General features: G+C 27.4%; 2 protein-coding genes and 1 long non-coding RNA gene across 3 annotated transcripts; 1 reads left to right on the plus strand and 2 right to left on the minus strand.

The window, feature by feature from the left end:
- The first annotated feature begins 28,037 nt into the window (after positions 1–28,037).
- Positions 28,038–52,228, plus strand: LOC136084838 (uncharacterized). The gene is made up of 4 exons (XR_010640890.1): positions 28,038–28,124; positions 28,323–28,408; positions 51,948–52,019; positions 52,096–52,228. It is a non-coding gene; the product is annotated as an uncharacterized LOC136084838 (long non-coding RNA).
- LOC100213807 (uncharacterized) lies at positions 30,879–54,503 on the minus strand. The gene is made up of 11 exons (XM_065805951.1): positions 54,096–54,503; positions 53,379–53,563; positions 39,450–39,652; positions 39,024–39,371; positions 34,916–35,077; positions 34,700–34,838; positions 34,463–34,610; positions 32,172–32,344; positions 31,915–32,076; positions 31,533–31,661; positions 30,879–31,033 (listed from the first exon to the last, which is right to left on the minus strand). The coding sequence occupies exons 1-11, from the start codon at positions 54,287–54,289 to the stop codon at positions 30,981–30,983; spliced, it is 1,896 nt and encodes a 631-aa protein (XP_065662023.1). The 5' UTR covers positions 54,290–54,503; the 3' UTR covers positions 30,879–30,980.
- A 2,258-nt stretch (positions 54,504–56,761) lies between these two features.
- Positions 56,762–58,657, minus strand: LOC136085534 (zinc finger MYM-type protein 1-like). Its single transcript, XM_065806848.1, has one exon. It carries the CDS (start codon positions 58,655–58,657, stop codon positions 56,762–56,764), a length of 1,896 nt encoding a protein of 631 aa, XP_065662920.1.
- Positions 58,658–66,075: the final 7,418 nt, after the last annotated feature.

Consider the following 66,075-nt stretch of genomic DNA (forward strand, 5'->3'; position numbering starts at 1 on the left):
TCATCTAAAACGAAGTGCAATAAAAGTAGGTGCTACTGAAAATTTCGTGTTAGTCCAAGACAATGACCCAAAACATGCATCGAAACTAATTAAAAATTGGCTGATTTTTAATGTTAAATCAACACTTCCGCATCCTCCACAATCACCAGATCTCAATCCAATTGAGAATCTTTATGATCTTCTCGAAAGACGACTTCGGCAACACGAAATAAAAAATAAACAACAATTAAAAGAAAAACTTTTGGAAGAATGGAATAAAATTTCAATAGAAGATACAAGAAAACTTGTACATTCGATGAATACTAGATTGCAAGAAGTTATTACACAAAAAGGTTATCATACACATTATTAAAAATGCTTTTTTTCCTGTTTTTTTATATATAATTCGTAGGTGTATGTTTTATTTTTTGATGTATGTTTTTTTCTTTGACTATGTTTTTTTGTTTTTATTAATTAAATAATTTTTTTTATGAACTTTATTTTTAATATTATTATATATTATAGCAATTACTAATTAATATGTAAATATTAATTATGTTATTTATTATTTGATTGAAATAAAAAGACTTGAATGTTTGGAAACTAACTGTATGTTTTATTTTTTGATGTAGTGTATGTATATGTATACATACGTTTACATATACATATGTATACATATCCCTTTTTTTTTCTTACATCCAAAGTTACCTTACGTACGCTAATATTACATGGGCAAGTACACACAAATCCAAATTGAGTACTATTTATATAAGTCAAAAAAACGCATCAAGATTAGTTTATAATAAATATAACTCACTGCAGGCCTTGTTACGAGATTTCGCTGCGTAGAGAAAACGCGTAACGCATTTCTAAGTAACTTAACTCAGCAAATATATTTTGCATCTTTAGAAGTTATATTGCGTCATTAGCGTCTTTTCAAGTACCGCATTGTAATTAAAGTTATTAACGCGTTAAAAATCATACAAACAGTTTGTTTTTTTCTCACTATAACAAAAGTTACACATAAAATCTAAGTTCTTATTAAAAAAATCATTTTTATTATTTTTTTCAAATATGAACTAAATTTTATTTTGAAAAAAATATTTTTTTAATGAAACGTAAAATGTTTGTTTATTTTCTTATGATTTTACATTTGGTTTTTGGTTATTTTATTAACTGTTAATAAATTTTTTCTTATTTAATTTGTGAACTCTTTTTAATAATGTTTTTAAACAATAGATTTTTTTTTTGTTATTTATCAGTTACCGATAACATATTCTTGATCATAATTTATTTTCATAAATTAATTGAACGTCATTAAACTTTACGTTATTGAATTAACAATAAACAAAATATCTTATTAATAAAATATTTACATCAAAATAAATCGTGCATTTTTTAAACTATTATGACTAAAAATAATTTTTATATTTAAAAGGAATTTATATATTTAATTCCTTAAGATAAAACTTAAAACACTTTATTTTTTTTAACTAATCTTTAATAACAAAAAAAAAATTATGAAACAAACTTTTTCTTTAACAAAAAAATCTATTAGTTTACAATTGCGGTTTTTACTTACAACTTTATTTCTTCTGAATAAACGTCACGTTAACGTTAATCAAAAGATAATTTAAATATTCTAAAAGATTTTTTCTAAAAGTTTTTGCGTAGCGCAAAACTGCTGTAGGCGTAGGCAAATCGCCTTTTCGCAAGCAAATTGCGAGCTGCGTAACGCTTCTTAACAAGGCTTCTTAACTCACCCATGCTGAACCCTTATTAAAAACCTTGTATGCTCTAAATGTTTATCTAATGAACATCTACCAAAATGTACTATTCATGCTTAAATACAAACGTGGACTAGTCCCATCGTATTTTTTTAGATAATTTCTTTCAAGTTAACTCTAATAGATATATTACAAGAGCAACAGGCAACTTCATACTGCCTAAAAGAACAACAAATTTCTCACGGTTTTCTATTTCCTACCGGGGTCCGTACCTATTTAACAAAATAATATCAAAAAATATCAAACTTAAAGTATTAAATAATCCTGCCAACTTGAAAAATAAATTAAAACACTGTGTGAGTGTATGTGTGTATATGTGTATGTGTTTATGTATATGTGTGTATGTATTTATATATGTATGTAAGTGTTCATGTGTGCGTATACATATATATATTTATATATGTTATACATTTTTTGTAACAATGACTTTTATTATTATTCTTACTCTTATTGTTAAATTTTGATAAATACTAGTGTTGTTCCTTATTATTATTGTTTTATATCATTATATAAATATATTCCTAATAATTACTACTATCATTCATATTTTATTATTATTAATATCAATTTAATTTGTATTTACTTTATAATATTATAATATCAGTTATTTCTAATATTATTTTTATATTATTACTAAAATTATTATTATTCTGTTATTATTACTGAAGTCATTTTTATTTATAGTTATTATTTATATTATTGTTGTTGGTATTATTTTTGTGGTTAACATCGTTATATAAATTTTACAGTTACTATTATTTCTTCCTTTTCTTACAATTATCACCTTTTATCTGACTTTACTTTTCTTTTTATTATCACTATTTATTATTATTAAATTTGATAGGTGTTTACTTGAGATTAGTATCATTACTATTTGTAAATATCCTTGATGTAAAATCTTTTATTCGGAATAAATTTGATTTGATTTTAATTAATTTGTTTTCTTGATCTTTCATTCAACTCAAAAGCGGAGAAACAACTAAAACTTTATTATTGCACATCTTAATACATATTCATATCAAATACTATCAGGTGCTTGTCTTTCTCTTAACAAGTTTAAAGTGAAGGTAAAAAAGGGTTGACATTGAAACACAATTGATTTTTCATTGCCTGTTGGTTGGTAAACGAAACAATCTACGCAATTGCTGAGAGCTATTAAAGATTATTTTTGGTAATCCTTCAAAGATTTAATACAAAATAACTCACAAACTATTTAAAAGTATACTCTAAGTTACCTTTTTCGCTTGTCATATAACTTCTGAATAGCACTGATAATTAATAATAAAATAAATTTTAGCGCATTTTTAAAATAAAACCCCCCGAAACATTACGATATTTCATAAAGATCAAAGCAAAGCCGCAGGAACATATTTGTTCCGATAGAAGATAAATTGCATTAGCGCAAAAACCAAAGTTTTCTCGTCTGACTTCCCAAAGTTCACGGGAAAAAAAAAGTCAGACGAAACTTTGTCTATTAAATAGGTTGAATATATAATAAATTATGTATAAGAGGTATGTCACGGAGAAAACTGTCTGTCGGAGTAAACTGTCCGATCCGACATTTTACTCCGGAGTAGATTATCCTACATTGGAGTAAGTTGTCCGCTTTGAATAATGTGAAATTTCTTCAGTCAAAATAGTTTAAATAAGATTGCGGATGTTTTGAAGTAAGACGAATTAAAAACTTAGAGAGTTTTTAGAGAAAAAGAGGTTTTATTTTGTATAATTAAAGTTACTTTTAGAAATACTGTCACCATAGTTGTTATTCGTAAGAGTGTTACTATTATTAGTTCTTGAATTTAGTTATTATTATTATTATTATTATTATTATTGTTATTATTATTGTTATTATTGTTATTATTATTATTATTATTTAATAATAATATTTACTACAATAATAATAATAATATTGTAATAACTAATTTAATTAGTTTTAGATGGAACTAGAGATGATAGCTCCTTTCAACAGTGATATCGTGCATTAGATAAAGGTGGAGAGGTTAAGGCCATCGCTCTCGACATTTCAAAAGCTTTTGATAAAGTTTGGCATGCTGGTCTTCTCCATAAGCTTTCTTCTTATGGTGTATCCGGCAACATCTTTAAGATCATCGAATCCTTCCTTTCCAATCGTAGCATAAAAGTTGTCCTCGATGGACAACACTCTTCTTCTTATTCTGTAACTTCAGGGGTTCCTTAAGGTTCTATCCTTGGCCCTATACTCTTTTTAATTTATCTTATCTTGCTCTACAATCTTCATCTTTTCTCTTTCAGTAACTTCCAACATTAATTAGTGGCTGCTTGTGTCCTTGTTGGAAGCGAAGATTTTTTTTCCAGTAACTCCTAAATTAATAGTGGCTGCTTACAGCCTTGTAGGGAGTAAATCAGAATAAAATAAAATAAAACTTAGTATATGAAATATATAACCATTCTATATTTCATATACTAATTTTTTTTTAAATATATATATATATATATATATATATATATATATATACATATATATATATATACATATGTATATATATATATATATATATATATATATATATATATATATATATATATATATATATATATGTATGTATATATGTATATCTATATATATGTGTATATATATATATATATATATATATATATATATATATATATATATATATATATATATATATATATATATATATATATATGTATATTTATATATATATATATGTATATATATATATATATATATATATATATATATATATATATATATATATATATATATATATATATATATATATAAATATATATATAGTTTACAAAATTTATTACATATTTTAAGGCAAGGTGAATTAATCCAAATGTTCAAATTAGTAAAACAAATTGACGAACTAAATTTGCTTAACCGAATTGAATATTTTAATACTAATTGTCAAGCAAGAGGTCATAAATTAAAAATGCATAAGGAGTCAATAACACAATCAGACAAAAAATTTTCACTAATAGAATTGTAAATGACTAGAATGTACGAACACAAGAAATCATAGAGTCTCCAAACGTAAATCGATTTAAAAACAACATTTATAAATACTTTAAATTTTAACCTCAAATCTCAGATCTTATGTATTGTTTTTAATCCTTGTTAACTTTTTTGGCTGGTATAAACTGAAATTCAATGTAATTTTAGTTTCAACTCTTATGAGTTACAGCCATTTCTATAAATTCTATAATAAAATATCTATTAATAATTTTGATTATATAAAATTTTAATATATAGTTACTACTAATAAAAGTAATTGTAATATTATTGTATTTTGATAAAGACATGATTCATATCATATTTGTATTATGATGTTATTTTTATTTTTATTTTTGTATCTATATGTATGTGTGTGAGTTACAGTTTCAGTTGTAAGTGTCATAAGGTTTTATATCAGATTTAAAATCAAGTAATCATTTTCATTGTACTACAGGTGAGATAATTGTTTGATTTTACAAGTTGTAGTTAGTTTATGATAAATAAGCTGGAAATTTAGGTTAAATAGTAGTATTAGGTTAAAGAGTAGTATTAGTTTAAAATGTAGCATTAGCTTAAAAAGTAGTACTAGCTTAAAGAGTAGTATTAGTTTAAACCGTTATTGTTCTTCTTCTTTATATTTATACTTATTTTGTCTATAATTTTATTTATGCTGGAGCTTTATTTGTTTATTTGGGGTTGTTTTTTTTTTTTATTTATGCTTCGAGTTTGAAGAAGTTTTTTGTTATAAGGTTTCAAAGACTTGAAGTTTTTGATTTGTTTTTATTATTAAATAATTATATTTAAAAAAATTGATTTTAACTTTGCCAATATTTTATTTTAGTTTGCCTACTGTTGAAATATGATTTTAATTTAGTAAACTTCCATGAATTTAAGTTTACTTTATTAATCATTCACCAACAGTTAAGGAAAAATTGAATTCAACTCAATAAAGGTAGGATTATATTTATTTTCAGGTAACATTGCAAAACATGATTCAACTGTAGTTAGATAATATCTTATTGCTGTTTTGTACCATTATTTATTTACATTTATTTTACTTTTTTTTACTCTACTATAATATGTCTGTTGTACTATTTCTTAAACCCCACAAAGTATACTTTGTCTAATCAAACAAACATATCATCGTTTATGCAGTTGTGTGTCATTAATGGAGCGGTTTATTTAATAGAATAGTGACAAACTAAAGCAGTTTCCAACTGCTTTAGCTTATTATTATTGTTGTTTAAAAATAAATATTGATTTTTTTTAAAATTATAAAATTATGTTATCATTCTTGTAATTGTTTCATTTGGTTATTTTATTTTTATCATTGTTATTTGTATCATTAATATTATTAGCTGGTATTTACCTGAACTTTCAAAAAATTGAGCTGACTGTAGCAGTTGCTACACTTGCTACAGCCTGGATCCGCTCCTGTATATATATATATATATATATATATATATATATATATATATATATATATATATATATATATATATATATATATATATATATATATATATATATATATATATATATATATATATATATATATATATATATATATATATATATATATACATATATATATATATATATATATATATATAATATATCAAAATGCGGCGCTTCAAAAGTTTATTCAAAATCGTAACTGAGCCATGTTGACTATGTTACGGAAATATTTCGTTCGGAAAAATAAAATGCTTTACTGAAAAACCCATGTTTTTAACGGGTTTTGTCTCACATGCCCATAAAATTTTGAAAGAATATCAAACATTTCGCAGCGTATAAACTTAAATTGAACTGGGAGTTAAAAAAATGGCAAATCGACTGTAGAAACTGTACTAAAATTTGTCATATTTTAAAACAACTCTATACATACCTGTCACGGAGAAAACTGTCCGCGGAGTAAGTTGTCCGGTCGGACATTTTACTCCGGAGTAGAACGTCGTAGTTTGTTCCATCCGTCCGTCTAAGACAATTTACTCCGGAGCAAACTGTTCTACGTTGGAGTAAACTGTCCTACTTTTTTGCAGATTATTTACTTCGGACCACTCAAGCAATGTGTTTTAGCGTTTGTTTAAACGATGGTTTGAGAACTCGCGCATTATTCTGCGGTATAAAGAGAACTTAACTCTTTATATACTAAGCATAATATTATTATAATTAACATAGTAATATTATGCGTCATTTAACTCATACAAATAAACATGAAGCTTTTTAGTTCTCAAGGTCATTTTTTACCGGTTTAAAAGTTTAAAAAAATTAAAAAAATGTTAACACTGAAATGTTTAGAACTTTATATTTCGTTTCAGGTTTAAGTTAAAAACAGTAAAAAATTATATTTTTCATGTTACCTTGTTTGAAATTTATTCTAGATTCAGAATCAGAGCCGTAACCACAATTTTGATATTAGGGGGCCCTCCGGTTCCTTTAAATAAGGAAGGGGATAAGGTTTTTCCCTAATAATTATAATTTAAAAAATTTTTGGAGAGGCTAAGGCTCCCCCGGTGGTTACGGCTCTCAGAATATATACATATATATATATATATATATATATATATATATATATATATATATATATATATATATATATATATATATATATATATATATATATATATATATATATATATATATATATATATATATATATGCATTTATATTATTAGAATATATATATTCAATATTATAAGAATAGTTGATTTTTTTTAAAGTGAAGTTTTTTCAGCTCCTATAGCAACGCCCATATCAACGGCAATTTCCTGACTTTTAGTAAACTAAATTTTTTATTTAGTACCTGATTGTTTTTGCAACCTTTATTTCAATTTATGTAGTACCTAATAAACTTTTGCCACATATATTACTAATATATATTTTTTAAATGTGTTTTTTTTTTGACCTTGTACAAAACATACAATTTAAAATGAAAACTTGAAATTTTCAGGGTGTACTCTTCTACAATTACTTGAGGGACTGTAGCTGAATCACAGTAAACTCATGATAATATTATCATAAGTTTACTGTGATTCAGCTACAGTCATTTACGAAAGTATATATATATATATATATATATATATATATATATATATATATATATATATATATATATATATATATATATCAAAATAAACTAAAATGGAAACTAAAATGTTTTTTTATTTTGTTTTTTACTATTAAAAGTAAATTCCAAAAAAAAAGATCTAAACATAATGATTTATAAAAAATAAAAAATAATGAAGCATTATTTTAAATAAAAAAAGATTAGACAAAAGTTAAGGGTATATTTCAAATAATAGGGTAGATTAGGGTAATATGAGCACGTTGGTAATAGAGCATACTAAAAAGTTTCTTAGATGTAAGCTGTGAAGTTAAAGTTGCTTTGTATTTTTTGAATTGACTTTGTGTGGTGATAACAGAAATCAGTATAATTAGCTTAAATTTATATGCAGTAATTAGCCGCTCTCATCTAATTAAAACGCTATTAACTTTTTTGCGTTGTTAAAATATTATTATCTCGCCTGAATATGAGTCTGTGGCGCAAAATTTTGATGCTAAAATAACAAAGTGCAATTTTTCATAAAGAAAAATATGTCAGCTAGAAATCCGTTTCATTTTTGTTTGAAAAACAATGCATAAAAACATTTAGTTTTCATTTTATTTAAAGATACCATTTTTGTGTAATATGAGCATGCTCAAATTACCCAGTGTTTTTCGATGAAATTACTTAGTTTAAAATCCTAAAGTTGCAGTGGTTTTAATTTACTTTTGAATAAAAACAAATCATAGTAAAAAAATTTTAATATTTAAACTATACTAAACATCTTTTTGTAATTTAAATTCAGAAAATTTGTAATTTTATCGTTTGAAGGTTTGAGTTAATAAAATTGAAAAAATAACGAGTTTATTTTTTTTTTTTGCGTAAAACAAAGTAGTATTGCTTCAATAAAAAGTGGTAGAAGTTTAAGCTTTTAATGATAAGTTTTGTTAATAACGAATCATTATATTCCACAAATTAGTTCTAGTTATCAGGTTGGTATTTTTTAACTTAATGTTATTTTTTTTCTGCTAATTTAAAGTGCTCATATTACCAAGTGGCCTGGGTAATATGAGCTCTTTTCGAAACAATTTCGGGTGCCCAAATATCTATGTGGATCATGAGTAGTGATCCCTGAAAATTACTTAATCGCAAAAATTTTGAATCCAGCTTGTTTATATTTGAAAAAATTTTAATTTTTGCTAAAGGTGCTCATAACACCCTAATCTACCCTATATCAAAACAATAATTTACAAAAGAAAAACAATTAAAGAAGCATTTCAATATTTTTCGGAACCACCTTTCTCAAATGAACATTAAAAAAGGCAATTATCAAAATTTTTAATATATCTATCAGCATTAAGTTGACCTTCAAATAATCGATAGCAAATCTTCCCGATCCTTGATGTCATCTGTTTCAGCATAACGTTTTCAAATACGTGCAACAACTGAATATCCAATATTTAACTTACTGGCTATTTGACGAAAACTAGATAATTTCTAATAAATTGGCTATTTAGAAATTTATAGTTAATAAATGCTAATGAAATTTAAACTAAAATTATCAAAAAAAAAATCATCAATATGTTAGATTAATCTTAAAAATAAAGTAGTAAGCATAAACATTTGACGAACAAAAAATATCAAAATAATATAATCAATGTTAGAAAGTTACATATAATTAGGGATACAAAATAAATTTTATGTCAATTAAATAGTCAACACTTAACTTATTAATTACAACTAATAAAATATTTAAAAAGTTAAATAGTTTTTAAAATAGTTTTAATCAAACAGGATAAATAAATAAATAAACATATATATATATATATATATATATATATATATATATATATATATATATATATATATATATATATATATATATATATATATATATATACAACCATTTTCTATAGACGCATGTAGAATTTGGCGGATTTACAGTGTTACAGTGGTAATAAAATTGTTCTAACGGTACTTTTGAATAAGTATATGTAAGAAAACATCATCGAGAAAAAGTTACAAATCGAGAAATAGCTGGAAGATTGAAGAGATCAGATCACGTTATCCGTAATTTCTTGAAAAATCCAACAGAGTATGCAACAATCAAGAGGAAACCAAAGATATCTAAGGTTTCAGGCCGTGAAAAACGCAGAATTGTTCGACTCGCATCAAATTCATCAAAAAGTTTAAAAACAATTAAGTCAGATTTGGGTTTAAATGTTTGCAAGGAGACGATTAGGAAAGTTCTTAAAGACAGCCCACACATTGTACGATCAAAAATGAATAAAGCTATGTTTTCGCGGGAATTCGCCCGCGAAAACATAGCATGCGATTGGGAACAAGTAAGAAATTTTAGATTAAATTCTCATGAATGCGTAAGATGTCTAAATAGCTGAATATTTTTGTTTTCAATACCAGGTGATTTTTTCGGACGAGAAAAAGTTTAATCTTGATTGGCTTGATGGCTGTAGTGGCTACTGGCGTGATTTGAGGAGAGAACCCAAATATTTTTTGACAAGGAATTTCGGTGGTGGATCTTTGATGGTTTGGCTTGGGTTTTGTGTAACAGGGAAGTTAAATTTAGCATTTACATCTTGCAAAATGAAAAGTTCTGAATACATTGATGTGCTAAAATTATGTTTGATTCCATTTAAAAACAAATATCGACGCAAAAAGTTTGTTTTTTTACAAGACAACGCCAGCAGTCACACTAGTAACGAGACTAAAGCTTAGTTTGAAACTAAAAAAAATCGAGCAAATGTGGCGGCCTGCTCGCAGTCCAGATTTGAATCCTGTTGAAAATATCTGGGGAATCATTGTAAGACGTATCTACGCTGACCAGAAGCAATATAACTCTGTGGCAGAGCTAAAAGTAGCGGTATTAGAATGCTGGGAGGATATGGAGCCAAAAGTGCTAGAAAACTTGGTGGGAAGTATGTCAAAACGAATTTATCAAGTAATTGAGCGCAAAGGAGGTCTAATTGAGTACTAAAAATGCGAAAACATTTTTTTGGATAGTTTTGTTAAAAAATGTGAACTGCGTCTATAGAAAATAGTCAGCTATCTTTTGAATTTAATTCATTTATGATTGACCTCATTTCAAATTTGATATTATTTTTTGATACTATACTTATAATTTATTGAAATACACTATAAAAATAAAGTTAAGTACGTTTTTAAGACATAATCCACATGCGCCTATAGAAAATGGTCGCAGTATATATATATATATATATATATATATATATATATATATATATATATATATATATATATATATATATATATATATATATATATATATATATATATATATATATATATATATATATATATATATATATATATATATATATATATTATATATATAAATATATATATATATATATATATATATATATATATATATATATATATATATATATATATATAAATAGGATTCTTCTGCGAGTCAGACTATTTGTCAGTCAATCTATCTACTAAAGCCCCCAGCTTTTTTCAGTGTGACGTCAGAGTTTTTCAATATGACGTTATCTAAACTAGGAATTTAAGTTATATATATATATATATATATATATATATATATATATATATATATATATATATATATATATATATATATATATACAACCCTCGGAATTAGGGTCGGCATTCGGCAATGCCGACCTAACTGCCGACCTGAAAAAGTTTGAGATCGGCAATATTTTGCCGACCTCGTTTCTATGTTTTATAGTAAGACCTTTGTATAAAATAATTTTTGCCGACCTGATGCCGAACTCTAAAAGATTGAGGTCGGCATATTATTGCCGACCTCAATCTCTTTGATATATATGTATATATATATATATATATATATATATATATATATATATATATATATATATATATATATATATATATATATATATATATATATATATGTATATATAGATAGATAGATAGATAAATAGATCTATAGTTTGTTGTCTTTGGGAAGAGCGGAAGGAAAAAAGTGATTCTTACGCCAAACAACACATACGTTACTTTTAATTATTTTTGATACAAACATTTACGAAAGTAAAAACCATTAATTTAATTAAAAATAAATCGTTTTTTAAAAAAACCACAAAAACGCAAATTTAATTGACCAGAATGTTTTAAAAACATTCTAAATGTTTTTAACAATATAAACAATGTTTTTATTTTTATTTTTTTTAATAAAATGTTTTTATTTTTATTTTTTTTACTGTAAATCATGCGCGGAGTGTTGCTACATCGACTATCTTATAGCCTGACTCGCAAGGGAGTGCTGCTACATCGACTGACAAATAGCCTGACTCGCAAGGGAGTGCTGCTACATCGACTGACAAATAGCCTGACCCGCAAGGGAGTGCTGCTACATCTACTATCTTTTAGCCTGACCCGCAAGGGAGTGTTGCTACATTGACTGAGGGTTTGGTTGGGGCAGGCAGCCTCTCAATTAATAAAAAAAAATAATTCCGGTCTTGCATTTTAATTTTTAATATTTGGCAACAAAATATGGAAAAAACTTTCGGACAACATCTACGGGTTGTATATATATATATATATATATATATATATATATATATATATATATATATATATATATATATATATATATATATATATATATATATATATATATATATCTTATAAATATTTATCTATATAATATTTCAATCTTATTTTAATAAAAGTAACCATAAATACTCAACAAAGTTTTCAGATAACAATTTTATTGTTCCAAAATATAACTTAAAGTTATTTTCCTTTTCAATTAAATACCGCGGACCTAATCTGTGGAAAAAGTTTCCAGATATTGTTAACAATAAACAGACTACATTAGAGCAATTTAAGGACGAATCAAAACGATTATTTTATTCATGGATATTTCCAACTTTAAATGTTTATTTTAAACTAAAAACAATCGTATAAAAAATAGATTTAATTGTATCAGTGATTAAATTAATACAAAATATTTAAAATAAAAAAGCATATATATAAAATATCACTGATGATGTTAATAATATATCTAGTGATTATATTAATTATGAAATTTCATTTCTTGTTGACTTTTTTATTTTCTATTTATATATTTGTTAGGCAATTGTTTCAAGACTTCTTAAAAAAAAAACAAAAAAAAAACTGTATTTTTTATTTCTAATTATATTAGTTATTTTCGGTTTTTATTTCTATTTGTTATTTTATATATATTTTTACGTTACGGTAATGTAGAACTTATTGCTATTATTTTTTTAAAATGGGGCTCGGCGATAAGGCTGAATACGCCTTCTTCTTGCTCCAGCCAATAGTTTATATAAATGTATTTGCAATGGTAAAATTTTTAAACGGAAAAATAAATAATTACAAAAAATAAAAAAAAAAAAAAAAAAAAAAATATATATATATATATATATATATATATATATATATATATATATATATATATATATATATACCGTAATGTATTACATAGTATACTATGCTTGGACATGTATTATTATTTTTCAGAGTTTGATTTGTATGCATTAAATGTGTGTGCATGCAATTGCTGTTATTGTGAATCATTTAACCATATATCATTTGTGTGCATATTAATATGCACACAAATTGTATATAATATATGGTTAAATGATTGTAATTTATTATATTATAATAAATTATAAAAACTATATTATTTAGTTTATATTACCCATATTATAAGAACAAATATAAATTAAATGCAAACAAATCACATAGTATATAAACTATGTAACATAATAAATTTATGTACAATTTATAAAAGAATATTTTGTTACATAGTTTATAAGTAACTTGTGAACTTTGTAGCCTATTATATAAATTATAATCATACATATATATAACTATACATAAATATTTTATAGCTATATACTTGAATGTAAATGTATCATACATCTATAAATTAAGACAAAAGTAGTGTTAGGTGAACTCTATTTTTGTTCAGAAAAATAATTGAGTACTCAGATCTGAAAACAATTTCAAATCAAGACAAGACTATTTTATATAAAAAAGTAAAAATTAATAAATTGTCACGCTCAGATTTTCGGAAAAAGAGTTTTAAAAATGTAAACAAAATACGCTTTTAACAGCTAGATAAATGTAGAATCCCAGTTTTTTATATACTAAAGCATCTTTATCTTGTTTTTATCATTTATGAATCAACAATTCAATTAACTTTATAACTATTTCATTCTATCAAAAATATACAGATAATAACGATTAAAACTTTAAATATGTTTTTGCTGCTCAGAACAGGTTTTTTTTCGGCAGCAAGCCAAAATTAAATAAAAAATAAACCAGAAATAAACCAAAACAAAAAAACATTGTAAAACATTATTATATATTACTATTACTACTAAAACAAATATACTTGTTTTAGTAGTAATAGTAATATATTTAATTAAGCCTTTTTAAACAACATGGAAAATAATTAAAAAAAAATCAAACAAAACCAACAAATTATACAAAAATTTATGGTTTGTAAAATATAACTTTCATAGCAATTTCATAGCATTTCATAGCAAGTAAGTTATTATCAAAATTAAGAACAAGAAAAAGATTGCTTTTATTTAATTAAAGTTTGTCTATAACAAATAGTGTCTAAGTGTCAATATTTGTAGCTGCTAAAGCACGAATTAACATATGTATTGTATAGTTTACTCCAAAGCTTCATATCTCTTGATATAAATGTTTTTTTTAATAGGCCAAGTATTATATTCGCTTTACGTGTTGCAACCTGTATGTGTTGATTTGATTTTAGTTCATTAGATATAAAAATACCCAGGTCTCTCTCAATATCCGTTGCCTCAAGAGTAAGTGATATATTTCCATCATTTATTACATACTCATCATTGCTATTTCCATAACCAAGGTGTATAACTTTACATTTTGGAACGTTTAATTCCATTAGCCATTCCTTTGAACATTCTGTGACAATGTTTAAATCGAATTGAAGAACAAGACAATCAGCATCGTGAAACTAAGTTCTTATTTCTTGTAACAGTTTAGTGCCGTGAGCATAGATTTTGTGAACTGATTTTATCTTATCCGTCAAGTCGTTTATATAGATGATAAATAATGTTGGACCAATTACAGACCCTTGTGGAACTCCGCTTAGAACATCGGTCCAGTCGCTAGAGTGTTCACCTAAAGCAGTTTGCTGTTTTCTACTAATCAAAAATGACTCAATCCATTTAAGAGCATTGCCATTAATCCCAAATGCTTTCAATTTATGAAGTAGTCTACAGTGAGAAACTTTACCAAACGCTTTCGTAATGTCCAAAAATGCAATATCGACAAAATTTCTTTTACTTAACCCTTTCGTAATGTAGTCGACATTCTCCAATAAGTTAGACGTGCATTCTTTTTTGGATATAAATCCATGTTGATTATGTGAGATGCAGCTCGTTTTTTCAAGATATTTTGTTATCTGTTCCCTGATAATCTTTTCCATTACTTTACGTGATAGACACTAGCAGTATCAAGACGTGATAGACACTAGCAGCATCAAGGGGACTTCCTTTTTTAAACAACGATGTTACGTGTGACTATTTCCAAGCTGTAGATGTTGAGCCTTCGGACAGTGCTTTATTGTAAAGTTAAGTAAGAGGGTAAGTCATTTGAGCTGCGCATTCTTAAAGTGCCTTTGGACTAATGTTATCTAGATTTATTCGAGTTCAAACTTTTCAAATAAGCTAACGTCGCTTCAAAATTAATAACTATATCGCCTAAGTCCTTTTGATAATGCCTTCTCTCAAAAACAGGTAACTGACTATTTTTACTATCAACCTCTGTTATTAATCTCTTCTTAAATACAATTTAAAAAAAGCGTCAATATGTACTTTTTAGATACATTTAATAAAGTTCCGCCAATACGTAAAGGTCATCTTTAATCTTGGGTAATATGCATCTCAGTACATCTATTGGGTAAATTTTATTTCCAACCTTTGAGATCATTAAATCAGGGATGTCAAAGTCTTTGCAACAAATCTTTCGGTTCATGAAGTAAGATTTTATATGAATGACTGCATCCAACACTTGGTTTGACAACGTCAAACCAAGTGTTAGATGCAATCGTTTGCATAAAATCTAACAGAATGTCTAAATGAAATTCTGTTTCTCAGCTTGCTTTTCGCATAGGTGAAATGACTCTCTCCACAAATAAATAAATAATTTATTAAAAAAAAAACCTCATAATGAAAGAGCAATTAAACGTTAAATGAATGGGACGAATCTGAATAAATTTTTTGAACTTGTTGAAACTTTTGCGTGACAATTTATTCCATTCTAAAAATTTCTTTAATAAGCCGTAATAAACAAAATATATATATTTACTCATTTTCGTTCTTTTTTTCTTTTCATTTATACTTTCATTCATTTTTATTTATTTTACTCTTTTTTTTTACTTTTTAATGAAATAAAAAAGTTTGATTTAAATCGATTGAACAATAAATAAACCAGATTTAAACCAGATTTAATAAAATAATCCACAAAGAAAAAAAAAGGCCTAACACTCTAAAATAAAACCAGATTTAAACCAGATTTTTTTAAGTAAACCAGAACAAAATTTTCAAGCAAAACCTAAAAAAATCAAACCAGATTTAAGAAATTTGGCTTGAAAAAAACCAGATGGCAACCCTGACTCAGAAAAGCATAAAGTATTTAAAGGCCGTCGTCACCGTCTTTAAAATTGTAATATTTGTATTTGACACTGCGCTTGCGCATAATAACTTTCCACATCTAAACGACCGTGAGGAGACGAAAAACAAAAAAATATCATAATAAATTTTAATTACAAAAATGAAAAAAAAATTGTTTTTACTGATGAGGTAAAAAATAAATTTGCTTGGTGATGTGCGTACCAATTAACTTTGCTTTATTTAAATTATTAAAAAATTATAGTTTTAAATATAGGGAAATATGAGCACCTAAAGCGAAAATTAGAATTTTTTAAAAAACAATTATGTTGGTTCCAAAATTTTTGAGAATAAACAATTTTTAGGAATCCCTACTTATGTTTCACTTAAATATTTGGGCACCCGAACTTTTTCTTAAAAACACAGAGGTATTAAAAAAGTAGCAAAAGTGCTTATTTTACCCAGACCACTTGGTAATATGAGCACTTTTTATTAGCTCAAAAAAATAACATTAATTTTGTAAAAAAATATCAATCTGACAATTAGAACTAATTTTTGGAATATAATGGTTTGTTATTAACAAAACTTATCGTTAAAAGATCAAATTTTGAACCACTTTTTGTTGAAACAATGCTACTTTGTTTTCCGGAAAAAAAAAATTATGTTAATACAAACCTTTGAACGATGAAAATTCAGGTTTTTTAAATTTAAATTACATAAAAATATTTAGTATTATTAAAATATCAAAATTTTTTACTATGTTTTGTTTTTATTCAAAAAGCAATTAAAACCACTGCTATTTTAGGACTTTAAACTAGGTAATTTGAGCAAGCTCATATTACACAAAAATGGCATCTTTTAATAAAGTCAAAGTTAAATGTTTCTATGCATTGTTTTTCAAACAAAAATGGATTGGATTTTTAGCTAAAATATTTTTCTTTATGAAAAAATTAATTTCATTGTTTTAGCACCAAAATTTTGCGCCACAGATTTAATCATGCGTGATGATACTATTTTATCAACGCAAAAAAATTAATAGCCTTTTAATTAGTTGATAGCGTAAATTTATATGCAGTAATTAGCGGGTAACTGTACTGATTCCTGTTATCACAACATAAAGTCGATTCAAAAAATACAAAGCAACTTTAACTTCACTTAACTTCATGTGACGCTTACCCTCAAAAAAGAAAACAAAGTCAAAACTTATAACTACAAGCTTGTGTCTCTCACCTATATCGTACAAGATGATAATGGGAATTATTATAGATAGGATAATAAACACTGTGCACAATTTAAAATCAAAGTCTCAACATGGATTTGTATATCACAAAGGCTACTATACAAACCTAATTGAATCCCGTAACATTTTAACGGGAACAGTTTACTGTTTTATACAGTTTTTTTCCACGAGTTCTCCGAATGTAAGCTTTAAGTAAATGTCTTTAACGTTGCGCTTTTTTATTTCATTCAACAAATTTATTTTTAAATTGGGATTGAGAAAACTTTCTTTAAGAATCTCATTCATCTGATTGAAAAATCAAGAATAGGTAAAAACTAAAGCTTGTGAAATAGAAGAAAACTTAATGGAGGATATTTCGCATTTTAATAGTTTGAAGGAGTCTTGTCTTGTGAGTCATTTTAAGCTTTTTTAACCAAATACACTCAAAGGGTCCATAACCCAATTTCTAATTTATATGCATTCTAATTTAAATGTTATAACGCAATCCCAGTACCTGTTGAAGAAGATGAACAACTTTTAAGTTAATTAAATTGATTTTAAAAAAATATTATAGGGCCACTATAGAACAAGATAGATATAGAACATCTATTGGACATATGTGTTGAAAATGAGTTGGATACAACTTTTTTGTAAAATGACATAATAATAATAACAATTTTTGCTGGTAAAAAAAGAGAAAAAAAAAGAGTGTCTTTAATTTTAACTTCAAAGAATCTGTTTATTAGTCCTAATCAGTGAATGTGTTGCTTAGTGTTATTTAATCCTGATTAGATACAGATTTTCTTCAAAACATGGATGTAAAGTAAAAGAAATAAAAACACAATCATTGACTTGCATAATTATATATACTTTTAATTAAAAATATACATGTTTATAGGGGTGCTTAATTGCTGCTATGGCCCAGACGTCATGAAAGCTCTCAGCGGCCCTGGCACTACTAAATGCAATTAAACATTTGGTGAAAATTTTGACATTTTTTGAATATAGTATTTAAACGCATTTAAATATTGTATCAAAATTTTATCAAATATTTCTGTCAAAACATATTTTAAAACATATTTATATCAAAATATATTTATATATCAAGGTCGTAGACAACTTTTTTTGCTTTTTGAGCTAAGCAACTTTGAAACATGAAGATAACTCTATATTTAAGTATGTTCATATATATGAGGAATGAGGATGCTATGCAAAAAATTGCGGTCATTGGAGACTGGGAACAACAAAAAACCCTAAAACGTTAGCCCCTCCAGCCCCAAATAGAGGGCAAATGAATCAAGTTTGTTATTTTTTTTTTAAATCTTAAACTTAATTTATATTCATCAAAGAATTTCAAATTTGATTTAACAATCTGAGTACGAAATCAGGAATATATAGGATATCTTCTTAAAAATGTTTAAAAAAACTTTTATGCATTTACTTTCCTACTTTTATATTTTGCGAAAGGTAGGCGTTTTACTTGTTCATGTTTGAACAGCTTTGAAAAGGATATAAACTAGGAATCAATTTCATCTTTTCAAATAAAAGTATGCTTTCTTTTTCTTGAATATTAAAACTCCTAACTCTAACTACGTTAAGAAAACACACTTTGTTTTAGGTATGCACTGTGCGCCAAAGGTATTTGTTCTAAAAAAATAGAAAGAGGGTGTATAAAATTGGAAAAAAATACTCAGGGTTACAGGTGGGGCTAAAGATAAAATTTAACTGTTTATAGTCCATATAAGCATTTTAAATGCTCATTGCAAAAAGCATTTAAGTTAAGTTTCTAATAATTTAAATGAAATTTAAAACGACAAAAATATTAACAATATTAATATACATATATTGTACCAAGCGGTATTTTTCTCAACGTATTTTACAATGTTATGTGTGGCGCGTCATTTTTTAGTTTTTAATCCATTTTAATGGCGAAGTTTTTACATCAATTTCTTTTATTCAAAATTAGTCAGAGTGGCTGATTGGGAAAAAAAAATCTGGTGGTACACGGGCTAAAATGTCAGCTGAGAAAAAAAAGGAAAACTTTTGAGAACTAGAAAGAGTTTTTAGGAAGACATTTTGGCCCGTGTACCACCAAATTTTTTTTTCCCCCATCAGCTATGGTTATTGACTTTCCCAGTCAGCCATGATTATTGGTAACAATACTTCTGCCAGTCCTAACTTTTTGACCCAGTCTACTGGAATTGTATAAATAATGAGATGGAAAATAGTAATGGAAACACGTTGGATCAGCTTGCTCTGAACAAAGAAAGTCAGCAGAACATAACGGAGTATTTGTGACCTGTGTCAGCCACAGTGACGTACTCAAAACGTGTTTTAAAATTAAAAATGTTTTAAAGCTAAAGATTATTGCTTTTATTTTTCATACTTTGCAATTGCAATTGTGATTGTAACTCTGTCTGTGATGTTCTATCGAGTTAAAAAAAATTGGGTCAAAAAAATAGGCAGCAACACAGAAAAAAGGTTGTTGAATTTAATTGGTTTTTTCTAGATCTGGGTGCGGATTCACAACACTTTCGTAAGTCCAAAATTTGCGTAAAGTTTGCGTAAGTTTTGCTTAAGTTCAAAGTTACGCTAAGTGGTATTCACAAACCTTGCGTAAACAAAAACTTACGAAATTCCTAAGTTTTTACGTAAGTTGTTATTACTTACGCAAAGTCTAAAAAACGGTATTCACAACATTTTCCTAAAAAGTGCTCAGCAAACTTTACGCAAGAAAAGTTACGTCTGCTATTTTCTGACTTAAGTTTGGCGTAACTTTATAAATCATCTAATAATATTTAAAAATGGCGTTTTTATTATTATGAAACATTTCAGATTTTGTTTGTTATTGCCAATAAAATATAATTTTATCTTAATTTTATACTGCTATGCGTTAAGTTATTTATTTAAATAATACAATTATAGTTTTTCTTTTTAACAACAACAACAATAGCAGTATATTTACCAAAAGTTTAGATGTACTACATAAACTTATTTTATAAAACTTGTTTTCACCTTAAATTTATGGTTAAAAAATATACACACAACCTATATAATAGATGGTTCACTCTCTCATAGCCTAGCTAAAACAAGGAGAGCGACCATAGTACGAATATATCATAAAGTTTTGTAGTATGCCAATAACTTATTAAATAAGTTAAGTTAACATAATAACTAGTTATTGTCATACATCAAAACTATATGATGATTCCATACTATATTAACTTATGGTACAAATCTATGCTATACTATCTATACTATATTATACAAAAATATATACAATAATATTATTGAAGTATATACTTTAACTTGCATAACTAGCATAAAAAGTCTCTCTCACTCTCTCTGTGTTAGAGAGAGACTCTCTCTCTCACACTCTCTCATATCTAGGCTATGAGAGAGTGAACCATCCATTATATAGATTGTGTGTATATTTTTTTAACCTTATATTTAAGGTGAAAAAATATTTGTGCTAACATAGATACAATATTCACAAAAATATGTAATCAGTTCATTAGTTTTTCAGATATCTATTTTTTTAAATTTATAAATGTAAACAAGACTATTTAAAAGTATAATAATGCTAAAGTTATCTCTGAGTAATCAGGCTATTGAAGTAAAAAAGTATTATAACCTAAATATTAAACTTACTTTGAATAACGATGCTATGTTTTTCAAAAATTTCAGTTATTCAAAGGTATTAACAATATAAAGATTATTTTAAATAATGCTCTGTTTTTAGTTATTTCAATTATCAGGAGATATTAATATCTATGAATAGTTTAAATTATTAAAAAAAAGAGCATTGTTTTTTAAAGCCTAATTTCTTGGTAAATAATATTGTTATTTGCAAATAATAAACATATTCTGTAATAGTTTAAACTGTTTTGGTAGATTTTTTTTTGTATTTCTATATGAAATCTCATTGTTGTATTTTGTTATTGCAAAGAGCACATAAAAAGTTCCTTGATCCACCAGTTAGTCCAAATGGATTAATAGCGCGTTTCACAATTCAGTAGAACTATTAACTGTTGCTGTGGAAAATAGTATTACAACTCTTGAGACGACAGCATATTGTTCACACTGGTTGTAGCTATTAGATTGTACTGTATTTGGTGTCTTGAAAACCTACTACAATACTTGTTGTGATTTAATCAATACTTGCTCAGTCAAAGAGTCAAACTTTTTTATACTGCACGTACCTGGTTCACAGAATTAACTTTATGCTATCCATCAAATATAAAAATCATGTTTTTATTCGTGCAAATATGATACCATAAATTCTCAATCTGAAATATCACTGAAAAAAAACTTACAAAAAACAAGTGGGTTTTAATTCAAACTCAACTTTTATTAAATAATACAATTGAAACATTTTCCATAACATGTTATGAAAAATACAATGTATTTTTCATAATATGTTATGGAAAAGTTGTTGAACTTTTGCTTATGTTATCAAAATGTTTCTTATATTTCTGACAATAGAAAGTTTGTTTATAAATGGTTTCAAATATACTAGAATGCAATCAAATGTATTTCTTGAATTTATTGAAGCAATTTCTTTATTTAATGAAACCGTCATTCCCTATTGTAAATAAAAGTGTTTTCGATTCAAGTCAATAATATGATAAAACAAGACCACTGAAAAGAAAATTTAACAATTATCATGATTTTTTCTTATACCCTAGGGTATGAGAAGTAAGTATGAAAACAAGAATTAAAAAAAAAACACTTTAGTTTAGCACTTTATTTTTTTATGAACGTGAAATTTTTGCTAAACTAAAGTATTTTGTTTTAACATCCTAAAGCAATGCAAGACAAGTAGCATGATCTGATCAGGTGTGAACCCAGACCTTTTTTGGTACTATAGGACTGGTATGGGCGCCAAAATAATGCCTCAAAATATTAATCTCATGTTGTTTTTCTTTTTTTTTTTATATTAAAAATAGAAAAAATGGTTCCTTTAAATGCTAGTTTTCTGTATATTTTAGCTAGTTTATTTAGCCAGTAATGTTTACAAATAAGGTTCGCGGCAGGTTTAGAGTTAGTGTTAAATAAAACCAATGGGCATTCACTGATGGCCTCATTCAGGAAGCCGAATTATTATCTTATATAAGCCCAGGATAATACAGTTTATATTACCCATTTGGATTTGAATAAATATGCCCGAATTACTTCTTAATGAGTGCTTGTAATGTTTATATTTAAAATAATAGATGTGTAGCATTTTGTTAATAATCAATATCTCATTTAAAAAACCAATCGACTCTTATTTGTTTCATTTTTAATCCAATTATTAATTATTTTGATTATTTTGCTAATAGATATACAAAATAGATTGAAAGATTGTTTATGCTATTACTTTTAAAAGTAATTGGACGTATATGCTATATGGGGCTATTCAAATAATACGAAACACTTTTTTGCTAGACTCTCTTCTTTGTATATGAAACATTTTAAACAATATCTCCCCGCCTTATTTGTGACGTGACATTATTTTTAAACAAATATATCTTTGAGTTTGCTCTTTTATGCTAAAGATTTACTATTCCGCTGTGATTAGAATTTATATTTTAAAAATTTTGTCATGTCACACTGTGACTAACCACCCCCTCTTCCATGTGATATTTGGTGACACTTTCAAACACCTCCACCCTATATAAGAATGTCAAGTATTATTTGAATAGCCCCTATATGGTTTTGCTACATTTTTAAATATAGCAACAACAACAACAAAATAATAGTAGTAAATTTATGCCCTGACTCTAAAAAAGAAACATTCACTGTTTGGTCACATTGCCCTGTGTGTCTTAATAAAAAAAGAATTAGTAATACTAACTACTTCCTTTATACAAATAGTTATAAAATGTTTGCCTTAAATTTTGCGTAAGTTTTTGCGTAAGTTTTGCGTAACTCATGCGCAACCTTAACTTTACGCAAATGCTGCGAAAAAGTTGTGAATACCAAATAGTTACGCAAAAAATATTTTGCGTAAGTTTTTCGTAACTTTTGCTCAGCTACGCAAGAGTTACGCAAAAGGTGTGAATCCGCACCCAGACTCAGCTAGCACACATACATTGGGCCAACTTATGTAAAGCCATCACGAACGTCGGCTGTTTTTTGTGACGCAAATCCAACGTTGATCCAATGCCATGTTTTTAGCAATGATATCAATAAAAGGTTAATACCGGCGCAACTAGAAACAATTTTCCCAGATACATTGGTCCAGCGTATGTAAAACCTTCGCAAAACTTTATTATTTTTACGATCTAAACCAATGTTGACCCAATCTAATTAACCCAACGTTGATTCAATATACATGGATTAAGGTTGGTCCAATGTATAACCCAATGATATAAGTGCGAAACTATATAACTTTAAAAAAACTTTCTGTGAATATTGAAATATGAAACTACAAGCTAAATAAACACGATAAATTTAATATAATTAATTGATAATCATAGACTTTTAGCTTATGTCATTTCTACCTGTTTGTCTACCTAGTCTATCTACCAATTTATCAATCTATCTATCTATCTATACATACATACATACATACATACATACATACATACATACATACATACATACATACATACATACATACATACATACATACATATGTACGTACGTACGTACGTACGTACGTATGTATGTATGTATTGTATTGTATGTATGTATGTATGTATGTATGTATATTTATATATCTGTATATTTACATATATACACACATATATAAAAAAATTACAAGGTTGAATCAATGTAATATATTACACTTCGCTAATTTAAAATAAAATGTTGTACTTTTGTTGCTGGCGACATCGCATTTGTAACTAAAATGATATAAAAACAGCGTTGGCGACCAATGTTGTGCCAATGTAACTGGCAACATAGTTCTAACGTTTTACCAACAAATAAGTGCTAGCTGGAGGAGGCTAACTTTTTACAAAAGTTGGGGGCCAGCTTAAGCAAAGACTAATCTGACTATGAACCTTAGTTAAGAAAATTGAGACGTAAAGGTATCTTAAAAGAATCTTTTCAATTTAATCAAAACATTTGCTGAACATTGTGGAGACTTTATTCTAAATCTAAACCTACACGGAGTAGATTTAAAAATGCTGAAAAATTTGTTACGTGCATCTAAAATACTTAAATGGGCTATAAACCCCCTCAATTTTACTCTTTTATCTTATTTATGACTTTTGTTTGCTTTAAAAAAGCTCTTTTCTATTGTTTTAAGACAAATACTCTTGAATTTTAAAGCTATCATTAAAGTGTCACGACATAAAACCTAGCGGTCACTTTGGCACTAGTGTATGTGCTAGCATAGCATTTCATTAAAACTTTATTCCGGTTTTCGGTCTTACCATAAGGACATTTTTAAAAAGTATTTCTTATTAGGGCAACAAGCATACCATTTATTTTCAGCTGAAGATGCAACATAAAACAATATTGAAAGTATAGCTTTATTTATACATTCTAAATTATTTTAAATTTGCCTAACAGCAATTCCAATCATGCTTTGCATAATGGACTTATTGGTTCATAATATATAAGTACATAATATACAAGAACATGGAAAATCGAAGAAAAAGGAACGTAAAATACTGTAACTAAAAACCGTTTAACAATAGTAATAATTTAATTATTTCAAATAAAATAGTAGTTTAAATACATATCGTTAAAGAAAAAAATAACATCAATTAATAAGTTATTTTCAAGATCATATTTGCTTTTGGGTTTTATTGCATATAAATTTTGGAAAGATATAGATATATTTTATATTTTAGAAAGATATATATCAAGTTTATCTTGCATTAGAATATAAAGCAAAGAACTTTAAAAACATTTAGTTGGTATATATTAGGAATATTCAATTCAAATACAAGAGATTTGGCATGAGTATAACGATCTTTAAAGTTTATTATACATGCTAGATGCTTCTGTTGCCAATAAAGAGGATCTTATTGACTTTTTTAAACTCCCCTCCCCCTTTTCCTCTGCAATATTTGCATAATTTACATGGCATTTGAAAAGTGAGTATAATATAGTTAAATTAAAGACATGTCTATTTATAAAACCTGTTAATGATGTAACTATATACTGAAAACTATCAGTATATAGTTACATCGATCACTATCAGTTTTCAGTGCTTTAACAAATTGTTTCATGAACCCAAGTTTAAGATGGAGTGGTGGAAAAACTATTTTATTTCGACTAATAATGGGTTCATTCAAAATATTGTGCATGCCTACTGCGAGTGTCTTGCGAATGGGCCATTTTGTTGTATCCAGTATTGGTTTTTTGCTCGACTGTCCCAAATGCAGAGATAACATGGAAGCTTTGTAAAACCTTTCTGCTGACCAAGTAGAAAGTTAACCATTTTTAGATCTACACAAATAATCCGGTTGTGCTTGTGATGTTTAATCAAGTTAAGCACCATTTTAATGGCACCGTAAGCTTCTCACAAATAAACAGAATGATCAATTCGTACAAAACCAAAAATATTTTCATTGTGCAATATGAGACATTTGAGGCTTCGCTTTGAGCTGTCGATAAAAAGTTTCCACTCTGTTTGATTATATACAGAAATACCCAACTGTAATAGGAGACCTGAAACATTATGACAGTAAACAAATAAATTGACTCCTGAAAAAAAGTCAACAAAGGTTTCATCTCTTGTTTTAAAGTAAGAAACTTTTGAAAAGCTATCGAGTAGGTTTTTTTCTTTTAAACGTGACGCTAATACTTCTGCTGTTTCATTAGAAAGTCCTAAATCACGAACTAAGTCATTCAGTTCTATCTGACTAAAACGCTAAGGCAATTGAATTGTTTAGCATTAGATGAGAAACCCTCCGAATCTGGTAAAAATTCTGTAGCAGACATGCTTTGCTCATCTTCTGACGAAAATGAACCTTTAAAAATTGGAAATGGAATCTCGTTAGAATGTTGAATTGGTCTAATAGGAGAAGGAATGTTGGAATAAGCTATTTTTTGCCTCTTTATTTTGTCAATACCAGTAGTATCAATAAGACAAAAATAGCAGTCGTCAATGTGATTTAGTGATTCCCTCTAAACCATGGGGACTCTAAAAGGTAAATTCCTTTTTTTTTCCTTTGTCCAATCTCGAAGACTTTCGTCAAAAATATGGCACACAGTTTGTGGAGCTTACATTTGTCTTGGTCGCCAAGTTTAATATCGAAATACGATTTATATGCTTATTTTACAAAATTAGTAATGTTTCGCCTTTGTCGAACAAGTGTATAGCAACCACAGAGATAACAGAATGAATTAGGATTATGCTCGCACTTATGTCGATTTAAAGAAGCCATCATATTACATATTTAATCTAATAAAAACAATGGCATGGTTACTTTTTTTAATGACTATTGAATAAAAATGCCTACGAAAATCATAGTTTTAAAAAAATTAGCAAACAAAAACGGACCTTATATTTAAAATCAGCGTTTAAAAATACATAAAAACTAGTTTAAATATATCTCATGCAACAGGAAAATTTTTTTTTTCTAAACCTGTGTTATCATCCTTTTATGGAATTTAAATGCATGGAATGCCAATAGAATATTTTTTGCCATAATATAATTTGAAACAATCCATTTAAGTAAAATCTAAGTTTATGCGTGCATTTTTTTTATTTTGTATCCACCCGGAATTAGGTTCACAGTACTCAAATACCGGATAAAAACAAGTTTTGAAAACCTCAAATTTTTTGAAACTTAAAATTAAAGTAGTAATTTTTTTATATCGTTCGATTCGCCTTGTCGTAATGCATACCTTAGTGTTTTTATTTTTTTTAAACTCGTTATAATAAGTGAGTTATTAAATTTATTTTCAAAATGTCCGTAATTAGGTGTTTTTACAGAATAAAGATCATTCATATAAATGAGAAAAAAACAATGAACATTAAGCTAATTCCCCCTTTTTTTGTGAAGACATTTCAAAAGATTTAACCAGATTGTAGTCATTTTTTACAACATAATTAATACAACAATACAATACAAAAAAAAAAAAAAAAATGCAAAATATATACAACAAAAAATACAACAACAAAAAAAGATGTTGCAAATAAATAAAAAAAACAGCAAAATAAATACAAAACTTTTGATTTCTGTTTTGCTGACTTTTATTTTGTGTTTAATCAATTGATTAAACTGTTAAATTTTATCTGGTGTTAAATTTTATCTGGTATTTTAATCACACTAGATAAAATATTAACGTCAACAATACGAAACCAAAAGTTTTGTATTTATTTTTCTTTTTTCTTTTATTTGTTTGCAACATTTTTTTTTGTTGTAGAAATAGATAAATTTAATAAAGTGTCTATTCTATTCACAGACACCGCAGAAGAGCATTTAATGGGAAACTCATGCCTCCTTTCTTACTGTCACTTATCTGGCCAGGAATGAATAAAGTATTATTTAAAAAGTTTATTAGATAACAAAAGTATCATGAACATACTTGTATTTTTAATCAAAATTGAGTCGAATAAAACGTTTAGTATCTTATTAAGTAAATTTAATTTTGAATAACGAATTTCAAATTTGCGTTCAGCCTAAAACTTTGTGGATATACAAAAAAAATTTTGTTATATATTTTTTTAAATTTTTAGGGGTGTTATGACCAATTTGCTACGCATACGTATACTCAGTTGTTTACAAGGGAATGAACCGTGGATGCACTGGTGAATGATATACGGTTAGTAAGTAAGCTTTACGCATTTCATAATAAAACAATTAAAAAGATTCATTACGTTGCTACAGCCGTGGCGCAGTGGCTAAAGAGCTGATTTCAGAATAAAAAGATAAGTTAATCATAGCACTTTAAAACAACCACAAAATACTACAAAAAAGAGAAGTTAAAGCACACACACACTCACACATATATATATATGCTCACACACACACATATATATATATATATACATATATATATAGATACATATATATATAGATACATATATATATATATACATATATATATAGATACATATATATATAGATACATATATATATATATATATATATATATATATATATATATATATATATATATATATATATATATATATATATATATATATATATATATATATATATATATATATATATATATTCATACATACCTCCATACATAGCTCCATACATATATATATATATATATATATATATATATATATATATATATATATATATATATATATATATATATATATATATATATATACAGTGAACGCTCTATATAAGTAACTCATTTGAACCCATTTCAATAAAAAAGTTTCTTATTGGGAAAAGTTGCTTATAGGGAAAAAAGGAGTATAAAAATACTTACCGTCTGGAAAATATTTTTACTTATTTCTTTTACTAACTAAACTGTGTAGAATAAATAAATTCAGTTTTGTTTAAAAAAAGAAATTATTTTAATTTTATTATCATATAAGCGTAGTTATCAATTTTCTTTAAAAAAATTAAAAAAACAAATTTTAAAAAGTTTTAGGTTTAGTGCAGCACTAATTGCTAAAACAAACAAAAACAGTTACATATATTTGTTCATGATTGCTTTTTCTCTTATTTTTAGTAACAAAAGAACCTCATTGTAGGGTAATACATTTTCTTTTGCCCATTCTATCACCAAATTAAAAGAATTTATAATATCATTGATGTTTTTATTGAAGTCATCCAACGTTTTTTTTATTTTCTTCACCAGGAGTAGTTTCACTTTCTACTTCAGGATTTTCTCCAAGGTTAAATAGATGATTTGCCTCGCTTGTTTCACTTGCCCAACCCATAATTTCAGTATCTGCTAAATTACAATCATTAAATATCGAAATATACAATCTTGCAAATGGAATATTATCTTTTTCTGAAAAGTGATCGGAAGAAATGTTGTATTGAATTTCATCACTTGACGAAAAAAGATGTTTAAATGAGTTTTGTATAAATGACACAGGAATTTCATTACATGCCTACACCACTAAATAAACAAGATCTTTTAAGTTTATATTTTTCAGTGCTGAAACTAAAAATTTGTAACGTTAGTTTTATTGGGCAAGTTTTTATAAACGAGACCAGTTTTGTCGCAATTATATATTTGTTTAGGCAAAAAGCTATTACCAGCAATATAATTTTTAAATTTATTTTTAAATGAATTGCTAGCTCCATATTGCAAGACATACTCTCTCCACAAACAGACAAAATCGTTTTTTAAATTTCGTTAACTATCCATCACTTGCTAAAAATGTTTCAGGTCCATTATTTAATCTATTTACTTCGAGTGCTTCTAATTTTATTATTTCATTTGAAATTAAACCGTTTAATTGTCGCCACTCCAAGAACTAAAAAAACACTGTATCGTCGATTTCGCTATATTTTATTGTCTTCATTCGCTCAATAATACTCTAATTCACATACGTTTTGGTTGCATATTCTTGTAAATTTTCTTTATTTTCTTTTACTCTACTTATTGTAGATTAGCAACTTTATACTCGTTACAAATGTCTTTTGATTTCTCACCATTTTCAATGTCCTTTAAAATGGATAGTTTATCATTTAACGAAGTTGAACGTTTTTCTTCTTCTGATTCATATTTTATGCTTAAAGTTAAAGCACAAAAATATTAATTAATTAATCTATAAATTAACAAAAACTAAAAGAATTCAAGAAACTATTCTATTTAACAGAAATTCACTTCAATACTGGCAGCAAAAAACATAAACATATTCCAATAACAGAATTTTTTACAATTTGAGGTTATGTTGTTGTGAACAGCTGACTTTACTTCTGAATTTGCCTAAACTTAACTCAAATATTTAGCTTTAAAAAAATAAGTTGCTTATACAGAACAGCTGAACTAAAAAAAGTTGCTTGTATAGAGGTTGCTTATAGAGAGGTTGTTTATATAGAGCGTTCACTGTATATATATATATATATATATATATATATATATATATATATATATATATATATATATATATATATATATATATATATATATATATATATATATATATATATATATATATATATATATATATATATATATATATATATATATACATTATACACTAAACTATTAATTTTTTTTTTACATAGTACTTTTTTTTGACATAAAAGCTACATCTACAAGAAAAGCAACAAAAAAACTTAGAACCTTAAAACAACAGACACAGTACTACAAAAAAGTATATTATATACTATTACATTTTATATTACAATTAACTTGATTACTTGTTGTAAGTTAAATACCATCTGGTTAAGAAATTTTCTTTTGTTTATCGAGGTAAATCGATGCATGCTTTTATGATGCGGCCGATATTGACACCTCCTATAATAAAACTATACAGAATAAGAAGACTTTATCAAAACATGAGTTTTGATAAGTTATAGTAATGTATAATTTTGTATAAAACTGAATGATATAATAATGCTTTTATAACTATAAGGAAATTAGAGCATCATTTTCCAAATAATTATCATTTTCAAAATATAAATTTATTCATACTACTTGATTATATGAAACAAAATATTTGACAAAAAATTTTAAAACTAAATTATTTTCAAATATTTTAACTAAAAAAATTCATTTATCAGTCTTCGATCGATAACAAACTGTTGATAGTTTTTTAACAAGTTAATCTAGAACCTGAACAAAAAAAACAAACTGAAGAACATTGAAGTTGTCTTTTTAACCTTCTAAAGAGTATTATACTCTTTAGAAAGTTAAAAAGACAACTTTAATGTTCTTTAAATTTTTTTATTCCGATTTTAGATATACTAATTAATAAAGAAAAGTAAACTAAACAATTCAAAAAAGACGCTGATACCTTGTTCATAAGCTTTTATGTTGAATGAATTTATCGATGCTCTGATATCGCCATAAATTTCATAAGAATTTTCATAAAGTACTAATATTTCCGTACTGATATCAACAACAAAATGAACACACGACCCCTCTAAATAAAGAAAATAAAAAAATAAAATAAAAATAAAAACAAGCTATTTTGAATGCTGTTAACTTTAATATATTTTAATTATTAGAATAATATAAATAATTGCAACTTTACTTATTTTATTGAATTAGAACTTTTAGAACTCAGAACTTTTAGAACATTTTTGTATTGTAGTTTAATAATAATCATTTTCTATTATTCACTATCAATATATTAACTATATATACATATACATAAAAATATATAAGAAATTTACTATCAGTGCAGGCAATTAAATCTTTGACAAATGTAGAAATTCTATTTATGATATTTTGTGAAATTCCACAATCACTCATTGCTTTAACTATTACATTAACTGCCACACCTAACTTCTGCAAACCTGAATATATTGATTTTTCTTCAAAATCCTCAAATGCATCTATAAACAAAATAATTCATGCATTCATTAGAAAAATTTACTTTGGTAAAAAAAAAATAATCTTTTTTTATCTTGTACTGATAAGAAAAAAATACCTAGAAAATCTGTCTCTATATCTTCTGCATCTCTTACACAAGTACTAACATTAACATTTTTGAACTGTAGACCTGTAAAAATACCACTGAATATTTGAATCCATGCAACATCTTCTGAGCCTTCTTTGACTAAAGTTGAGACATCCAAGGCAGCTACAAAGCGTTTATCAATTCTAAAAAAATATATATACTATTACATTTATATATATAAATCAAATGGGACGACTGAATAAGCGCGAATTTCATAACTGCAAACTGGTATAAATGCGAATTGCGTAAGTACAAACTGCCATAAGTGCAAAGCAGTTTTAAAAACTGGCACAAATGCGAACTAGTATAAGTGCAAAGCAGTTCCAAAAACTGGCACAAATGCGAACCAGCATAAATACAAACTAGCAAAAGTGCGCCAAATAAATTTGCAAACTTATGCCAATTCGCACTTGTGCCAGTTTTTGCAAGTGCAAACTAGCATAACTGTTTTGCACTTATGCTAGTTTGCACTTATTCATAAACAAAATTTACATATAAAAATATAAAAGCACAACATTGGATTATAATATATTCATTATTAAAATAAATTTTATGAACATATTATATCTATATAAAAAAAAACTAACAGATTAGGGTGTAGTAGATTATTTAAGAAAGTCAACTGAAATAGCAAAAAAAAAATTACTTATATAGTATATATACTATTTCAGATATGACACTTTCAAGCATTGTGCAAACTCTTAAGTAAGTATCATAAACTTAAGTATGTTCATGCTGAGAATAAGAGTATTTCACAAAAAAATTGTGGTAGTTAAAGTTTTGGATTCCCCAAAATGGTGGAGTTGTAAATTTTACTTGGTTATTAGATGAATAACCCTTGCCATTATCTCATAATCTAATGCATGATAGTACACTTCTGTTAAAACAGTTAACAAGTCAGAATGAGAGGATTGAAACCCTCTCATTCTGATTTGTATGTGTATGTATAAGTATTTGGTTACACTTGAGATGAGATATTAAAAGTTTGGTAATAAAAACCTTGTTAATAATAGTTAAGAGACTGATGGGACAAAAGTTAAAGAAGTCAGAGTGTTCTCTAGAGATTTGGAACCACAGAAGCCATTTCTTAGCAGGAAAAAAAACAAAATTCAGTTAAGCAGTTATTAACTATTTTTTAGAGATTTACAGCATGTTTTTAATTTCATGACTTCTTTGTAATGAACTTTATAGATTTAATAATCTAATAATGGTTATATAGAAATATAGCTCTAGCACACTCCTTAACTGATTTAAACGAGCATTTTATTATGGCTTGTGCCAAAGTAAAAAATGAAGAAATTTTGGTGATTTTTTTAAACTACAAATTATAAACTTCAGCAGGCATAAAATATACTTTTATATTTGATAATTTTAAAAATGTAAAAATGATTTTTTAAATCCTGAGTTAAATTATAGTTATTGCAAAAAAATGTTGCATCAAAAAAACACCTTTGTTGAAATTTGCCAAAAAAAAATAATTAAAAGTTGTTAATATAATTAAGACTTATTCTTGACAAGAATAAGTCTTAAAATTTAAAGATTAAACATTTGATTACTCGGTTAAAAGATCTACACACATTTTTATTGTTACCTGCTTCTTGCAAAAAGAGGGAGAACATGAGAGAATAAAAAATTATTTGCAACTAAACTTTAAATGAATGAGTTTTATATTGCAATACATAAATTACTTGTGAATAAAGCTTTATTTATAAACTTTAAAATTGTTAGCAATGAAAATATAGTGTAGTAAACATATTATTCTCCATTTTATACATTTATTTTTAAAATACAAAATGGAAAAACAACATCTATTGAATAATTTTAATATAAATTATGTAAGCTTATATTTTTATAATATATTTTTTCAATATTAGTTTTATAATTATATTTTTTTAATGATTTTTACATTTCTCTAATAGCTTTAAACAGCTTAGACGACACTTTAATTAAGTGAGCTTTTTAAATAACTGACATTTTAAATAAAAGACATAAATTTATAAATAACTGAATTATCAAATGATGGCAGTCTTCTAAAAAGATATTTTTAAGAAAAGTTTTAACAATTTATTTAATATACTAACATTTTTTAATTTTTACAAACATATTCATGTTTTCATTTGTATATTTTAACAGTAACTTTTATCATAAAATAAATTCTATTACAAATTCATTATGTAAAGTTTATACTAATTCATTGTGTTTTAAAATGCACTAAGTAAACTTCATAAACTAAATTTTTTAACTTATCAAAATATATTTACAAGTATCTGACGTCATAAGCACCATCAGGAAGATATGTTGTAACATTTATGTTGCCATGAGAAACAGCTTTTGAGGAAGGATTTTGTCCACCTCCGACATACACATAATCCAAGTACAGTTGATTAGATGTGTTAGACAAAAAAATACCTGAAAAATACCATGTAATGATAATATATATCACAACAACATGTTTAATTTTTTAACAAAAATTTTTAATTAAATTTAAACTATCCAACCAATCCAATCATTGCTAGTAACTTCATCTTCTGGCATATCCCAGGATATAGTAAAACTTGAGCCTGATATAATGGTATCAGTTGAAAGTGTTAAAGAGCGATTTTGCTTTATTGCAATTAAATTTTGTTGTGCATCAAGCTAAAAATTTAAAAACACTACAAATAATTGAAATATAAATAAAAAGCCAAACAAAATAAAAAATAAATAATTATTACAGCATAAGCACACCACCATCCTGATCCATCATCAATGATTTGAGGAAGAGAAGCCAATTTATACTCTTTCTGAGCATCAACTAACTGCCAACCATTCCATATGCCTCCTCTATCCTTTTGCCATAGTTTGTAGAGATTACCATCAAGTCCAGACAAAAAAATCTTGAAATTATAGTTAAAAAATAAATATACACACGTATATCAGGCCTTGTTTTAAATAAAAAATTGCTCAATGCATTAGCTTAACGCAATATTTGACGAGATAAGATTACCATTATTTTTTTTTATACTACATCAGTTACAGAGTGCAATCAGTTACAGAGTGCGATCGCACACTATTCCTGTCCAAGCCTGATATACATATATTATATATAGATATATAAGATGTATGTATATATGTTTATAGATATATATTTATTTGCATATATTTACACATATATATATATATAAACATGTATATATATATATATTTACACATATATATATATATACATGTATATATATATATATACATATTATGCATTTTTTATGATAATTTAAACATTAGAAACTATTTTTCCATGTCTTTCTAAAAATCTTTCAAAATATAAATTTTTTCAAAATACTTTAAATCATGAATAAGTTTAAACGCTAAACTGGTTAGTTTAGCTTTTCTTTTTTCATTTAAACATTTCAGTTTCTGAAATGTTAAAATCATCAAAACATCTGAACAGTCATAGTGAAGTTGTCAACAAAAAAAATCATTTGCGTGGTCCTAGTATATATTTATAGATGTGTGTGTATATATATATATGTATATATATATATATATATATATATATATATATATATATATATATATATATATATATATATATTAGGGTGCTCCAAATTTTTTTTTTTTCAAAATCGTTTTGCTCCCCGGGTGTTTTCCCATTCCTTTCAGTATTTAAAGTGAAAAAAATCATACTTCAAGATTTTAAAATAACTCTAAGCCTTGCCACCATGACAAAAATGTTTGTCACATTGTTTAACATTGAAAAAGTAACATAAATTGTTTGAAATGAACTAGAGTTATTAAAAGTTGAATTTAAGCAATCAAAATTTAGGTGTAAACAATGATCTAGCCTAGCTACCATGATATGATAATGTTAGGCCTAAAAAAAATACTGGTCCAGCCATATTTGGAAAAACAATTATGTAAGTTTTTTCATAAATTTTTCAGTGTTTTTTTCTGAAATCTGGTACATTGCGCCGGTCTGGTTCCACCACTTGTAACATATACTGTTTTTGTGCTTCGTCTCTTGTTAAAGTATTTGCAAAGTCCGTGATAAGCTTCATTGCCTTCTCGGCTAAACCATTGACAATTTTTGCATGACGTATAAACATTGCCGCCTCTTGAAAATTATTGTCGGTTTCCCACTGCTTTGGAGGCAAGTGCAACCAGGCTGTTTCAATTCCAAGCAAATTGAACAGGAGCCAGGATTTCTTGCCAACCAGATGTACCAATTTTGTTGAGGATATTAGCTGTGGGAAGACAGGAACACTTTTATCTAGTGGTTTGTCTTTTTTTACTTTGATAAGTTGTCTGGCAATTTGTTTTTTTTCCGAATCTGACACTAAATTTGAAAAGAGCAAAAATGTGACTGATTTTTCTGCCAGATACCACATATGCCTGTTCAATGCTAAAATTGTCCCTCTAGTTACCTTGGGTTCAATTTTCTTGAACATATGTAGATCATGCCATAACTGAAGATCATTTGATGGTGCATCGGCTGCAGAAGGGGCGGCCAACCACGCTTTCACATAAAATAGGGCATTGAATGTGCAAATACGACGCAACTTTTCCGTTTTTTCAGGATCATAATTCAGCTGATCACCAAAAGCATACATTTTAGCACTGTATAAAACAGTTGCCATCCAGCGTGCATGATCGAAGGTAACAGCATGCCTTGTCATCACGAGGCATGCTGTTACCTTCTGAGGCCAAGATTTGTTGCAAGAAATTAACAACATTTTCCTTTTGTTGCTTGAGATGTCGATCAGTAATATTTAAAATTTTGAAATTCGATCGCTGTTTTATTGTATCCCAAGATTTTTTAAATTTCATGAATTCAGGGGTGTCCGGACTGGATGTTGTACCAAAAATCTATTGCCATGCGGAACACAAAATTCTCTCCATCACATGATGACGACAAGCAAAATGTAATACTTTCTTGTTTAGCATCAATTCCAACTGTACACATGCACCGTTTTTCCATCCTGAATTTGATGCAGTAGTATCGAAAACAAGACCAACAATGGACTGTTCTACTTTCCACTTGACTACAAGAGAATAGCTACTATTAGCTATTGTAGCACCAGTTCCATCCGAGATAACTGAAACCCCAAGAAGTTTACCTTCTTTATAGTTGGCATCCCAGCCACAAGAACACCTAGCCAATCAGCATCCTCAGGAACAATTTTCCCATCCCAATGTAATGTTATGTACTTCAGGGAAACAAATGTAGTTTCAATCTCATTGGCATTCTCTATTCGAAGCTTTTTAGCAGCCGTCATACTGCTTGTTTTCGATAAAATCACACACTTCAAATCAGCTGCACCCTCTGCGAGTATAGCCGCCATGAAGGCCGTTCTTTTACCAGCTGATAAATTCAAGCGGTCCGCCATTGTTGAAATTTTATCACTTTTGAAAGGATTTCTTGGAAGATCCAGTGTAATTTTGTCTTCTCTGTCAGGTTTGGTTTTCTTTGTTACAGTATCAACTTCCTGACATTCAAAATCTTCATTCTCACATTCGTCTGAACTACATGTAACACTAATATCCTCTTCTGATTCCATGTCTGACTCGGGGGAGTCAACACTTGTCGTTTCAGTATTGGTGCTCATTGTTGCTGCCAGAGTATTTTGACTTCTCAGTTCTTCAGCCATTTTTCTTGCCAATTTAATTCTCGCTCTCTGTATTTTTTGAGAAACTTTTCGTTTGTGCTTTTTGTGTTCTGATCCCAAAATAAATCTTTCTTGAGATTTAACTGCTGTAAGAAACTATCTTACAGCAGTTAAATCTAAGTAAAAAAACATCTTAATTTTTTTACCCATTATCACGAAGCCGGTTCGTTTCTATTTTGTTTTGAGCATCTTGGTGAACAATATAGAAGTATTTTTTCATATTTTCAATAAAGAGTTTTTCCTTTGCTTCATTTGATTGACATCCTTTTTTCTTCTGGAGTGTTTATAAATATTATAGAGATCCAATAATTTAGCTTTAACTTTGTCTTTGTGTTGTTGAGCTTTTTTCTTAACGGACACTTGAGCTGTCTTGATGTCCACAAAAAGGTCATCAGGACAGTCAATTGCCCTGGTTTTGAAATAAATGTTTTTGAAAAAAAAAAACTTAAAAATGATTTTTAATGCATAACTAAGACATTAACTACCATATTGGCCAGAGTTACTGTATACAAAACTTCCATTGAAATCAGGAGTAAAAAAACAAACCAGACTAAAAAATTTTGGCAATAAAATTTTATAATTAAAAATTTTTTACTTCAATTTTACAAAATCAATAAAGGAATAAATTTTTGATAAAAGAATTATCTATGCGTATTTATTTTTAAATTTACTTATAAACTGTTGATGTAAAACTAAAAGAAGGTTTACAAGAAAAGGCTGAAACCAAGAATTAAAACATTTTTTTAACTGTAAAATAAAACTTGTTAAAAGTACACCACCTTATATTATCTATTAAATGCCCAAGCTGCCTAAAGAATATTTAAAAAAAGGTATCACATTGTAAAAGATAGCATGGAAGCAGCTCAATTAAATTAAAAAGATGCTATAGACCAATTTTCAGATATAAAGACAAGAAAAAAAAAAAAAAAAAATCCATTAGGTTTTTAACATGCTGTGCTTTTAAGTTGGTATTTAAGTTTTTGTTTTTATAAGTGTGTGTGTGTGGTGGGGGCGGGGGTGGATGGGTGGAGGGATGGAGGGGGGAGGAGGGGGCAGAGTTGAGGCATAACTTGTCATTACACTAAACAAAATTTTAAATATAAAAATAGTTATAAAAAATTGTTAAGATATATAATTTATATTCAATTTTCAACTTTACTAAAATAGATACTTAAATTACCTCAATACCCAAATGTAAATTGTTTCCGATACTTAATGTGTTAAGATTAGCTGATTGAGGCATTTTACTACCTATTTGCTTCCAGGTACTCCAAGTACACCAACCCCAAGGATTAGGAACTTTGTCACACGTTGTTTGCCAGATATGATACAACATATTATCTTCTCCATGTACAAATAAGTTTAACTGACCATTAAACATATTTGTTGACATTCCATAAACAACTGGAGCAAATTGTGAGGAAGGAGCATAATACCCAGTTTTATCCCAAGATGACCATCTATACATGGATAACTGCCAACTTCGATAAAGATAACCGTCATTAGCAACAATAAAAGCCTCAAACATCTAAATAAATTTTTTTGTTTTAGAATGTAAAATATTTAAATAAATTTAAACTTTCATATTTTCACAACATTTACAAACTTGTGTAAAAGAGTTCCATCCTATAGCTGCATCCTTTAACAATTTAATAGCAGGTTGCCCAATCATTTGCCAAAGAGAAGCTTTTTCACCAGAAATAATTGATGTATAAAGATAAGATGTATTAGTAATTGAACGAGCAAAGATCTGTAACTTATTACCAACAGAAAAAACAGATATTGTATCTCCTGCACCACATAAAATTCCTGAAATAATAAATTACTTTTCACTCTAATTGAATTAACAATAATACCTAAGAAACACCAATAAATAATATTTCTTAAACTTACCTGTTTATTAAGAAAAAAAAAATGTTAATGAGCAAAAATTGATGTGGAAGTTACTTAACTTATTTTATTTATTTATTTTTTCAAGTTGCAAGATAACTTTGAGAAAATTAAAAAAATCAAATGTTAAATCAATTTTCTTTTGATAATTAACAACTTTTTCATTGAAGATCAGTTACACATCAAGCAACCAACTATTGTTTGTCCTCCTCAGTCTGGTATTAGTGCAAACCTATTAAATATTTTTCAAATTTGCAAGGAACCTGTGCAACCGCTTGTTTCATTATTGAAGTGTTTGACTGTTGTGTGCATATGTGTAAAAAAATAAATCAATTATAAGAAGTTTTAAAAAAGATTCCTGACCAGGAGAAAATATCTAGAAGGTTATTTATATTTAATTAATTTAAAATAAAAACTTTACATCTAAATCAAATAGGGTAAGCAATTTATTATAATTTATGCTTTTATTGACTAGAAAAACTTTAAACTTTTAAATGCTTGAATACTTTTTTTTTTTAATTTCAAACTTTTATAGATCAATAAAGAAGAATTTATTATTTTTGTATTCATTTTCGCAAACTTTAATTTTGCAGTTCAACAAAATATTTCACATTATGATGTAATCAACTTATGTCCATAAAACTTTTTTTGGCTGTAAAAATTGTAAAAGATTTTTGGTTGTAAAAAAATTTTTTTTATAAGCTTTTAAACAAATAGAATAAATACTTTTAAATTAAAGTATTTATTCTAGTTTTTTTTTGTTGTTAATTCACCTCCCCAAGGCTGAGAAGGCCACTACAGATGAGGAGGCTACTTAATTGTAGTTATAACCCTCTCTCAACTCTAACTCCGAAATGCAAACCATGACAAACAAGGTCGTTGCGCAGAGAAACTAGTTGAGCGCAATAATATTAGAGATATGTGGTGGGGATGGAACTCGGAACGTATTGCTTATGAAGTAAGCACTCTACCACTACACCACTACTGCATTTAATCTATTTGTACAATTTAATTTTAAAGTCTATCAAAGATTATTATAGTTATTAAAAATTTCATTTTAACTATTGTGCTTCATTGAAATGAAATTATGAAAAGTTATATTGGCTACTTTTATTAATCAAGTCAATTAGGTGTTGTTATAAAAGAAAAAATGAAAAGAAAGTTTTAAAATAATTAAAAATTATAATATAAAAAGAGATTAAAAACAAGAGCTAAAATATAGTTGTTTTTTGAAGAAAAAAAAAAGAGTGACTTTAAAAACATATACCTTAACTTGTTTAGAAATTTAAACAAAAATATGGAGTAAAGGAGCACTATCTATAATTTATGAATACTATTCATTAAAAAAAGTATTTTTTTAATGAAATTAATAAATTTTTAATTAATAGGTACAGCCAATAATTACCTTGTTCATTTGCATCTAGAAAAAATAAAGCGGATATTAAAATATTATTAAAAACTTCAGGAACTTTTACAAATCACTTTATAAACCTTATAAAGACATACTTTTCATACATTACATTTTTATAAAGTTGTTTGTTATATTTCTATAAGTTACTTAAGTTTTTAAATATTATTTGAATATCCACTCTATTTTTTTAGATGCTTTTCTAATTCAATTAAAATTTGGGATTACTTATGTTGTTTGAACATAGAATGAATTATAAAAGTTATAAGTGCGTTATGAATATAAAACAATTTTGCATAAACTAAAATTTTGAAGACCAGATATTTTTCCTGATTTTACATTTGAAATTATACAAGTATATTTTACAAGCACATTGCAATTTATATTTTCGCTTTCCTCTTTAAAAAAAAGAAGTTAAATAAAGGAAAATCATTCTTTTTATTGTAGATTTTTTTTGCTTCACATTATCTAATTTTGTTGCTGAATGTAACAACCACTCTAAAGAAACAAAAATAAAAACAATACAAAGATTTTTAAATTACAAATTTATTTTTATTTTTGTCTATTTAAATTTCTTTTTATTTCCTAATTTGTTAGTGATGTTTTTATTGTTTTTGAAACTTTTTGAACTATGATTAATGGGTCAAATCATTATATTTCAACCATTTTAAAGAAAACTTTGTGGGGCACCATCTCTGATTTTCCTGATTTTTACATATTGTTATGTGCATTATGTAGATAGGTTAAATTTGAAATTTCAGACTTCCAAGTACAACTAGGGTTAGGACTATTGTAATTGTAATTGTAAAAATTAAATACAATTACACATTACAATACAAAAATATTGTATTGTAATACTACAGAAACAATAAAAAAAATTTATTTTGGTATTGTATTGCTGTGATAAAAAACAATTACAATAAGTATTGTATTGTTTTTTTTCTAACAATACAATAAAAATCGAGAACTATTGTATTGTATTGTTTTAATGAAATAAAATTACAATAACTGTTGTATTGTTTTGATGAAAAAAATTACAATAACTATTGTAGTGTATTACTTTACATTAAAATAAAAAAGCTAACGTATTTTAACGAATTTAAACATATTTTAATGTATTTTATCTCTGACGAACTTACTATTATTATTGTTTTTTTTTATTTACAGATTTGCAATATATTTGCAATTATATTATTTTTTATATATTTAGATTTCGCATCACCTATCGTGTTATGCATTTCTAAGCTCTAAATGGCCGCAAAATATTGCCTGTCTGATGATAACCTTACTATTATGAAAAATAACATTCATAAATTATTTTATTCAGCCCTTTTATTTTTTCCTCTTGATTTTAATGCTGCAAAGAAACTTAAAATATATATGAAAAATAACTTTAGTAACACAAACAGTTAAACATAATAATTCTTCTTAAATAAAAATGTTAATGTCTTTTATTACAATAACAGTATATTGTTATTGTATTACAAAGACGAATTACAAAACAATATTTATTGTTATTGTAGTGGGTCATTACAATACATTTTTTTTTCAGAAATTGTTATTGTTTTATAAAGATGAATTGCAATACAATATTTATTGTTATTGTATTACAGAACTACAATAGTTGTAAATCACAAGTATTGTTATTGTTTCTAAATTAAGTTAATAAAATAACAATAATTATTGTTACTGTTATTGTTTTCATTACAATTACAATAGTCCTAACCCTAAGTACAACGGTTCAGAAATTATAGCCTTAGAAACATGACACAGTGGCATGTATAATGGGGTTTAGGGTGGCACTAATCAAAGGGAAAAGGGCATCCAACTTTTAGTAATATAATTAACTTTTGTTTATCTCCTTTTAAGACCATTACATTTTATATTTGATGGAAAATCTCACACACATTTTTGATAGTCACTATCAAAATTTGAATCTTATGGTAAAAGAATGAAAAAATCTAGTAAAGATCTTATGACCTTAACTGTATATTCATTAGAAAATGAATCATGTATGTTTCATGCTAGAAAAGGAACGCTTGTATCTTTGTAAGTTGGTTGCCCCACTTTTCCCTTTGATTGGTGCTACCCCAAACCACCCTCCGTCCCCACCCCCTCACCTTAGTGAGTGGGAGGGGGGGAATCCGGACCACATATAGACTACTGACTACCTATAATAAATTAGAATTTAAAGAAATAATAGTTTCTTTTGAAATTAATTTAGATATTTAGATATTAATTATGTAAATATCTAAACTAATTTGGAGACATTTATTTGAATTATAATGAAGGTCTCTTAAAAGTTACTGCTCCCTTTATTTGTGCCTCTATCTACTATAAAGACTAGATCAAGAAGAGGACAACCAACCTTATCTTTCTTTCTATTAAGAAATGACTTATTATTAGTTGTACCCTTCACATAGGTCAGTTGGCAGATTAGAGGGGCACTGGTTTCTAGTAACACATTCAACGGTTGATGATTAAAAAATAGGGTTATTTAAAATTGCTGGCATTTTTGGTGTGGATTCGACAAGTTTATAATGTTTGCATTTTTATATAGTTGGGTCTAATGGTCTAATATACTGTTAATCTTAGGTCAAAATAAAGTGTTAGAAAAATTTACAAGCATCTCAAAATGGCTGAAAATTGGACTTTTTAGGCGAGTGGACATTTTGCTTTTAGATATATTTAAGTTCTAAATTGCAACAAACTGCCTATATTTTGCCCATTTATTTCAGACAGTAGTAGCTAATCAGAAAAATTATCCGTAAAAACTTGTGGATGAATAGAATAATGCTACAGTTAGATTCATTTTGGCATATTTTAGCAATTTTAGGATTTTTTCCAAAGTTGAGGAGGTCATAATTTTTTTCTAATTTAACACAATTTAATAAAAACCGTTTTTTAAAGAGAGAACTATCCAGAAAATAGGTCTGGAAAAAAATGAGACACTTGTTGAAAAGGAGAAAAAAGTTATACAGCTCTAAAGCAGTCTGTTTTGACCATTTGTAAATCGAGGGGGGCCACTGTGTCATGTTTCTGAGGCTATAATTTCCTAACCGTTGTACTTGGAAGTCTGAAATTTCAAATTTAACCTATCTACATAATGAACATAGCAATATATAAAAATCAGGATAATCAGAAATGGTGACCCACAGGCGATTGGTTAAAATATAATGGTTTGACACTAATATTATAAAAATTGCAAACGGCAGAGAAAAAGTTGTCTAAAATAAAATACTTGCATATGGTCATACAAGACTAAAAACCGCACACATTTTCTGGGAAGGCTTGATATATATACATATATTTATATTTATGTATGTGTGTATATATATATATATATATATATATATATATATATATATATATATATATATATATATATATATATAAAATAGTATAATGAAATTTAGATATAAAATTGAAAATACATCATTTATGGTGATATACTATTTATTAAACTTATTAAAATTTCTTAATTTTAAATGTGATATTTCGGCTCATATAGATGGAACCATTTTCAAACTACAACACGTTACAAAAAATTCATAGTTTACAATAATGTCATTGCTGCCTAATATTATAAAATAAAAATATATCGCAAGAATGCAATAACAAATGTACTTGTAAAACTGCAATCGTGTATATCACCAAATATTTCAATAAGGATATTTAAAGGTTTTCTTGCATGAGCTTATAAATTATACACTAGTAATTATATAGAAAAGGAAATTGAGTTGCTAATTAATATTTTTATGGAAAATGGATATCTCGGCAACAACTTCTAGACATTGTAAAATATTACAAACCATCCCAACCAAAAAACCGCCAACAAATTAACACAAACAATACCATAATACTTCCGTGGGTTCCTAAATTAAGCCTTATTCCTAGACGTGAGTTTCGAAAGTTGGCATAAAAACAGTTTTTCGTTTTGGAAGATCTTTACTGAACATGTTATGCAAAATAAATCAAAGCTACCACCAAACAGTTACCCAGGTGTTTACCCACTTGAATTTACATGTGGCGCTTTTCAAGTAGGTGAAACCAGGAAAAAGATTAAAACACGAATAACTGAACATCAAAAAAGCATGAGTAAAGCGAACTAGAAAGCATCTGGAATTATCCCAAATAACTATACTAGAAAAATCAGGGAGGTAATTGAAATAGACAGATTGCAATGTTGCTATCCAAAAAAAAATTCTAAACAGGGATAATGGCAACCTAGTGATGACTCACCATTGGAAACCATTTTTTGTTAAATTTAAGAAAAACTTTTATAATATTACTTAGCAATGACATCATTATTGTAAACAATGAATTTTCTGTAACATATTGAAGTTTGAAAATGGCTCCAACTATATAAGCCAAAATATCACATTTAAAGTTAAAAAATTTTAAATGTGATATTTTGTCCGATAAATTTAAAATCAATAACAAGTTTATGCTCTATTGACAACAAGTTTATTAACATACTTTGTGCTTGTCTTTTTCCAGTAGAAGATCTCTAAAATTTTTGGTACAAGACATATTTTGCTCTTTTGATAACCAAGATTCTCAAGAAAAAGGCATCAAGTGCAAGGTTTCACAATATATTAGGTCTAGGAATTAATTCATGCGCTTTTTAATTGAAAATTGAAGGTTTATTTCAAAAACTAAATGGATGAATACATTAATGAAAATAGTGTCCATCGCTAGTCACTGCTTTTGCCCATCTTTCCGGCAATTTACGAATTCCGTGTCGAAAAAATGCTTCATGCTTAGAAGTGATGTTATTCATGCAATCGAACAAGTAGTAGTCAGAAGGAGCAATTTCCAGAGAATACGGCAGGTGGGGTAACACTTCCCATCCAACATTTTCCAAATAGTTTTTGACAGGTTTTGCGATATGTGGTCGAGCATTATCATGCTGAAAAATGAGTTTATCATGTCTATTACCCCATTCTGGTCGCTTTTTGACCAGAGCTTGTTTCAAATGCATTAATTGTCGTCGATAATTCTCCATTAATAGTTTCACCAGGTGTCAGAAGCTCATGGTACACCACACCTTTCATATCCCACCATATACACAGCATAACCTTTGCACAGTGAATATTCCGTTTGGGTTGTGATGGACCTGGTTCACCTGGCTTTACCCAGGCCTTTTTTCGTTTAGGATTCTTGTAATAAATCCATTTCTCATCACCATTAACGATTCGATGCAAAAATCCCTTTCTTTTCTGTCTTTCAAGCAGCAATTCACAAATGGTCTTTCTTCTTTCCACGTCTCTGTCTTTCAATTCATGTGGAACCCAATGAGACATTTTTTGAATCATACCCATGGTTTTGAGGCGTCTGATGATTTTTTTTTTTTTTTTTTTTAAACATCTTTGCTTCCAACAAGGCTGCAAGCAGCCACTAATTAAAGTTGGAAGTTACTGAAAGAGAAAAGATGAAGATTGTAGAGCAAGATAACGATTGACGGACGACTTAAAAGATTGCAAATTAAATGAATCAGGAAAGCAAGATGAAGGAAGCGAAAGAGCTGATGTTCGAGGAAAAAAACTAGGCGAATAAGCGTTTTTGGAGCACTTAGGAACAGTCACAGAAAAAGGATGACACTTAATTGAATGACGAGTAACACGAGAATGAATTATAGTAGATGGCACAAGAGACGCTAGCTCTTTAGAGCAGCGCCCGTTATAGTATTTGTAGAAAAGAGAAAGAGAAGCAACATTACGACGATGTGATAATGGTTGGAGGTTGGCTGCAAGAGCAGGTCCAACAATGTTTACAATGCGTTTTTGCACCTTGTCTAAAAGAGAAAGGGCATCATTAGAAGATCCGCCCCAGATATGGCAACAGTATTCCATACAAGGCCGGATTTGGGATTTATAGAGATAGAGAATAGAATCCAGAGTAAGAAAGTGGCGAGCTCGATAAAGAGATGCAACCTTAGCAGATGCTAATTTTGCAACTGATTTGATATATGGTTTCCAAGAAAGATTGGAAGTAAGAGTTAATCCTAGAAGATGAAGAGTAGGTGACTCATCGAGTACATTACCGTTCATAAATATAGGAAGATCTAAATTATTGCGATAACGATTGGCTGAAAAAAATTGAGTTTTATTTGAATTAAAGTTCACCAGCCACTGTGAGCCCCATGCTGTAGCAGAAGTGAGATCCTTTTCAAGCTCAAATGCCCCCTCCAAGCAATCAGATTGTTCAACTCCTAATGATTTTGCAAGGTCCTCTTGCGTTTGACAAGAATCCTGATCGAGCAATGCTGCCAATACTGCATCTTCAAATTTTTTCGGCTGTCCTGGTCGCTCTTGGTCTTCCAAACAAAAATCACCACTTTTAAACCGTGCAAACCACTTCTGACACGTTCGCTCAGCTAGACCATGGTCACCATAAACTTCAACCAAAATACAATGACTTTCGGTAGCACTTTTCTTCATGTTAAAGTAATGAAAAAGAATCCCCCGCAAAAACACCTTATTAGGAACAAAAATGGACATTATTAGTTAAATTAAAAATAGTGTTGTTTACGCTTAAATCAAATGATTTATAATTAAAATGATGCGCAATAACAGTGATCTTTGCACGCATGCGTGGCTAAACGAAACGCTGAGACAATAAGCTAGTTTCGTAATCCCTTGTCAAACCGCACGAATTAATTCCTAGACCAAATAGAAAGTAAAGAGTTTCTGGAAATGTTTAGCAATCTCAAGAAAAAATCATTTGATGAAACAATTTGTTATATTTTATGCAAGTTAAGATAAAATAATAGAACTTTGGATTATCTTGTTAGATGAAATCATATAATATATGATTTTATTATACATTATATAGTAATATTATAATTATTATAAAATATATTATAAAACCATATACAATATGATTAAAAAAAATAAAAATATTCTTATCTATATATATATATTTTTTTTTAAATAAACAAAAAAATATATGAAATATTAAAAAAAGGAATATAGGCCATAGAATAGGTCGATAAAAAAAAGGAAGATTTCAAAAAAGCAGTTTTGCAATTACCAAAAAATGGATAAAAGAAAAAAATTGTACTGTCTTTGTAAAAAAATTGTACTTTGTAAAAAAATTGTACTGTCTTGTACTATCTTTTTTAAAAATTTAGTAATCATTTAAATTGTCTACTAAACAACTTGATAATTTAGATGACATAATTATTGTTCAAAATCTCTGCTATTAATGGCATAATGCTAAGTATTTTAACTTTAATGTATGGTGGTAGAAAAACTTGATAAAAGAAAACAAAAGCGAAGACCTCTCTCTCATTAAAGAAATTTTAAGTTATGGCTTCATAAGGTCAAAAGTCATATTCAAGTTATATTTTGGAAGCTTTTCATCCAGCAATTAAATTTTTTTTTAATTAAAATTTTTATTTTTAAATTTCTAAGGTTGGGAGAGAAGGCAGGAAAAGATGCCCTTCCACAGGTTAATGTATACAACACTACATGTAAATTCTTGTAAAACATACTTTTGATTGTATGTATTTTAAATTGTGTACTAACTTAACTCTTTTTAATAAATATACAATTAACTGCCAGTAAGTTAAACATCAGTTAACTCAAACTTTTGTTATCTCGAACAGTTTCATTTTGGTCCTTTAAAATTGTCTAACTGATTACTATTAAAATTCTCTAGTTAAATCTCAGATAACTTAAACTTTGTTAAGTCAAATCATTTTTTTGTCACCCTTCAGCAAATTTCTTCAGGTAACTCAAACTTTTTGAATGAGTAATAGTGAAATCAAAATATTATTTTGATTTTATTTCCTGACTTCTTAACAAAAAAATTATAATCAAGTTAAACTTGACTAAAATTTTTTTTTGAGAAGTCATTTCATATAAAACATAAATAACAGTAGCCTAATGTCTTCTGACGCAATTTTGTTACCAAATAATAAGAAAGGTATTGTATTGCATTTTTTACTAAACTTTTTTTTAAACATTGAGTAAATAAAAATTGCCTTAACTCAAACTAATATCTCTAATCTCATATCTGTCAAAGTTTGACTTAATGGGATTTCCCTTAAGTCGAACATTCTTAAGTCAAACCATTTTCCTTAGTCCTTTGTAGATTCGAGTTACCAAGAATTAACTGTAAATTGATTTATAAGGAGTAAACATCTTTGATATTAGGGTGTGTTAAACCATTACCACCACATCTTCCTCTATTTCCAAAAAACACATCTTATATTTGTTTGTGGTCTGGAATATAATTTTTGTGACTTTACATAAATAATAAAAAAATTTTATTTTAAAACTTTTTGATTTTAAAATTTTCTTTTCTTTTTTAGGCTGATTTTTTTAGGTGGGAGAGGGGGGGGGGGGAGCGGGGCTAAAACATGACAACCCATAAGTTGATTAACTAAGACATGTAAAATTCTGCAAAAAATAATTTTTATTGTATGCATTGTAAACTCTATACTAATTACACTCATTGTTATAAAAATAAATGTTTTTATACAAATTAAACATTTTTTAACTTTAGGGTGTGTTAAACCATCACCACCACATCCTCCTGCAACTTTACAAAGACCACAAACAAAGATACAATTTGTATATTTGTTTGTGGTCTGGAATCAAATTTTGGTAACTTTTTGTATATAGAAATTATAAATTTTGTAAAAAAACATTTATGATTCCTGCAACTCTAATATTTCTTGTATTTGTTTGTGTTCTGGAACAAAACTTGGATAATTTTTCTTATACTAATTTTTAAAAACAAATTTTTAACTTTTTTTGGATTTTAAATTTTATTAACCATTTTTTAGGTTGGGGAGGAGGGGGGGAGGGTCAAAAACACACCCTTCCATAAATTAATATAATCATAATTTTTTTTGTAAATTTTATACTACGTACACTTATTTAAAAATAAAAAAGTTATTTATACTGATTAAACATTTTGACTAGGGTTTGTTAAACTACACATCTTCTTGCAACTTTAAGATACAATTCGTATATTTGTTTGTCGTATGAAATCAAATTTTGGCAACTTTTTGTATATAAAAATTACAAATTTTGTAAAAAAACATATTTTTTATGAAAGAAATATCCATTTTTTCACAGTTAATGTGGTGGTTTGGCACCCTCTCTATCCCTCAAGATGTGTCTAGTGGGTAAAAACCAATATAAATTTGTAGCCTAATGTTACACCTACCTTTTGATATCAAGTTATATGTATTTAGAATAAGAATTGACAAAGTTATAACAGTTTAAATAAATAAAAACTAAATTTTGACCACAGTTTCTTCAACAATTCCATATGTCAAAAATTGGGTACTTAAAACCTCATAATTTTTTGTAGAATTGTTCAATTTTGATAATTTTTTACCATTAAAATACTGTATTAAAGCTCTTTCTAATGATGTATAATATTTAGTATTTGGTCAATTTAAAATTTTCAATCCACATACCTAATATTAGGTATGTTGTTGTTTTTTTGTAGTGTTGTGTAACACTGCAAAGAAAATTTAAGTTTTTTTATGGCAAAGTTAAATAATATTTAACTTATACTCTTGCACCACCTTTGCAAATAAACATTGATTGAACAACGAACAGCACTACAAGTTGTAGGAATGGGGATATACTTTTTATGTTCACAAACAATGGGAAGTCATTTCAAAAAACTACTCAACATGTTGCAGAGCAATATAGTTTCATATTTAGCATATTTGTTCATAACTTAGGTAATGCATTTTGTAAAAAGATCACTAACTTAGGCAAAAACTTTTTAAGGTTTGCAGACTTATTTATTATTTTATTGAATTTGGTAATGATTCTTTTATTAATGTTTATTCCTTGTCTTTAAGTGCACATTTATTACAAACTGTTCAAAGTAGTTCAGATTTTACTTTTGCATATTCTTCAGTAGTCTAATCTTCTGACCATATGAGTGCTTTAACTTCATTACTGAACCCTCGACATCTGTAGTCTATGGCACAAAGGCATTAAATAAGCATTTTTCTAGACAAAAATAGACTTAAGAAAAAAATCTAAAATTTCTGTTATCTTATTTGTCTTCTCAGTTAGCTTCCAGAGAACACCAGAGCAAAACAGCATTAGTTTAAAAATTGTTAAACAAAAAGAAAAAATTACCAAAGCTTTAAGGACAAAAAGTAGAAACCTGAAAGAAAAAAAATTAAAACAAAATAATACAGTGAGCATATTTGTAATTTAAAGACTACAAAAAAGGTATTAAAGATAAATGAAAAGCAAATGCTAAGGAAAATAAAACTCAAATATAATGCTGATATGAGAGCAAATAACAATTTTTTGCTTGAAAAATTATGTTTCTGACAGAGGATGATAAGATTAGAAATTGGAAAATTTCAGAGAAATAAAATACATATGAAAATGATAATTTATAACATGTTGTTAAGAAATGTCTTAGCAGGTAACACCCCAATAATAATATTGACAATAGGACAATATATTGGTGCCATTTTTACTGATGTTCCCAATTGCAGCCATGTTGAACAAATGACTCATTAACTAGTCATTATATCAGAACTACAATCACTAGAATGGGTAATCTTACTATACGATTTGACACTACATTACAAGAAAGATTTCATATTAATAGCATTCGCTTGACATCTAACGCAAAATTAGAATGATTAGAATGATAATTTGTTAATAGAGCTAAAACTCTTTTTTAATTTAGCTGCAGCAGAACAAAGTTGCACTATTTTATTAGTTACTTTATTTTTTTTAAATTATTTATAGAAAAAGGTTAGTATACAACTTTTGTAATTTTGTTAAAGTTACTATAATTTTTCAGATTTTATCTTTAACATTGACACCATCTTTACCACTGCCATATGATGCTAACATTTTTGTGAAGACCTTTAAAGTAAGTTTTTGTCTCAACTTTTTATTTGTTTTCTTTTTTTGATTATTATATTTAGATATGCTTTTATAAAATATAGGTTTGTCAAAGAGTGATTTTATGGTTTGGCACTAAAGCCATCCTGTGCCTAAATCAAAATGGATCTTTTGTATGGAAGAATGGAAGCAAAGACCTGTCTAAATTTAGTGGCGTTAAGAATGGCAGAAGAGGCAGTAAATAGAATGTTGAAAAAAAACAAAAAAACATTTGTTAAACACCTATCTGTTCATCTATACATATACTTATTAATATGCGTATATAGATACATATATAGGTGTATCTACATCAAATATTGGTGTATGTATAGTGTGTATGCATATAGTTTTTTTATAAGTTTATATTTGTATAAAGTCTTTTTGTGTATCTAGTTTTTATATAATTATAGTTTGTTTTTCGCATATAAAGTTTGTATTTTGTTATTAATTGAGCTTTTTAGTAGTAAAAGTAATTTGCCACCACCACTCCCCTGCCTACTCAAGGTGGGATGGGTTTGAAAATTTTCTCTCATGTGCTATTTTTATGCTCTTAAAATGCCTTTGTTATCCCTAAAACATTTCCTTACTTTTGATGCTAAATACTATGCATTTAGATATGAAAATACATTGATTTAAAAATGATATTAAGTGGAAGAGGGCAACTATTGCCACCTGATGCCAAATAAACAACTTCAACCTAACCCAAGGTATCGCAACCATATTTAATGATGACCTGGTAGAACTTATTTTAAAAATGCAAAGAAAAAATTTAAAATTTCAATAAAAAAATTAACGCTTTCTTTAAAAAAATCTAGATCTGGGATGTTGTAGACGTCCTTCTAACAACCCAATGTGCTTTTTATAAACACTTATATTTTTATCCTTTTATACGTACTTAGACATTTCCTTCGATACCAAGTTGTATGAACTTTAATAAGAATTGACAAAGTTATGACATTTTAAGTTGAGAAAAACTCAAATTTTGGTTATGGTTTCTTCAACAAATCCATATATCAAAAATTTGATACTTAAAACTTTATAGCTTTTCGTAGAATTGTTCGATTTTGATATTTTTTTCACCTTTAAAATACTGTTTTCAAGGTCTTTCCAATGGTATAGACAATCTAGTATTAATATAAGATTATATTATAACTTATTATTACTATATAAGATTAATTTAATAATTTCATGTTACATACCTACTAATATAATATAATTTGACTAATTATTACTAATATATGTTTATACACGTGTCTAAAATGTGAAAATAGTTAAAATAATACTAAAGTTAAAGCATTAAATGTTAAAAATTTGTTGATGCAAGCATAATAAAAAGTATTATATTTACCTTCATCAAAAGGCAAATCACTATTAACATTAATCCATTTAAGTTTCGACAGAGATTGATTAAAAAAAGTGTAATACACTTGTCCATCGTCGGCATGAATAAACAACAATACTTCATTCTGAATTGTAAAAAGTGCTTTTGGGTTTGAACATGTACTTAAACCAGAAGGAAGATCTAACTTTACCCTGAAAATATATTCAAAAATTATTTACTTGTTATTTGCAATTGAATGATGAAAATATTAATTATAAATTTTTATTATTATCTACAGTACTTATAGAATAGCAATGATAAAATATGTTACAATAATCATAGATATTAATAAGGTAAATTTAGGTAGCACTTTCAACGCTATTCTTTCAACACTAGACAATGTTAATTTAAAAGCAAAAAGTTTAGAAATTCTAAACTTTTTGCTTTCAAATTAATATTGTCAAGCATTAAACCTACGAGTTACAAGTTACACTTACTTTTCTTATTACTTTCTATTTTAATAGAATGTGAAAAAACAATTAAAACTGTATGTCATTAACAAACACCTAGTAAATTTTTGTACATTTTATTGCAAATACCTTTGGCAATAAAATACCATTATAAAATATCAATTGCAGTATTAAGCTAATAATACTTTAAAATATACAATGTAAAACAACATGTTTATAGTGATCAAATTTTTGATACTCATTTTGCTACTTATTTTAATACGGTATACCTTACCATTTAGTTGTATCTCTGATATCATCTCTTCTTTTAATATCAGTCCAATAAAGCAAGCCGCCTGACGCATAGAATGCCCAGACTTCACTGTTCCAGTCAGTTCCGATGGAAACAACTGTTGGGCGAACTCCAGGGAATTCGTTCTCAGTATATATTATAGGTACGAGTAGTGTTAACAATATTTGTAATAACATTTTCTATTTAACGAAACATTTATTTTTTATAAAGAAGTTTGTGACTATTTATAACTCGCGTCAAAACAATAAATGACATCATTATTTTTTTTTTCATTAAAAATAACCATAAAATTATATTGCTTCTAAAAACTTGCCGCATGACTTTTTGTGTACTTATTATTTTTTTTTTTTTTTTTTTCCTAGCGTCATTCTCAACTTTTTGTTTATTTTTCCAATTCACGAACTTTAACAAAAAACAAGATTTACTGTATCTCATGAGAATTTGGTTTTATTTTCAGGATTTAATTGATCAACAACAACAAAAGAGAACGTATTTTGTTTTTTTTTAAAACTAATAAAAAAAATTTTTTTTTATCTTAAATAAACTTAAAACGATCCTCTTGCAGTTACGGATCCAGGGGGAAGGGTTTAGGGGAATGTACCCTTCCCTACCAGAATCTGAAAGTCCTGAAACCTAAAAAAAAAAAAAATTTCTCGGCATTACTTGACAAAAAAACAGGTACGTCACCACCCTTTAAGATCACTTTGGGACGGCCCTGGTTTTTCTGACACAAATATTTTATAAAGACTAACAAACAGTTACAATTTTAGCTAAAGTTATTATAGTTATTCGTATTATTATTATAGTTTATTCGTTTTAATATTAATTTAATACAAACATATAATTATGGTTTGTAACTCAATACGAATATATTATTAAAATTCTATACAAATTTATAATTTGGTATTTAATACCAAAAGCATGAATGAAAAAAAAATGGTTATTCAAATGAGTTCATATTTAGAAATTATCGAAACTAAGAAATTTGCATAACGTAGAGTTAAGAGGTTTGGCTCCATTTAAAGATTTTCTTTAAAAGATAAAGCAATGAAATGAAAACAAATTTCCAAAAGAATATAAATTTAATTTAATAAAAGTTTTCAAAAAATAGAGTTTTTATTTTCATGTATGTTAATACATGAAAATAAAAAATAGTCATAAACTACATAATACGCAAATACATAAAACCTGTTGTTTTGACGATGAAAAAACTAAATCAATAGGTTACCGTTTTGCTTTCGTTACGCAAATATTGAATACAAAATAAAAGAATAGAAAAAAAGCTTTCTTCTTTGTAAATACAAATTATCTAATCTAAATAGTTTTATTATTGAGTTTATATCTAGTAAATTACTATAGTTTATATCTCAGTAAGTTATTATAGTTTATACCTCAATAAGGTAAATATTTGCACATATCTAAATATATGAACGGACATAGCCCAAATTAAAAAAATATCAACAAACGTAATAAGAAAATTATACGGTGATGAATACTAGGGATTGTTCCCTGGAACTTTCAGGGAAAATAATAAATCGAAATTCCCATAGATTTTAATAACAAATTGTCAACTTTGATGGAGGTGGAAGTAGTTGAAAGTACGCAAAAAATCTTTAGCCAATTGTTTTAGGTTCTGAAATGATTGTAAAAGGGAAGCAACATTATTAACAGTTGATGGCACATTGAAGTTTATTGTTGTCTTACATATATTTATATTTATATATATATATATATATATATATATATATATATATATATATATATATCAGTGGCGGATTTACCATATGCGAGGCCATAGGCAAGTTTTCTATTATATTAGTTGAGTTTTTAATTCTTGTGTTCTATTGTGTTTTGGAAATTTATTAGAACGTAACGAAGCAAAAAACGCACATAGGTTTTAAATGTACATTAAGTATTTTTTTTATTTTGGATGAAGATGCACTAATAAGACTACTCAAAATGCGATACCATTTATTTTTTTCGCAGATTTTAGGAGGATCGATTACATTGACTTAAAACTTAACCTTTCTGACTTTTAAAGACGCAAACCCATCAATTAAATCAGAACAGTCCAAGGACCGACTTATTTTATTTTCAATGGAAATTTAAGCTAATGCAGATAAGCGGTCTTGACCCATAGTGGAACGTAAATAGTTTTTTATGAGTTTTAATTTGGAAAATGACCTCTCTGCGCTTGCCACTGAAATAGGGGAAGTTAGTAAAATTCGTAGGGCAATAAATAAATTTGGAAAAATTTCGATTAAAGAATTTGCCGTAATATACTTCAAAATTTCCAGTGCATCTTTCGATTCCGCCTAAGCTTCCATTCTTAAAAATGTATTTATTTCCGAGTATAACTCTTCATGGTTCACGTCCTATTCTTCTGTACTAGGATTTCTCAGTGATATTTCAAATATTTTACAATCATTCAACAATTCATTTGCATCTAAACTTCGCATTTTTTTGGTACGGGTTAAAAAACCTAATATTTTGTTGTATGAATCAAGCATTTTGAATCTTTCATTTAAGCTTACTAATGCAACATCAATTATTGCATTAAAAAAATCTACTTAATATTTAGACTTTCCATTTAGAGGTGTATCAGTTCCTTCATATTTAGAAAAACGTCGTTTTCGGCTATGCCGCACTTAAGGGAATACTGGCTCAGTACCTAATTTTATAGCTATTTCTTCAGATTTTTTAATAATCGCTTCAAATGATTCATCACTTCTGAATGATTCTAAAAAAATTTTCGTAGTTTCCACCAATTTTATCATAATAGAAATATCTGCCGAGGGATTCTGCATAACTTTACTTACTTTGTTAATTTCAAACAATAAATCATGCCAAATTGTAAGTGAAAGTATAAACTGATATAAGGATATCTCATTTGCAAGACCGTTAGCTTCAGAAACAGCAACTCCAATTGAACTTGAATCTGCAACTTTGTATAAAGCTTCTATAATTTGAACCAAATTATCTTTTACAACTTTTATACTATTTATTCGGCTTTCCCAACGCGTATCTGATAATGATTTAACAGTCATTTTACAAACACTATGCAGTATGTCCCATCGAACGGTTGATGCAGCAAAAAATGTAAAAATTCGTTGAACAGTACCAAAAAAGTTAATTGCAATTGATACTGATTTTGCAGCATCACATACCATTAGGTTAAATGTGTGGTTAGCACATGGAACGTAAAGAGCTCTGGGATTTTTTTCTTTGATTAAAGCTTGAACCCCTTTGTATTGCCCTCGCATGTTAGCACCATTATCATACGATTGCCCGCGACAACTCATTAGATCCAAATTATACTTAGCTAATAAATTTAAAAAAGTTTCAACTAAACCTGAACCAGTGCTATCAGTTATGTGAAAAAAACCACACAAAAATTCTTCAATTTGTACTTCTTCCTGATTAATTTTAACGCATCTCAAAAGAATTGAAAGCTGTTTCTTATGACTTACATCAGGAGTGCAATCCATGATAACAGAAAAATATTTTGATGACTGTACAGAAGATACGATAGTTTTCAGTATTCTTCTCGATATAAGTCCAATTATTTCATTCTGCACATTATTTCCAAGATAAGTGTCAAAGCATTCTTTATTTTTTATTCGTTTGAGATGCTCTAACATAACTGGATCAAATTTTGCAATAAGTTCTACTTGTGCCAAGAAGTTTCCATTATTAGGCTGATAAAGTTGCTCACGGTGTCCACGAAAAGGTAATGATCTTTCAGCTAACATTAGCACTATAGCAAAAAGACGTTCAAGTACCAAGCGCCAATGTTTCTTCTCATTTTCTATCATTCTCTGCAAATTTTGATCAATTGTTGCATTTGATTTTAAATTAACTGACATATTCATCCATTTTTGCATACAGCTAATGTGATCCTGAGATTTATCATGTTGTTTTAAGCTAGAACCTATATTTTTCAAATCTGAATAACCTTCAGTCGACAATAAACATATTTTTCGGGTAGGAAAAATTTTGCAACAAAAGCAAAATACCGAGTTATTTTGTATAGAATACACTAGCCAGCTTCTAGAAACTTCTTCACCGTTAGCAAGAACTCTCGTGTAGAAACTAGTATTAAATCTGCAATTCGATTTATCGGCTTTAAAATTTATTTGTTTAACCTGAGTCGATCCTTTTTTAACAATATCGACTCTTTCTCGTTCATTAAACGAAATAGGCCATAACGCCGGGTCGTCGGAAACAATAACCACATCAGTTATGTCTTGTTGTGCTTTATACAATTGAGGATTCGAAGCTAAAACAAAATCATTAGAAGCTAACGAAGACTCTTGAGACAAATTCATTTCAAAATCTTTTTCATGGGTGTCCGGTAATAGGACAGCAGAAACTTCAGAATTTGAAACATCAAAAGATAAAGACGCTAAAGATGTTTCAGACTGGTCTGATAAAATATCTACCAATTTTTCTGAAACATCTTGCGAATTACCTGCATCAAAATTTGTGTTAGTACCTGATAATATATTAAAAAAACTTGTCACTGGTTTAATTTTCTTTAACATATCTGTATGTTTTTTCTAATTTCTTTTTTTTTCGGCACCCGAAGCCCATTTTCTTCCAGTGTCTCGATCACGATGAGGATTCATAGTTAAATAACGATGAATATAAATTTAAACTTTTTCTAAAGTTTGATATTTATTTATAAATATATAATTTAATTTATATAATGTTAATATAAAAGCGAATAATCAGAAGAATAGCCAAGGAAACAGCAGAAGTCGTCAATATAAAATGTATAATCAGAAGAATAACCAGGAGAAAAGCAAAAATCGTCAATATTAAAATCGCATAAATTAATAAAAACACCAAAAAAGAACGTCTGAACTATAAGAATTATAATTTAGAAGTGAATTGGAAAACAAATAATCTCTATTTTTACATCATTCCTTACTTACATTATACCAAAAAATTGTAACTCGCACACAATCATAACGCAACATTTTTTATACCAACAACAATCATACTATAGCTATAGCAATATAACAAACTATAACAAACGAGAAACTAAAAACAAAATTGTTGTCAGGAAAAATAAAAAGATCGTTAATGAAGAAGTGCTCACAAAAACAAAAATGGCATAGCGACGTCAAACAAATATAATACTACAGAAACCACAAATCTTTTCAATATAAAACCAAAAACGTACCAGGATTTTGTATATTAAAATGTACATAATGAACTCAACTCATAAAATGCATAAAGACTCAAAGTCAGAAGGAAGGATCAAGCGTCCTCATGAAAACATTAATGTAAAATAATAAAAATAGTATGTAAATGTGATAAATTAGTAAAAGAAAAATCAGTCTTTGTTGTAAGTTCTGTAACGTCAAGTCTAATCAAAAGCCAGCGTAAGGAGTGAATATAAAAGCTAAAACAATAATAAGGGAAGTGCCAGTCGTAAATCAAAGAACCCAAGATGGCTTTAACAGCAATGCAAGGAGAGTCTCCAACTTTAGACTTCACCAACTCACCAAGGATATTCCCAGGGAGGGGGCAGCCCCGTTTATGGGACTATTGTCAATAACTGTTAGCAAATGTAGCCATACTTCATCGAATCCACAATGGATAAAACACCTATACATGGATTAAACACTAGTTTATTCCATGTATAGGTGTCTATGGCTCAAAGAGAAACCGCTACAACAAATACCCGGAACCAGCATAACATCCATCACTGCTCAGATTATGTCTTGTGCAACAGTAAAAATGTAAAGACAATATTATATAAAATAAATAAACAAACAAACAAAAAGTCATTCAGTTAGGAGGATAGAAAAACAGAAAAAGCCTTTGAGACGTGTAGGTGTATATGGGCAAAGATATATTTGTCACAGTAATTGTCAATGTATATGAGACTAGAAACCGCATACTCTTTCATATGGTTGCCAGGCATTATGTATAACGCAAAAAAAAATTGCTACATACATAATAATAGATGTATATGTAAAGTTGAATATTTTATAAAAATACTGTTTATAAAAATACTGTACGCATACATTATATTGAATTTTAATAAATGAGTTTCGTTGTTTATATTTATTGTACTAAGAAAATTTTTTTATATTACTTGTACTAAGAAAAAAAAATGCGAGGCCACCTGAGCGTGAGGCTACCGGCAAATGCCTGCTTTGCCTGTGCTTAAAACCGCCACTGATATATATAGCAGTCTTAAAATATATTTATATATTCTATATTATTATATATTTTATATTATTATAATATTATATATATCATACTATATATTATTTTATACTATTATATATTATATAATATATATATATATATATATATATATATATATATATATATATATATATATATATATATATATATATATATATATATATATATATATATATATATATATACATATATATATATATATATATATATATATATATATATATAGCAATCTTAAAATCTTAAGCATCAGATCTTGATGCTCAAGATTTCTAGATCCGAGGTTCAATGCCGGCTCAAGCCCAATAAGCGACATTGGTAAGGAAGGAGGCGTGAACTTCTAGTTAAATGCTCTCCCGCGGTGCTCCGTGATAAGACCGTCAGGACTTTTGGGAGCGCCTAAATAACCTAAAAAAAAAAAAAAGGAGAATTTCAAAGAAGGGAAAGTGATTTTGTTGGTTTCTTAAGGTTTTTAGATAATCCACAGTCTTTAAAAAGTGATATGTATAATAAATTATTTTTTACATTATCTAAAACTTTTAAGTTTTAGATGGTGATTAAGATTTAAAATGATAAATATAGCTATTGAATTTACTGACTATTGAACTGACTATTAAACTGATTATTGAACTGACTATTGAACTGACTATTGAATTAACTGAGAAACTTTCTCTATATTTGAAAATATACCAAAAGTACGAGATAAAATTAATGACAATTATAATCTTAACAATTTCATGATTAATTATAAGATTGACAATAGTAATGTCAGTTTAGAAATGTCATTGAAATCTATGGCTGGAAGATTAAAAAATGTTGTAAAAAAAAAAGACAACTTTGCAGTTAATTGCAATAAACCAGCTATGCGTCAAGAATTCAATTTGTTTGAAGCAACTAACAAAAGATCACATAGTTTTGATACGTTTTATAATGCACTTTTAAATATTCAACCAACCATTGTTGAAGCTGAAGGAGTGTTTAGTTCAGCAGGTTTATTTTTTATAAAGTTTAGTAAGATTATCAGACAGTCATCTGAATGCACTGATTTTTCTAAAAGATCACTTTAAATCACAAAAATAGTGTTAATAATGAAGTAAAAAAAAAAAAATTATTTGTTTGTATTTTATTTAAATGCACCTTCCCTGGATCCTGGTATAGGGGTTGCACAAAGTCCAGGAATTCGCAATCCCTAGCAAATACCAAAAAAAAAATTCAAAATTTAATAAACAAACCTTTTGGTTAACTTAACTGTGCTAATACCAAAAAAAAAACCATGAAATATAAACTAAACAGCGCCCAAAATACTCTAATTTAGCATTAGTAATGTATATTATTTTCTAACTCGCTAGTAACGGTCTTAGTAACCAACGGTCTTTGATTATATTTAATTTCTCATCACAAGCACTCAACAGCCGTATTCACTTCTCTTTGATAAACTAACGGAAAACTCGAGTGGTCGTTAGAAAAAAATTGTAAACGTACAGTTTCAAAGTGGAAGAAGACAAACGGTACTCTAATTCTGCTGTTAAGTCACCGTTTGTTAACCGCTTCGTTTATTGTTTCATTTTAACTTTTTCCCTAAGCCAGCTTTGGTAACTAGTTTTTTTTAGAACCAAAAACGTGTTTAATTAATGATACATTAAATCAACGTTAAGCTGTTTTAGTTGGACTTTAAGAGTACCATGTATAAATTTTTTTACCAAAATTTGGTTCTCTTAAAGTTCTTGCATCATGTGTGTATTGCAACAACATCAATGAATTTTCAATGAACTTGCTATATTATAACAACACCAATGAACTTTTCTTTGTTATCACACACCACTTGGACATTGATTGAATGATAAGATGACCTATTGATTTAACATTGATTTAATGACCTATTGATATAAACATATTCGTGCTCGTTTGATTTTTGTTTGCAAATGTGCGTGCAGTCTATTAATCCAGTTACTGTTGAATGTTCTGCCACATTATAAAACTTTACTCTGTTCTTACTTAAAACATGTGGATTAGTTTCATATTTGATGTGTTCATTAAATTTTTTCGCAAGACTTAAAGAATCTCGGCGAATGGTTTTAGACATCATTAGTTAACTTAAAGCTGCTGTAGACCACCAACCACTATTTAGAGAGATTCTGTTGCATGAATGCGAAGTGCACATAAATAATTAAAAGAAAGGTGGAACGAAAAATTTTTAATTTGACTTTGGTTGTAAATCTGCTTGCAGCAAGTTCACTAAATACAAAATAGACGCTCAACAAAACCTAAACCTTTGGTATAAGTCTATATCATCATAAATATTGAGCCGGTTGGTTTGTATCATCATAAACATCGAGTTGGTTGGTTCGGTTTCTAAATAATTTTTCATCTGTGAGACTTCGCCGGACAGCAATTTCTTGAAGTCTTTTTTTCTTCGAAAATCAAATGCATAAGAATACGCCGTGGCATTATTTTTAAAGAACCTCAACCCTAAATGCCATAAGATTTATTTTAATTCTTCTTCTTAAACGACGGAAAATATTGTCTAGTATCACAACACAGACTCATTACAAATTGTTTATTTTCTGACATTGTTTTACAAATACCAATAAGTAACAAACATTTGAAATTTTTGTTAGACAATTATTAAAAATCACTATTCATTACAAATGAATCTAGACTTTGACTTTTGACTTTGAAATGTTTTACCTATATGATAGATTTTACTAATAACAGAAAAATTTTTCAAACGATGGTATTATCAACTATGAAAATTGATAAGAAACATGCAACTAGAAGAAAAGCCTATGTCTCAGAAGAGAAATGGTTGGTAATTGCAAAGTTTGAAAAACAAAAAACAACAAAAAAAAAATTAAAAGGGATGGAAAAGGGGAGATTAATAAACGAAGAAATCATGTATAGAATGAGGAAATCTATTAAATTATATTTATTGAATAAAGAAATAAATTAGACAGCAATTAGCAACAACAAAAAGTTTCGACAGGGGGAGGACTAGTAGCAATTTTAGCAGAAATGAGCCAGATGATATTTGATATATACGGAGAAGCAACTTCAATATTTTTTGGATCGGAAGAAGTGGAAACCATCAACATTGATGTTTTTTGTGGTATACAGAATGCCGCCATTCCAGTTGTGATTGATGCTACAAATTGCACAATGCTAGAAACTGTAATTATATTATAAAATGGGGACAATGACAATGAGGACTAACCAAAACCTTTCAGTGCAAGATTATCAAAACTGAAAGAAAAAATACGAAAGCTACTAGCTGTAAGATTTATTTTTGTTTCTTTCTACAAAATTGGTAGAGATGGAACATAAAAGAAATCTGTATAATAAAAAGTACTTTATTAAAGTTTGTTAAAAAAAAGTTGAAGAAAGTCCATTTTAAAATATTAAAATTTTACTTCTTGTTAATCCTTTTTGTAAAATTTAAGTTTTATCTATATTGATATAGAATATATTAAACATACAAAATAACTATTTTTTATTTTAATTTTTATTTAGAAGTAAGCTAAATAAAAAGTTTGCCAACTTTTTTAGGTTCATTTAGAGTCTAAAATTAAAACCTTCAATACAATAAAGCAATTATATTAAATTTTTAACTCCTTTCAATTAAAGGGGTTACAAAATATTTTATTAATTTGTTGCTTTCACGTTTGGGGCAGGAGGGTGCAAATATTTTTTTCAAAACATGCTGGACTCGCCCCTGCGTAAATCTAAAACATGTAATTTGCACACGTATGTGTAGATACGGTGAAAAATTCTAACTCTTTACATCATTTGATTAGGGTTAGCTATGATAATTTAAAACTCTCAAAAAGTTTGTATGTTAACCATAACGCTGTTGTGGCCGTACTTGTACCCAATGTGTTGTTTTGTTTTTGAGAAATTCAGACTTTTTTTTATTTTTATTTGGTAGATCTTACTCTTACCATTAACCTGAAAAAAATTCTTAAAAGTTTTACTTTATCTGCATTCCAGGGACAACATTGTGTCAATTTGACTACAAAAGTGTAGGAACGTTTTAAAAACGAGTAACACTTTAATTTATTTTGCAAAAATATTAGCTTTAAAGCTAAATTATAAGACGTTGATAAATAAAACTTCCAAGATAACACAGGGCGCCGAAGAAGCTGTAACATTTTTATTGTTATAGGCCTGTCGAACAAACTCAAAGCAATAAACCAAAATATCTTTATTGCAAGCACTATTATTTAGGACTTGATCATGTAGTGATATATGAAAAGATATGGTTAAGATACGTAAAGTTGCAAGAGCTTTTTCTTAAAGCAACTAGAAAATAGCCGTTCATTACCAAAGTATTTAAAGAGTTAGTAAAATTTTGAAAAACTGTTTTTAATGCATTTCTCTAAAATCAGTTTAAAACTTTTAAGAAATACATTCCCTAAAATAATTAGAATGACATGAGTTTTACCAATTTTTTGAAATTTTCGAGAATTTTTTAGGCTGGTCAAAGATTATTTTTTATGAAGTATTCTATCACGCAAAATTGATACTGGTTTGCCTAGCAAAAAAAGCTTCAAGTGAACGATCATTTGATACTATACGCTATGTTAAAATGTACTTCAAAAGTTGGAAGTTTTGGAATAGATATAATTTTCTTAAGATGAAGCAACTAAGACAATACCGCAAATCTCCTCTCTGAAAGAAAACCAGGTTGGGTTTAGTTATAAGAGCATTAGTTCTACAAAAAACATTGATTCATTATGATTTCGCTTTCTAGACTTTTACAAAGTATTAGTGAAACGGTCAGAACAACCTTAAAGAAGCGGACCTATAATTTGGAGCTATGTGCTTGTTCCCTTTTTGAATATTTACAAAAACTTGGCTTTTTCCAACATCTGGAAATATTCCAGTTCAAGTTTATTTTTTTAAAAGAAGTGTTCCTGGTAGCGTAAACGCGTAGACGCAATTTTTTAGTTTGCGTAGATAAATACTATCAAAATTAGTCAAGTTTGAGTCATCAAGATGTCTGAGTGGTTTACCAAATACATTTATTTATGTTTGACTCATCAAATTGAGAAAACAGATTTGTTCTCAGACTGAGGTGTTTAAATGGACCAGTTAGACCGGTAGAAAAGAGACTCTGAAAAAAATCACGTAAAGTTTCGCATATCATTTTATTGTCAACTGTTATTACGCTAAACATTTCGTCTCTATTACTCATAATAATTCTTTTATCCTTTATATTTTACGAATATGCAAATGGAGACTTTAATGGTTATTCATTTTAATGATATTTTACTGCTATACTGATTAATTCGGGTCCATTTTCAGATCATTCTAGCCCCCTCAGCGAATCAGCGGTTGTGACTTCTCAAACTCACTCGCCCCTTCCCTCTTCCACAAGTAACCCAGCAAAATAAATTCGTACTTCAACACGATTTTTTTATATAGCTTACTTAATACATATTACTGCATTAGACAAAAAACTAACAAGTAAATGTGATTACAATAAATTAATCCGAAGTATAAGCAAGGTACATTCAGATCTTTGTATTTTACATATATTTAAAACAATTCAGTAGAGTAAAACGAAACTTAGGTATCACATTATTTTCATCTAGGTTTCATTGTTTCATAATTTCATATGTGGAAATTTTTTTTTTTTTAATCTCACCGCGGCTTTATTGATCAGCGAAATGATCGGTCACACCTTCTACAATAATTTAAAAAAAAAAAACATTTTCAATTTAAAGAACGGGCTAGAATGTAC

This window comes from Hydra vulgaris, chromosome 09, assembly GCF_038396675.1.
Source record: "Hydra vulgaris chromosome 09, alternate assembly HydraT2T_AEP".
NCBI lineage: Eukaryota > Metazoa > Cnidaria > Hydrozoa > Anthoathecata > Hydridae > Hydra > Hydra vulgaris.

What these genes read in the sequence shown, in the direction of transcription:
- LOC100213807 (XM_065805951.1), bottom strand. Translation starts at nt 54,289, where the DNA reads ATGTTATTACAAATATTGTTAACACTACTCGTACCTATAATATATACT. An exon ending in TGATTTGCCTTTTGATGAAG is followed by an intron (nt 39,653 to 53,378) that starts GTAAATATAATA and finishes TTATTATTTCAG; the next exon opens with GAATTTTATGTGGTGCAGGA. An exon ending in TACTAGCAATGATTGGATTG is followed by an intron (nt 34,611 to 34,699) that starts GTTGGATAGTTT and finishes GGTATTTTTCAG; the next exon opens with GTATTTTTTTGTCTAACACA.
- LOC136085534 (XM_065806848.1), bottom strand. Translation starts at nt 58,657, where the DNA reads ATGTTAAAGAAAATTAAACCAGTGACAAGTTTTTTTAATATATTATCA.